Raw genomic sequence first — 72,089 nt, forward strand, 5'->3', positions numbered from 1 at the left:
AGGCTAGCGCGCTACCGCTTGAGCCACATCCCCAGCCCCAATAAATTTATTTTCTCTCTTCTTTTATTTGTTTTTTTAGTACATTATAGTTTACATTGTTAATTTTGACATATCCATGAATGCATATAACTCAATATAAATTTTGAACCTACATGTGAAATCTCTTTATTTATGCAAAAGAGCAAAAATCACTCCAAATTTTATGAAGTTATTTAGCAGAATTAGTAATTAAGGCTGGATGTGGTCACACATGCTTTTAATCCCAGCAGTTCTGGAGGCTGAGATAGGAGGATCACAAGTCCAGGTCAGCTTCAGCAACTTAGCAAGACCCTGTCTCAAAATTAAAAAAAAAAAATTAAATGGGCTAGGGATATTGCTTGGTGGCTTAGCTGCTGGCCCTGGGTTCAACTCCCACTACCCCCTCCAAAAAATTAGCAATTAATTAAAATAGTTTATATTAGCAAAGTTTTAAGTATTTTAAATATAGATCCTACCCATAAATGATAATAATCATTCAGTGATATTTATTCTCATTTTGTTTCTTAATATTGAACTAATTTCAAAGATCTGTTATGTATATCAGCAGTATCACAGTAAAAGTTTAAGTGAACAATAAGCTCTACATTCTCTTCTTTGCTCTGCTCACACTGTTGGATACTTCCCAAATGTTTTCCTGCTTCTCTTTCACTTTTAATGGAGTAAGGGGAACACATACCCACTTCCTCAGCCCACAACATAAACTGTAAGCCCTCTTCCCACAAATACATGCTCCCCCCAGTCTAATTATGCCAAGTGTTTGTTATGGACTTCTCCTTTACTATAGATATTGTCACGAGAATGTCATGAGGTGATTGGCTTTATGTGAATCAAAATTATCCCAGGTGTTATGGTTTAAATGTGGTGTCCCCCAAAAGCTCATGTGAAACAGTACAAGAAGATTTGGAGGAGAAATGATTGGGATGTGATCTCATTTTCATGAGTCCCCGAGGAAGAAGTGAATACTGAACAGTATTGGACCATATAAGGAAAAAAGAGAGATTGGCTTATATTAAAAAAATATGATATATGTGTCCAGTGGAATATTATTTGACAATAAAAAGAAGCAGAGTACTGATGCAGTTTAAAACATGGATGAACTATAAAAATAGTACGGTAAGTTTAAAAAGCCAGTCACAGAAGACCATATGTTATATCATTCCATTTAACAAAGTGTTTAGAATAGCCATGTCCATACTTCTAATGAATATAAGTACTCTCTTGGAGGTGATAAAAATGTTCTAAAATTAGATTATGTTCATAGTTGTACAACTTTGTTAAATATGTTAAAAACATTGAACTGTATACTTTAAATGAGTGAACTTTGTTTTATAAATTATATATCAAAATTTATTAGACTAATAGGTGCTGACATGTAAACAGTACTGTTACTTGAGTTATGATTTTCATAGTAGTAGGATAATTTTTATTCTAGGTCCATGGGACAGTAGGAGAACCCTGGTGGATTTGGGTGGGAGATCCTACAAATGATCATATTTATCATTCAGAGTATTTTCTAGCTCTTAAAACCAGGTGAATATAACCTTATTATTTAGCTATCATAAAAAAATATATAAACAATTTTTGTTTTTTTACTATCTCTCTGATTTCAGAGTGCCATGAAAGTTTTGTTATGTTCTGTTTTCCTGTTTTGTTTCAAAGGAACACAGAGATTCAGTGTGACAATATTGATTATTCAGTCTGATCCTAGTTCAAGAAATTCATTTATTATCTTTACCATGGTTTAAGGCATGGCTTCTAGAGGCATGGAATATATAAAATAAGGAGGGTAAAAATAATTTCGTGCAAAGTAATAAATTGCTTAGTGAAAAGATCATTCCTTGTAAAATTATCTGTAAAGACTCAATTGTTGTTACATCTTTAACTCATGTTTTATTTGTAATTTCTCTTTTTATCAAAGAGAAAGCAAGCTTCCGATTGAAAATCTTGACTAGATACCAATACTATTTTATAGCAATATTTTGTTTTCATGCATTTTTCTTCTTGATAACCATGTAACATATACATTTTAAGAGATTTCAGATATTCCACTTAAGATACTGATCAGATTTAAAGAAAAATATTAAGTAAATAATAATATGGTACTTGAAATTATAGAAATCAGGAAATAATTGCATGAATCATGTTTGGGAAATTCTGATAATGAATCAAACTGGTAACATGTCATAATGATAGCATATATATATACATAATATAAAGTGAGTAGAAATTTTTACCTTCTGTTATATCAAATAATCCTCAGAAGGAAATCACCTACAAGTTACTGTAGTACCTGAATATCTGAGCTATTTAGAAATCCAACATAGTTTATTTTTATTACATCTGGTATAGATACTATTAAGAATTGACTACTAAGAACTTTATTTATTTTAGACTTTATTTCACATTAGGTCATTAGTAAAGAAGCTCAACTACTGGTATTTGCAATCCCTATTTTTGAACCTTTGCCTTCCCAATACTATATCCAAGCAGTTTCTGATAGACGGTTAGGAGCAGAGGCTGTTTGTATTATCAACTTCTAACATCTGATTCTACCAGACAGGCATCAGCCCCATACAGGTAACAAATTGAACATTAATGTGTTGATGTGAATTATTGACTTCCCAAAATTGTTATTTTAATTAATGTTGACAAGTATAAAGTTGTTTTATTCTGAATCAAAGTCCAACTTACTTGAAAAATTGTTTCTAAACTGTATGTTCAAAATTTTCAAAATCAAATAAGTATATGTAGATAGTCAAATTGTGGACCTTTAATTTTTGTTTATTTAAGCCCCAAAAGCATTAAAGTAGGCTTAGTCAATTCTGATAACCATAGTAATGATAAGAGTTACTATTTCTTTGTTATTGGACTTTCATCTGTATATATAATCATTATTTCTCCATATAGCCTTCCTTTTCCATTGTAATTGTCATTTATCATTTTATCTGTATTCTCTGTGAAAGTTTTGAGATATCTCTTTTTTCTTACATTTATTTCAATTCAAATAAACTTATTTCTAGTACAGGTTCTCTTTTTTCTTACATTTATTTCAATTCAAATAAACTTATTTCTAGTACAGGTTATCTTTTATCCAAAATGTTTAAAACCTGAAGTGTTTCAAATTTTACATTTTTTTTAGATTTTGGAATGTTTGTATATATATAACAAATTATTAAAAGGGATATATAGTAAGAGCATTCAGCAGCATTTTTATTGTTGTAATGTATAAACTCTAGGTTTTCATAAAATGAACAAATGCCTTTCTGTTTTGATTTATTAAAAAAGCAAAATTTCATGAATAAATCTTTGCAGTGATACTTTCAAGTACCCCTGAAATCTATTTCAAAAAATCTCGAAACTAGTATACTAATTTCGTTTTTTGAGAATTCATAACTGATGAGTATTGATTTTCAGAAGTCCTTAATTTACTTTACAGACATAAATTAGGAGTCAAATTTTCTTTCCCATGTATATTTCAGACACACTGTTTGACTTTTCAGAATAAAAATGTTATTCTGACTACTTTAAATAGCATGCTATTTGACAGTCCTTTCAGAAGTGAAAGGAGACCTAAATATGACTTTATAATCTTTCATTTTGTCAAATGTACACCTTATTCATATTATTCATTGAGAGATTCTTTATACTACATCTCAATTTCTCTTTGATATCTTGGCATAGCAAAACCAAAAAAATTTATCAAAATAGAATGATATTGAAACTGTATAATCTAGTAATCTACTTATTGCAGAGGGTCTTTCTGGTCTTATTTCATCAAATGTGTTTATGTGATATCTAGAATCTCATAAGTTCAAAATATGTGGAAGTGATGATGTTTTAACTTAAAATATATGCTTCCAATATCATTGCTAGGTTTCTTTCTTTCATTAAAGTACTTAATTTCACATATATTAGCATTGTATATTAATGCCAATTTAATAATTTCTTTCTTAAGCAACCAAATACATATCAACCTATTTATATAATTAGCTGATATAGTATAAACATACCATTTAGGTAAAATCACTGTAATAGATCTTCTTAATTTAACATTATCAATAACTGTGCATTTGACATTGTACAATGTTTAATTTTTAGTCTTTTATTTTAAAAAAAATATGTTTGATTAACATTGCATGCCTTATCATGCAATGTCTTCCTCCTTCCTGGATTTCCAGAGCTATGGAAAATTTAAACAATCATAATCAGACATAGAGAGTATGAAGTTAGCTCTCAGCTATCCTTGTAATAGAGTAGAGCAATGGGTGGGGCAAAGATAACTTCTTAAAGTCATCTTTTTATTTTTTTTTTCCTTTAGGGACAAGGTACCCAGGATTGAACCCAAAGGACTCTTAACCACTGAAGCATATCCCCAGTCTTTTTATTATTATTATTATTTTGAGAGATAGACTATCACTAAGTTGCTGAGTCTGAGGTTTTCGTTGTTTTACAAATTATGGCAGATTTATTTTTGTACCATAACATACATATTGTCATGTACTTTTATTCAAGTTATTTCCCTTTTTGGAAGAGAAATATATAGTTGGTTTATAGGAGATTCTTCAATAAAAGTGTTCTGTTATCAGTTATGTTAAATGTAGTGACTGAATAATATGTGTCACTGGTGTATAAGAACTTATATTAAATATGTTCTTCTCTAGAGATAATTAGGAAATGTTATTCTTTATAATACAGTATTCAGTATTGTGCATGTTTTTTCAGTTATTGTATAGAAGTAACTGTTGGATCTTTTCAGAATTACTGGATCTTCAGCCTTTGCAAATTATGGCTTTAGGATGTAAAGCATATGAAGCCCTGTACAACTTCAGCCACTTTAACCCTGTGCAGACACAAATATTTCATACACTGTATCACACAGACTTTAGTGTCCTAGTTGGAGCACACACTAGATCAGGAAATACTGTTGCAGCTGAATTAGCTATTTTCAGAGTCTTCAACAAGTATCCCTCCTCAAAGGTATGTTGAACATATTGTGTGCTTATTATATTCAATTAGAAAAGATAGTTAATATCTCTAAACTAGCCAGGTCCAAATATTCTGGCATACCCTGGTGAATAGCTTTGTTATACTCTCAGTGAATTTTCCAGGGGGCCAGATCAGTATTAGAATAATTTGTTGGAAAAAAAAAATTGATATCAACTTTGGAGTCTTCTACGTGAATTTCTCATGTATATAGTGCTCACACATCCTCATATCTATAATTCATGGGTACTTCTTTTATGAGGTAATTAATTCTTAGCTGAACTTGTTAGGAATATAATGATTCATAATAATTCTTTGGATATGAATGAAATGCTAATACTTTAAAACACTTCGATTATACACAGGAAATATAGACATAATTTATGCTACATTCCTCCAAATATTGATATTATCAATTAATGTCAAATAACACCAGAATCAAATAAGTATTGATTTTTAATTTTTTTAAAACATATTTAGTAAATTTTTCCCAATACTATTTTATTTTTAATAGAAATGATTTATATTTGAGGTGTTCAATGTGATACTTAAATATACATATACATTATAAAATAATTGATAGAATGAAGATAGCTAGATATCCATCACTTCAGATAATCACATATTTTTGCAGTGGGAACATTTAATATCTAGTCAGCAAATTTCAAATCTATTAATACGATATTATTAAATACAGACACCCTTCTGTACATTAGATGTCTAAAACTAGTTCTACATAAATGAAACTTTGTATCCTTTAAGCAATATCTCCTCAAATCCCCCACTTTCACCCCTTTTAACTATTATTTTAATCTGCTTCTATGAATTTGACTTTTTATTATTGCACCTGTTAGTGAAATTATTCAGTGTTTTGTTGTTTTCAGCTTATTTCTCTTAACACAAAGTATAGTATTGCAAACGGCAAGATTTTCTTCTTTTGTAAAGCTGAAAGATCTCCCATTGTGTTTCAGTTTCTTTTTTCATCCCTCTTGGGTCACTTAGACTGTTTCTTTATCTTGGCTTTTCTAATCAATGATGTAATAAACATAGAAGTGTACATGTCTTTGAGACATTGATCTCATTTCTTTTGGATATGTATTCAAAAGTAGAATTCCTATGATGCTGATGATGTTTTCCATGTGTAATTTTTTAAGGCTGTTCATGTGTATTTTCCATAATGGCTTCCCCAACTACATTTCTACCAGTAGTGTGCAGCAGTTTCCTTTTCTCCACATCCTTGCCAATACCTTCATTGTTTTAATAATATTCATTCTAACACATGTGAGTTGTTGACTCATTGTGATTTTTAAAAAAATATTTATTTTTTAGCTGTTATTGGATACAATACCTTTATTTTATTTATTTATTTTTATGTAGTGCTGAGGATCAAACCCAGGGCCTCTCACAAGCTTGATGTGTTCTCTACCACTGAGCCACAACCCCAGCCCTCACTGGGATTTTGATCTGCATTTCCCCAATGATTGGTGAAAGTAAGCACCTTTTCATGTCTGTTAGCCATTCTGTATTTCAACAGAATGATATCTGTTGGCCTCATTTGTCCCTCCACCTTTTTTTATCTATAATAGAATTTTTAGCCTTTTTGTTCTTGGGCTATATAAGTTCCTTATAGGTTTTGGATATTAACACCTTACTAACATCTGTAAGTATTTTCTCCTATTACATATGTTATTTTTAAAATTCATTGATGGCTTCCTTTTCTGTGCAGAAGGTTTGTAGCTTTGGTGCACCCCTATTTGTTTATTTGCACCTTTTTTTCCTGTGTTCTTGGGAACATATTAAAAAACTCATTGCTAAGACCAGTGTCAAGATCTTTTTCCCTGTTTTCCTCTAGGAGTTTTATGGTTTCAGATCTTAAATCTAAGTTTTTAGTAAATTTCGAGATGATTTTTGCATATGGTGTAAGACAAGGTTCCAGTTTCATTCTGTTAAACGTGGATGTTCAGTTTTCTCAACATCATTTATTGAAACCTGTCCTTTTCCTTCTTGGTATTCTTGTTAGATTAGTGACAGGATGTTTGTTTATTTCTAGACTCTATTCTGTTCTGTTAGTCTATGTGTATATGTTGGTGCCAGCACCATACTATCTTAATTATTGAAGCTTTGTATTACAATTTGTAGTCAAGAAGTAGAATGCCTCTAACTTTATTCTTTCTCAAGATTTCTTTGGTTTTTTGGTTCTTCATGGTTCCTTAATAATTTAGATTTTTTCAATCTCTAAGAAAAATGCTATTGGCATTTGTTAGGGATTATATTGAATCTGAAGATTGTTCTGGGTAGTTAGTTTCTTACTTTTTTCAGTTAAACATTTAATTTTATTTTATATGCTTATAAAACAGCATAATGTGTCTCAGATTGCAATGAAGTCTACATTACTGGTAAGTGGAAGCTGGAAAAGGAGACTGTGATCCAGAATAGGTAGACACTTTTTCATACTTTATGATGGCAAGTTTCACAACTTCACTGGAGCTTTATTCCTTGATGAAATAGATGAACTGTGATTGCACATGTTTATTCTGGTTCTCATTGTTGAGGAATTTTTTCTGTTGTTGTCAGTACTCCTTGAATAAATGTAGGAACAGGGCAAACTTAATTTAACTAAATAAAACTCCAAAGAAAACATAATGATTTCATTACATGATATCAATCAGGGGCTTCCAAATTTTTCCACAGTTTGTTAAAGAAAGAAAATCAGGTTTTTGTTCTACCCCCACTACCAATTTATTGTGTGACACAAGGGATGTCACAACTTCTCTGGAACTTTTTCCTAAAAAATTGTATTAAATCATTTCTAAAGTCCCCATCATTTCTGAAATTCTAGAATTCTTTGATTTCAGCTATAACATTATGAAAAAGAAAGGGTTTTTTCTTTTTTATCATTATTATTTTTTACATGACAGTAGAGTATACTTTGAAATATTATACATACATAGAATAAATTGTAACTTGTTACAATTAGGATACTGTTACTGTGGTTGTACATGATGTAGTGTTACACTGGTCATTTATTTATATATGAGGATAGGAATGATATTCCATATTCATCCTACTGTCTTTCCTATTGCAGTCACCCCCTCCCTTTGCTTCATTTCCCTTTGTCTAGTCCAGTGAATTTCGAATCCCTCCTGTTTGTTCTGACTTATCATCCACGTATCAGAAAGAGTATTCTGCCTTTGGATTTTTGTGACTGACTTATTTAATTTAGCATGATATTCTTTAGTTCCATTTACTTACAAGCAAATGCCATAATTTCATTCTTCTGTATGACTAAGTAATATTCCATTGTGTATATATACCACAATTTTTTTCATCCATTCATCTCTTCAAGGGCACCTAGGTTGGTATCATAGCTATTTTGAACTGAGCTGCTATAAACATTGAAGTAGCTGTGTCACTGTAGTATGCTGATTTTAAGTCCTTTGGATATAAAGAAAGGAGTGGAATAACAGTGCAATACAATCATAATTTTTTGCATTACGATTCTTAATACACCTTTATACCATAATTTATTAAATCTCTGTATTTATAGTGTTGACTCTAGCTCAGCAGTTCCTTCGACACAGAATGTACAACCAGTCCAAGTGTTCTAAGGAATCTCCAGACTGCTTTCTGAGTATTTTCACCAATTTGCACTCCCACCAACAATATATAAATGAACCTCTGCCATTCTGACTGGGGTGAGATGGAATTTCAGTGTAGCTTTGATTTGTGTTTCTCTAATTGCTAGAGATGTTGAACATTTTTTCATATATTTTTTGACCATTCATATTTTTTCTTCTGAGTAGTGCCTGTTTAGTTCCTTAACTCATTTGTCATTTGGGTCATTTGTTTTTTTTGTTGTTGTTGTTATTTACCTATTTATTTGGTTAAGTTTGTTGATTTCTGTATATATCCTGGAGATCAATCTCTGTCTGAGATGCTGGTGGCAAAGATCTTCTTCCATATTGTAGGCTCTCTGTTCACATTCTTGATTGTTTCCTTTCCTGTGAAGAAACTTTTTATTGATTTTTTAATTGATTCTTTATTTTATTTCTTGTGCTTTAGGAATCTTATTGAGGAAGTCCTTTCCTAAGCCAACATGGTGGAGCATTGTAATGCATTCTGCTGTCATATATTAAACAAAATCAAAAGGAAAAGTTAATACTCTAGTTTGAGACATTTTTTAAACAAGTGCTATTTTAGTGAATAATGTATTTTATAAAATTGGAACAGCTAAAATATATGACTGGAATTTTTTAAGATCTGCATTAATCCCACTATTGGGATTTTCTATTTCTGTCATTCCTGAAGTTGCAGTATAAAGTCATACAAATTTCTTTCACATTTATTACTTTATTCAGTTACATAACTATAGAATCATAGATGTTTGTTTTATCTTATTGGTTAAACTGCCTTGCTGTCATTTTTATTTTGCTTCTCAAATTGTCTCAGATTAAAATTTTCTGTAAAGACTGATTGATAGTTCTAATTTTGTGCCTTTGTTCTCATTTAGATACATGGGTACTCTTAGTCATAGAAAGTATTGGCTCAGCAGTTTTCCAAGATACAGCCCTCCTAGCGATTGAAAATTATATACTGCATTCATGGGACAGCAACCTGATCCTGTCCTTTATGGATGGGACTTCGTACACCACCTCTATAATTTTCCTCTGCTGTCATTTTACTATGAAACCTTAGGTAGATCACTTAACCCCTGATGTCTGAGTTTAAACAATATCTTACAAGCATGAAGCATTATTAATTGTCATAAAGTAAAACAATAAGTTGGGAACTCAAGTAAATAAATCTTAGGATTCTCATGGTTAGTAGTTTTTCTATATCCTTACGGTGTCATAGTGACTTAACATTAAAAATTTTTTATTCTCTTTATTTTATAGGGAGCCTTCTGAAATTTGCAAAATAGATCTTTTAAAGTTTATTGGCAGGGATTTTTTAATCTAAATTTCAAAATAGTACTTTGACATTCTTATTCGTATAACAACATCTAATAAATTAAAAATATATTACATTTCACATAGCCAATATTATATTTTTCTGTACTCTCTATAATGATAGAGATGCATAAGATATATGTGTGTGCACATGTATGTACACATATCAGAGTCGGAGAAGAGGAAAGTAAAGGACACAGAAACAGTTTTCCAGCCCTGGATTTGGTCCCCAGCAGCACCAAAACAACAACAACAACAACAAAAGATTGGTAAACTCAAAAAAGGCCTTTTAATTGAGGATACTATAAGAGAGGTCTATGTCTCGTTGACAAATGCTTCCCATGTATAGTAGATTAAGAAGCACAGAAATATCTGATGATGCCAGGAAGTGGAACTGCTATGGAGCAGGGCTCAGGTAACCTTTTAGGAATATTTGCCTATGTGTGCACTAAGCATAGGCCCAGTGGATTGGCAGTGTATTGAAGAATGTCAGTTTTAGAATTGCAGAGTCAAATGCAGTTATCAGTGAAAATAGTCCTAAGGTAGTATCAAATTTAACAAAAGAAGTCCTTAGTCAAATCCTTAATCCAATACTTGCAAGAAATGTTTTGATACAGCAAATGACAGGTAATCTTCAGTACTACTCTTAGTAAAATTCTTTGAAATTTTTAAATGTTTATAATTAAACCAAATGAAAACAAAAGTTAGTGTAGCACAACAGGCTTTAGAAAGCTTCTTCAAATCATTCTGCTAAAAAGACAGGTAGATTATCAGTCAATAACATGTCTATCATGACATGTTTCAAAGAATATCAATAGTTTGAACATATATTTGGAGGATTTGTGTCACCTAAGATGTGCTGGAAACTTTTCAATACCTGTAGCATCACTATTAAGATGACTTTGGCCCAGTGCTTGGCATATAGTAGATATCAGTTTCAGAATGAAATAAATATTTCAGTTTTTCCTTTCTAGTTTTTTCATAAGAAAAATTTGGAAAGGGTAGATTTATTCTATGTATACAGATTCCCACTTATTTAAGATTTTCTACCAAATCCGAATTGTCTACCAATAAATGTAGTCTCTGTTATAAATATTTGTGTAGTGTTATCAAATTCATAAAGAGCAGAGTAAACTCTAATCTGGCTGCTCTCCTGGCCAGATTTCCAGAAGCTAAAATCTTGCCATAAAAACCTGATGACGTTTTATTAATGGGTATTTAAAAGCAAATAGTTTTAAGAAATGAGATTACTCTTGAATGATTTACTCTTACAAAGATTCACACAGTGGTGGAGAAAAGTCATCCTGGATAGTCAAAGGTACAGTTTAACTCCAAAGGATAATGACCAGAACACCCCTTAAAAGAAAGCACCATTCCCCACTAGGGAAGCAGCACTGAGCTGGTGTATTTAGCATGTCCGAAACTAACACAAATGTGTGTATTTTGCAGTGTTAAACACCTTTAATTACTCTTGTGGATTTACAAGCAATCTCCCTTCAAGGACTATAATATAATTTGGGAGCTATTTTCTCATGGGTGACTTTACCTGTAAGCTTTTGTATGGCAATTCAATGATGGTGTAATGAGGATATGATGCTATTATGAAGGATCATTCTCCCCGAAGCTCCTCTCTGCATCCCCACATAAAAACCCTTTTCCCGGTTGGGGCTATTGGAAATGAGTAATGCTTAACCAATTTGTGTGATCAATTCACTTAAGCAGCTGTTGTGAAATGTTAATCACAACTTTAATTTGTACTGTATTAGCATTTTGATTAACTTGTAGGCTTGCTAGCACACTTGAAGTGCTGTTACTCATAGTTACAGTTCGGAAATGACTTTTTTATTAATTAAGTTTGTTAGACAGCAGCTGAGCTTCCTGAATGCTAACCTTCTGGGGGTACAAGTTCAGGAGAAAGTTACTATGAACAACTGTTGCTATTGGAAAAAATTCTTATAAATGTACTTACAGCATTTTAATTATTGACAAAATATTGTATCATTACTTGCAACTGACCTGAACCTTTAAAAGAGTGTGCCTTTCTGTCAAGAAAGCTTTTTTTAGGTCTTCCCAACACTGTAAAACTTTGGGGAGCTCTTGAGGTAAATAATGCATTTGCTAGCAGATGTCTGACAACTAATGTTTTAACAAGCTTCCTAGGATAAATTTCCATGGTTATGTTATTGTTTTGTAATGAACTTTTAATTTGAGAATAGTTTTAGATTTCCAGGAAAGTGGCAAAATATAGAGTTTCTGTGTACCTTGAACCTGCTTTTCCTCTAGTGTTAGTAGCTTATATACATTAATAAGCTATTTTTGCTATCAACAAAAGTGCATATTCATTCATAACTCTAATTTTTATTTCATATCTTTTCTGTACTCAAGAATTTCATTTAGAATACCACATTACTTAACTGTACTCTTCATGTCTCAGACTCCTCTTATCTTGGCTGTGACAGTTTCTCATACTTTTTTGTTTTTCCATTAATAACCACTTGATTTTTATAAATCAATGCAATTTTCTTCTCATTCTGGACTAACTAAATCTTTATTTTAAATCTGATAACAGTATATTATCTTCATATCATTTAACCTGAATAGAATTAGCAACATCACCAGCCATTTTGACATTCATCATGATATGATTTTCCTGTGCTGTTGCAGTGCCTGTACAATCACTGGTGACAGCAAGATGACTCCAAGAGATACAGGGGGCAGGGGTCCCTGGAGGAGGAGGGAGGATCAAGAGAAGAGGAAAAGAGGGTACAAGTCTATAGAATGTGCCCACTATGTAGAAAAAGCCTGGAACATTATCTGTCCAGCTCCACTCATGCATCCTACGGCCAGAATCTTGACAACACTGAGGGTTAAAATGACAGATTTCTCAAATTGAACTTTAGATTTTAGGAGAAATTTTTAATAATAAATCTTAGAGCCAGATATATTAATATACCTTTTTATGGTATCATTTTTCTTCTAATGATGTCATTTTTTTCTTTTAATAGCCTAGGTCAGTGATTCAGTTATCTTACACAGAAGCTGACTTAATTTGATCACAGTACTCAATTTTCCTATTCTACCCTTGAATTATTATTTAACTTCAGAATTCAGGTGTGGCCAAAAGGTAAATGCCTAAAGATCAAATATTCAGATGTAGTTATAACCAATGGTAGATTAAAATTAATATATTTGAGAAAAATTTAAAAATGAAAAGAATAAACAGTGGTCTGGTGGTCACTCTTTCAGTTCTGGTCTTGTGCTGAATATTTTGCTTTGTCTCTCCTTCAGCATTATTCTGACACATGCTCTTTTTAGCCATTCCTTTCCCCTGGAAATGTTCTTTTGGTTGGCATTTTAGGATTTCAGAAACGTTAAGTGTTCTGCAGTTTCCTCTAAAGATACATTTATTTCTCTGGACTCTTTTGTGAAATGAGATCACCACAGCCATGTAACTGGATTTGCTTTATCATTCAATCAATACTTCTTTCACAGAGAGGTGGCAGGAGGAATCTCAGTGAAAGCAGTAACTGTAGAGGAAAATGAGTTTGAATAGAAATGGGGACAGAGGGACACATAGGAGCATTCTTTCTTGAGTAATAGAGAGGAATAAAGATTTATAGGATGAAAATTATTGCACCTAAAAATTATGTTTCCTACTTCTCACAGCTCCTTTCTTCATCACGTTGTGTACTTTTCCTTATGACACACCTATTCCCAGTGCTTTCTGCCTGCTTGTTCTGTTTTATTTAGTATACACAAATCTGTTGACTTCAACTCCCCTGACCGTTTAGTTCTCCATTACTTTCCAAGTCAACTCTTAAAGGCTAACAGGAGCTAAATATTGAATTAATTTAATTTTCTTAAGATAAATTTATTTATAAGAGAGTTTCAAATGCATGCATGGCTTCACATAATTTTCAATGATTATGATTACATGAAGATATTGTCATTAATTCGTATTATTATTTACAAAAAAACAAAGGCCAAACACTGAGAAAATAACTCACCAAGTTAAATGAAAACTTGTATGAAAAATAATGTGAGTTGTAAATTGAAACTCCTAATGCAAATTTTCTAGCGAGAATCATTCATTTCTCCAGTGTGATATTCGTGTGTTTTTTTCCCTAAAAATACAAGGATAATCATAGAAACAAAAGTAGCTGCCAATAGTTATACAGAAAAAAAATGACTTTACTTCTCAAAGTATGTATGCATTTACTTCTCCCTATGTATAATACACACACACACACACACACATGGTTTGTTATCTTCAAAACACTTTAAACATTTGGACATATTAGTATTTGCTTCAAAAACAGCTTATATTCTTAGTATTTTATGTTTTTGAAAATGTTGTTCAAGATATTGACAATAATATTCTACACACAACTTTACCAAGAAAATGAGAAACAACCAAAGTAGAAAATCTTAGTACCTCACATCTATCCGAATTAATTTAGTAATATGAGTAAATTTGGAACTTCAGCTACTTCAGATATTTTTAATTTGTTCACCAGATGAAATTATCTGGTAATACATAATTTTCAATTCATGGAATTCATTTATAATTAAAATTATAGTTCTGTGAATGTAAACAAAATTCAATTGTGCAATGACTTCATCATTGTTTTATTATTTGCTATTTTAAGGACTTCCAATATCATGCTGTTTGGTATAAATTAATTTTGTTATATGTAATGAAAGTTTGAACTGGCATACATTTGAAGCAAAACCTTTTGTAGTGGTTAATTATATGTACCCACTTGCCTAGATTAAGGAACACCCAGATAGCTGGTAAAACATTTTATCTGAAGGTGTATCTCTGAGGGTGTTTCCATAAGAGATTAGGATTTGAATCAGTAGACTCAATAAGTAAGATCATCCCTCAGCAATGTGGGTAGAACAACAACAACAACAACAAAACAGGTGGGGATTTTAGATTAAATTCTTGCCTTGAAATATCTATCTTCATCATTTCTCAGACATGGGCACCCCTACTTCTTAAGCTTTCACAACATGAAGGAGTCATACATCTGAACTTTCTGTTTCTCCAGCTTCAAATGGAAGATCATGGGATTTGTCATCCTCCATAACCACATGAGCCAAAAGCCATTTCTGAAGTCAATCAATCTGTCTACCTATTAGCTTTTTTTAAAAAATTAGTTGTTCAAAACATTTCAAAGTTCTTGACATATCATATTTCATACATTTGATTCAAGCAGATTATGAACTCCCATTTTTACCCTATATACATAATGCGGATTCACATCGGTTACACATCCACTTTTTTACCTACTGCCATACTAGTGTACGTTGTATTCTGCTTCCTTTCCTAACCTCTACTATCCCCCCTCCCCTCCCTTCCCATCTTCTCTCCTTACCCCATCTACTGTAATTCATTTCTCTCTCTTGTTTTTCCCCCTGTCTCCTCACTTCCTCTTATATGTAATTTTGTATAACAATGAGGGTTTATCTTTAATCTATCTACCCACCTATAATCTACCTATCTATCAATCATCTATCTATCCAGCTCTCCTACTGATTCTGTGTCTGGAGAATCTTAGCTACCACTATTTTGTTTTTAAATTTATTTTAACAAGCCCTAAGGTAAATACCACCAAGTGTCAAATGGTTCAATAACTGGAAATGACATACTTGTTTACTGCTAATTTCACTGTTTACTACAGTAAAAACAGTTCATTGTAATTTTAGACATTTCTTTACTAGAACAAAGTTTTGCCATAACATTAAAACAAGTTCTATTATTTCAATAAAATAATTATTTGAGGAATATCAACTATATGTGACTTCACTTGGTATGAATGAAGAATGATACAGAATTATAAGTCACATTCTTGGTATACAGATATTGTGATCAGATAGAAACATATATAAGGATATTTAATGTACATAAAAATGTGTAAATTGGGTTTTGGATTGGCAGAACAGCACTATTACAAGCAATTAAGATGAAGAACAAATAACTCTCTGCTTCAGTGACTTGAGAGCATTTTAGCAGACTGGAATGACAGTGGAAACATCATGGTAAGTAGAGTGTAAGTAAAAGGGCACAGAAGAAAGCACAAAGTCAAGAGAAATTGGGGGCATGGAGGGTAATCTTGTCCATGTCTTAGTAATCAAGCTAAAGAGCTTGGATTTAAATGCACAGGACAATCATTTGCAAAGAAAGATCAGCTATAAAATAGTTTCATAGTCAAAGTTTGGTAAATAGGATTGCCAGCAGGCACCATCCTGACTTGTTTACAGACCCTAACACTGAGAGGAAAAACATATTGAAAAGGGACACACACGTTTAGGTTTTTTGTTTTTTTTCCATTTTTTCTCTTTTTTTGCATAACAAGAGGCTTCCTGATAATCTGATTTACCACTGAAGACCAATTTTAAAATGTTGCACTAGAACCCTCTTTTTTTTTTTTACAAAATAAACAAAATAAAAATGTTCAATTCTATTCAGTTGTGTTATTATGTAAAAATGATCAAAATACTTAATGCATCTCCAAGTAGCTTATATTATTAGATGTATAACAAAGGGTAATATATTACACTAAGAACAGCTGGACTACACCTCTGCATCCCTGGTTATTTATCCCTGGGGGTGTACACTGCTGGTGCTCTATGCAATACAGTATACAATTCTACCAGTTGCTGAAATTGACATGTGATAAAATCTTAGATTCTCACCTTTCTCCTGAAAATTTACTGTCTTATTAATTTACAATTAAATGGGATTTCACTTGTCCTACAGCTTAATGATAATTTTGTGTTTGTTTGTATGCGTGTGTTGTGTGTCTGTATTTTACCGAGACATACAGAGTACTGTTATATTTTTCTTTCAGATTTAATTTGTATTATGCTATCACTATAGTGGATCAAGGTGATGTTTTGCAGAGTATCCAGCTGATCTGTCTGCTGCTGCTGAGTAACTGATCTGTCTAGTATGAGAGAATGACAGTTCATAATAAAATACAAATAGAACAACAAGTCCTTTGGTGGCACGTCAGTTTTTAAAAAGAACTCCCTGAATCTGGAAAGGGTAATAATTCATTCTGATGGAATTATTATGTATTCCAGAAATGTCTTTTCTTTTGTTTCTTTTGTGCTGTGGTTCAGACAGCTCCACTGTTTAAATACTTATAATGTTTCTTATCTACCAAAGTGGGAGCTTTAATAACTTGATCTCAGACCAGGCACTCTTTAAAGGAAAATTGTTACAGTGGTGTGTATTTGCTTATGGCTGAGCCATGAACTGTTCTGTATTGAAAATTCTTCTTTGGTAAAGCAGGGCAAAATTATTATTGTGTTTTGATGTTAAAAATCATTCAAAGATAATGAGTTTTCAAAGAAATTCCAAGGTGTTAGCTTGAAGATGAAGCTCTGTGTACCATTCATAATGTGGTACAATTCTTAAACCATGGTCAGGATTCAGTGCTTTCTGTCAAATAGGTGAAATGCACTCACACCCGAATGAAGGAGTGGAATCACACGCATTCTATAGCTGGGGGCTGCTACACAATGTGTGTGCTGACCCTACTCTAGCTGTATCTTACCACTGGCTGAGCATGGGTAAAGCATGTAAGAGATCTTGTACAGTGATTTTACATCATTCTTATTGAATATGGTCTGGACTTCCAGGACATTGAACTTCTTAGCAGAATAACATTGAAATCAAGGCCTATGGTGGATGCTGGATTTATGCTGAATTCTATTGTCTTGATGGATGATCAGACTGTAGGTGTGATTATCCCTATGTCTGAGAACAGACCATGAAGCCATTGTTTACAGGGCAAACAGCGCTTGGATATGTGCATGGTCATATCCTTAAAGACACGTGTTATTCGCCTTGCTATGTGGTGCAGAGTCCAGGGCTCTAAGGGTCTGCACAAACTTACAGAACAGTCTCTTAGAGTGGAGATTAGAAATTCATACCTAAGCTTTTAAGTAATTCTAAACATACATATAAGGTTTTAAAAAGTAGAATATTATTTAAGATATTTTAATTGTATATATTTTAATATTTAATAAAGTTTATAAGGGTCTCAATATATAAACTTATACAGAACTTGAAATTGTTTGGATTTAGTATTTGTTCATTAATTTAGATCTCAATTTCTTTAAGCTGAGATAATATCTCTATACAAGGCACAGTATAGCAATATGTCCACGGACTCCTCATAAACGATATTCTTTCCTATTGTTCATCTTCTCTTTCCTATTGTTCATGTTTTTATTTTTGGAATAACTTACATGTCTGTTTCTTCAGATGTGTGTCAACTCATTTATTCTGAAACATATTGCAGTTTGTTCTCTGCTGCCCCTGCTACTAACCTCATTATGTTTATTTTGTATGATTTCTGGTTTTGATATAGTTTGTTACACCTCTCTATTTTGTATAATATAAGAACCCTATTAATATTCCATTTACTTGCTCTACTAGATTCTTAATTAAAATGCTAAACAGGATATTAAATTGGATGGAGGCAAACAGTGACCTCTCTAACAGACCATAAAACAAGTTCCTCAGTATAGTGTATTGTTAATTGTCATATTTTTTGATATATTCCTAGTTTTGTGTGACTGTGGAATCAATTTAATATATTCATAAAATAGAGGTTTACTTGAAAACTATACTTTTGGATCTAAAGATCATTATTGCAGATGATAAAAAATAGAAATCTTTCACTATATAAAATTCATAAATTAAATTATTATACAATGTAATATTATCTTAGAATACAATTTAAGAAATACATTGTTTTAATAAAATGTCATAGTGAAACATAAATAATATTACAAACATATGTTTGTAATTTATAACAGCATAAAAATGGGATTGTTTTAGAAACATAGGAATGATTCTTACAATTTTACCTCAGTACACACACATCTATAATATTCATTTTTTTTAGGCACAGAAGTTTTTGCCTGATAGAGACTTAAGATTTTTCAAATACTTGAATAAAATTCACTTGATAATTCAGAAGAAATTTAGAAGACTATGACCATCTTTCAATTTAGTGTAGAAGTTTCTAATTCCAAAACAGAGCAAACAAACACAAAAATCATTTTTTATACACATCAATATAAGAATTAACTTGAATCACTGCATTGAAAATAGTGTGCTGTAAGCACATCATCCTCCTTGTTCAGAAATTGAAGTACTCTGTTTTAGGGGTTTTTTAATTTTATTTTTTTCTGTTTTTGTTTTGCTAAAACCATAGGAGTTATCATTAGGCATGCATATTTTTGGCAGTTATACTTTTTAAATAAAGTATATTTGGGGTCATAAGTCACCTACCAACTATTTTTACCCACTCTAATATTTTTACCCACTCTAATAATAATAATGTTTTTTAGTTGTCAATGGAACTCTTTTTTTTGTTGTTGTTGTTGTTTTTTACTTGTTTATATGTGGTGCTAAGGATCAAACCCAGTCCCTCCAACATGCGAGGTGAGCACTCTGCCACTAAACTACAGCCCCAGCCCCTCTAATATATATTCACATTGACCTTTTAGTTTTTCTGAAATATACTTTCTAAGCAACTATATAAACTAACATATATAAAATATTTTAAGTGAATGGAGATGTGAAAAAAATATGCCTTTAAGTATCCTATCCATATATAAACACTTATTACAAATATTTAGATACTTACAAAGTATAAATTTTTGATACCAATGATTTTAAAAGATTGCATTTAAATTAAGTTTTATGTGAAGCACAAAACTTAAGGAATTTGTCTACTGATCTAATAAAGGGACAAATATTTTGCATCACAATATTAGAGAATATGAAAGTCCATCATTCCAAATGATTATTTCTTATATTACACTGTGACAGTTACATATTCCTGAGTTTCAGTGTATGTCACTCTATTACCCGGCAAAGACTTGCTGTAAAGACAGGCAGCCATGGCAGTCCTTTCTCTCTGATTCTTGTGATCACACCAGGAGTAGTACAGACATGTAGCTCAGAGTAGCAATCATGAGTATATTGAAGGAACAGGAAAAAGGAAAGGGGACTCTCTCGAGGGAGAAAGCGGGTCCTCTCAGGGGAGGGAACGTAACAATGGTTCACTTATGTTTGAATATAGCCCTTGCTGCTCTGCCACTGTGAGTTATATTTAAAGAAGGTATGTTCCTTTTTCTTTCTCTTTGTTTCCCTCTCTCTACATATAGGAGTATCTTCCTCCCCACCCCATCCTGGGCAGAGTTATCTGTCTAAGCACAACCACCCACCACAGACACAAAATAATTCAGACTTTGAGGATGGTACAAGAAGATTTAAGAAATCACTGTCTTCCAGATTAACAACTGAATTACCCTCTGAACAGAAAATACCTGGATATAGCCTTTGAATCAGCTCTTAAAAAAAAACCCTCTCCCCTGGATGGGAATCATAGCCCTGGAACAGGATTCCCTTGTGCTTCTCCTTTGCTAGCAAAGCAATAAAACTTTTTTTTTCTTTCTCTCAAAACCATGTTCTTGTTATTGGATTGGAACTGGAGACATAAGGGCCCAGTTTTTGATAAGAGAATGATATACCACTCCTGCAATGAAGTATTATTGGGAGTCCAGGAAAGTTTCCAAAGCATCCAGCCCAGGTGCATTTCTTGATTACTGACACTGTGCGTAGGAACTGTATAACTACCACCAAGAAAGGATGGTGTGGTACTCAAAAGATGACGTTTTCAAGGACATTGATTCTCTATTAGCCATTAGCCTCAATTCATTGCCCCCTTCATCACTTTATTATCCTTTGAAGAGCCCTCAGCAACTTTTCTTTGTGGGGGTTTTGGTTTTTGCTTTTGTCCTTTTTTGGTTGTTGGTAACTGGGACCCCCTTCCCAACCATTTTTTTTTTCTTTATTTTGAGACAAGGTCTTGCTAAGTTTCTTAGGGCCTCACTAAGTTGGTGAGGCTGTCATTGAACTTGCACTCCTCCTGCTTCGGCATCCTGAGCCCTTGTGATTATAGGTGTGTACCACTGTGCCAGTAACTGCCTGTATTTTGGTTGGCAGGTAATTGGATGTTGTAGCAGCTTGGTGATAAGGGAGAGTCCCAGCCACCTGATAGGTTGTGACATGATCTTAAAATTATAGGTGCTTGCCTCTCAGATAAGGTTCCCTATGGTTGTCAGTCACCCTGTATTTTCTTGTCCCTGCTCAATCTTTCATGACTAGTGTTAGGTCGGTGGTGGCGACTTAGAACAAAGCAGCCTGAGGGGGAAAGGAATATCAATCAGGTGCCTGCAGAAATGCCTGTTAATCAGTGAGATCTCCTGACTAACGCCTGTCAATCAGCAGGACCCCCTGGCCAATCCTGGAGTTCAGCCAACTCCCCTGACCAACTCCAATGGGACAAGGGACCCTAAAAACACCTTTTCCTGTCCCAAGCCCTTCCCTTACTGTTGTAAGCCCCATTAAAGTTTAGTCCAGTTGAGCTTCCATATGGTTTCTCCTCAGACCCTTCTCCTGTCCACTCTGTGGGTCTGATCAGAGTTCTACCTGGAAGTGATATCTCAATAAAGCCTAGTTAGGGGCCCTTTTAAATCTGCCTTCTTTGGTAGCTCCCTGCCTCACCTGATCTGACAACTGGAGAGTTTCCTTACAACTTTGGCAAAATGTGTGAATTGAAAATCTAAGATCAAATGAAAAATGTTAATGAGTAATTAACATTCTAGTGTATAATAAGGATATGATCCTTGCCCTCAATGATTGAGATGGACAAAGATTGGAAAGGTAATGGATCTTATGAGAATTGTAGGGAGAGAGAAGCATTGAAAATACAAGCAGTACAATTGGGAAGGAAGCATTTGAGGAAATGAGGGAATTTCCTTTTGTAAGGGAATCAGGAAACAGATTCCCTGCAATGAATTTCATCAAATATTTGAAATTTACTGGGTTGCAATTGTGTATGCTAAATGGGTGGATAAACCACTTTATGAGAAATTTTTAAAAATGTCCCCATGTTCCCAAAACAAAAAGAAAATTCACAGAAATCTACCGTGATTCATGCTGGAAATAATTCAGCATTTGGAAGATACAAAAGCAACTAATATGAGTTATATTAGAAATTTAAATGTTAGATGGTTTTTTTGTGAAATGAACAGGAGGTATTATAATGATTATTATTACCAGTTCTGTGGTAGAGGGTTTGCTTAGCATGCCCAAGGACCTGGTTTCAATCCTCAGAACAAACACACTCCACCAAAAGATAATTATATATGTGTTAAAGTATAGATTAGGAAATTGTCTTCCCTATTTTTGCATTATGTGCAATTTAATACTGTATGTGTTGATAATGTGTCTTTCCATGTCCATTAGAAATATAAATAGCATTTTAAATCTTGTCTTTCTGTTTTTTTTTTGTTGTTGTTGTTTGTTTGTTTGTTTGTTTTTACTGGAGACTGAACTCAGGGGCATTTTACCACTGAGGTACATCCTCACATCTTCACCCCTTTTAATTTATTTATTTTTATTTTGAGACAGAGTCTTACTTAGTTGCTTAGGCTGGTCTTGAACTTGAGATCCTCTTGTTTAGCTTCCCAAATCACTGGGATTCTGGGCATGTGCCACCTTGCCATATTCGATATCACCCCCTTATTACCACCATAATTCAATGAACAGTACATACAAAAATTATGTGAAAATATAAATATATTGAACCTCAATGTCACCACAAAAAATTCAGAAACAATATAATATATATTTCAATGTAATTTCCAGCTTCCTTTTGTAAAGTCATCTTGACTTCTCCAACTTTCACAAGAATTTATATAATAATTACTTGAAAATTTGTAGGGTTAAAAGTATAGCTTTAAGAGAAGGAGGCCATCTGTATTTCAAACTTATTGGGTCCAAAATACTTTACCATACTTACTACATTCCTTAAATCAGGTAATTAATAAAAGTCACAGATATTTTATGCAGGGCTACAGTCCTCCTGTCACCTCTCCAAATACATGAGTCAATTACATTGTTATAGATTTGTGTTGTGGAAAATTATTATATTAATGACAGTCATATATTTATTGACTTTATGTCCAAATGGAAAAAAGGAGGGCTATTATACATATTAAAACGTGGCAGAAGAAATGATACAGCTTGACCATTCTCTTTTAAAGCCATTCTTATTTTATTTACATTATGTCCTTACTATCTAAGTAAAGCACTCATAGACTGTATCTGCCACGAAAATGTCAATTTAACCTTCAGGCTTCACAAATTTTATTCATATTAAACTACGTCTCGTAAGTACTGAATGTCACTGGATCTAAATGCATGCTCTAGATTTTTAGTTATAATCATCCTGCAGTTTGAACAAAATAACATTATAGTGTTTATATTTTCTACATCTAGGACATAAATAAACTTTATTTCTTAGATGGATTGCTGAAAAATAGCCATGTTCAATAAACACTAGTTTGAGTCTGTAAAAAAAAAAAAGAAAGAAAAAAAAGTGTGATTGGAATGAAAGCAGGGTAGGGAAAGATCAAAATGAAAGTTCACATTAAATGATGCCTCTTTTCATTCAAGTAAATGTCAGATATCAGTTTCAGAACAATGTCTTGATTTTTAAGAAGTGAGCCATGGATATAATGGGGAACATGATGAATATAAAGATTAGAGAATTTGGAAAATTAATAAAATGGTTCATTGCAGAAAGAAGGTGATTGCTTTTTGCACACAGGACACAGGGTCATTTTCATAGGCTGCCTTGGGAAATATAGCCAATTAAGTGACATTTTACTGTACAATATTAAAAAAAAACACTTTTTATAGGCCAGTTTTCTTTTAGCTAAAGTCAAGTGAAATACAGAAATAGTTCTACCAAAAAATTTTTTTTTCAGCAAATTCTTTTATTCTACTTTTGTTACAGTCACCCAAAGAGTTTTATTGATCTGGACTCCAGGAGCAATTTGATGGTTCCTGATCAGAAAAGCAAAACTGAAACAATTGAACAGTTTAAAAAAAATGTACTTAAATTCACTTCATTTCCAGCCCACAGCCAGGTGTTCTGGAGGTAATCTCTGTTAAAATCCATTTGTGTTAGTAAATTGCACAGAGTACAGATAGAGAACTAATCTTAGATGCTTTGATTTAATTAGTGAAACCTCCAGAAATATGTTACATCATTTATAATATTCAGGAATTCACTGATATTTAAGATAATTTTAATGGTGAAAGCTTACCACCAAAAGAAACAAACAACCTAATCAATAAATAGACAAATGAACTGAATAGTCACTTCTCTCAAAAGAGGTTTGGTCAATAATTATACCAAAAAAAAAATCAACACTTTAGCCTCAGGGAAATGCAAATCAAACCACTATCAGTTTCCATCTCACCCTAGTCAGAATAGTAGTAATCAAGATCCAAAAAAAAGAAAAGAAATGAGATAACAATTAATGCTAGCTAGAGATGATGCAGTGGGAAAAGGAGTACTTTCATACTATGGTGACAATGTATACTAGTATAACCACTACATAAATCAGTATGAAGCTTTCTCAATACAAAATACTTAAATAAAAATAGAACTATCATATGATCCCGCTATGCCACTCCTGGGTATATACCCAAGTGAATTAAAGACTACATACAACAGAGATGTTTGCATATCCATGTTTATGACAGCATAATTCAGAATAGCCAAATTATGGAATTACCCTAGGTGCCTTAACAATGGATGAATCGATAAAGAACATGTGGCATATATATAGAATGGAGAATTATTTAGCCACAAAGAAAAAAAAATCATGTCATTTTCAGGAAAATAGATGAAACTGAAGATCATCATGTTAAGTCAAGGCACAAAAAAACAAGTATCACATGTTTTCTCACTTATGTGAAATATCAGGGATGGGGGAGGTGACATGAAAGTAGAAGGGGGGGTATCATGGGAGAGGACCAAAGTTGGGGACCAAAGGGAGGGTACAAGATGAAAATGAAGGGTAGATATAATCCAGTTATGCTCTATACATGTAAAAATATGCCACAAAAATCCCATTATTCTGCATAAATTAAAATGCAGCAATAAAAGTATTTCAATTTATGTCTTATTTTAATTATTATAAATAATAAGCATGTTCTTCCTTATTATTTTAAGCAAATAACAGCAAAACAAAGCAAACTTGAATGATGACATGTACTTAATCACAGAGTATCCCAGGAAACAGGGTAAGTTTATAAATAAAATTTCCAGAGTAATGATATTTTACTAGGAGATATTGTACCTCTGGGGTAGACTCAACTTAAAAATATGTAAAGATGTCATTACTTTAACCTTCAGTTTAATTTAATATAAAATTTGATATAATTTTAAAGGAAGTAAGGTAATTTTCTATTAGTTACTGTTAAGGAATACAGATCTACATAAATCCAAATGTATACAATAGTTCCTGAGTAATACCATCTGCACACTAGAATTACAATTCAAATGATTAAATAGTAATAGTAAGATATTCATCAGAACACATCAAAATTTGGAAGTGTGGCTCTATTGAAAATGATTAATACAGAGGCAAAAAAACAAAACCCTGCATTGTGTATGTTTTTTTTTCTTTTCTTTTTCTACTCTGACTTCATCAACATAAGGTGTGATAAAGCCCTCTATAGACAAAAGGGAACAAGTGTTAAGCAGATCATCAAGTTTTTCTCATACCAAGGATACTAACAGCAGGATTATAGAAGAAAGTTTGTAAATCAATAAACTGATCCTGCACCTCCTTCAAACTTAAGTGTTGGAAAAGAGAGAATCATTCAAAATGAGATTATTTATACTTCCCACTGAAGAGATGGCCTAACATTGATTTTTTTTAAGCTAGCTAGTCCCAGAAAGTAGGGCAGGGTTTGAAGTTATTTTTAATAATACCCTGTCTATCATGCATTTGAAATAAACAGTACTAAAATATACTTGAGTGATTTGAACAGTGCTGACATGTCTCATGCTTTTGACGTTAAATCATGACTATTATTTTTTAACCTTTGAATTTTAAACCTGTAAGAGAAACACTTTGTATTTACGTAGTGTATTCAATTTAAGGATCAAGAAACAGATCATAAATTGACTTCCTAACTATAGGCTGTGTCCTTTACTTAAGGCTTCAACATTGTATTCCTCTTTAGTTTAAAGACCAAAACAAAAACAACAAAAATGTAATTTTTCCCAATATTAGAATAAACTCAGTCACCTCTGTTGAGCTATTTGGAAGCTATTCAATCATATAAATTAACACTAACAGCTTAGAATTGCTCTTGAGCATTTTAACTGTGAGAACATATCAAAGTCTCTTGCTTATATAAAATTGAAAGAGAGTAGAAGAGTAGAAGAAAGAAGGAAAGGAGAAATAAGTGAAAAAATAAGTAAGTAGTGTCTTCTATGGAAAAAGTGAATAAGAAAGACTTCATAAAAATCAAAGTTCTGTGAGGTTTAATTAACTGCTTTATTTTGAAAATAATGAAGGACCATTTTTCTTGTTAAATGTATACTCAATTTTGGATTAGAAATATGTAATATTTCTTATTGTAACACCGCAATCTTATCTATATTCATGTTAAATCCTATGTGAACAAGAAATTCCAATACACCACTGTTTCTGAAACTAAAATACAATCTAGAGTTTTGAATTAATCAGAAACAAAAATCAGATATCATCTCTTAGATTTAACCACATGGTTGTTATTTTAAGAATATTGATGCAGTAAAAAAGACTTAGACATTCTCTGGAGGCAAAGCTTGGCTTAACTGTGCTATTGGTATGTATATTAAAATTTTATTCATTTGAAAAATGAATATTTGATAAAATGTGTATATCATTTACTTATCTAGATAATTATAACAATAAAAGCAAACCTTTTGATGTCTTCTAGAAGTAAATTACATATGTACATGTATGTGTATGTAGATAAATACATAAATGTAGGTGCATGTGTATGAAAATGAATTAGTTTGCTTTTCTCACAGATACAATATGTATATACACAAACAAAAATATTATTCAATACTATGTGAGTTTATAACTGAAATTGACTGTGTTTCATGGCAATCAGTGCCTTAATATTTTCATTTATCATTCATACCTAATAATTGTATAAATCTTCTACAGAATGTAAACAAAGATTAATAATGCATTTCAGAGTTAATTAGTATTTGAAATTTTCTACATACATCTAGACAGAAAACATTAGCAAAAAAAAAGCTGAAAAAGAAGCATTTTAAAATAGACTATTTTACATAATTTTATTTCAGATAGGCACAAAAATCATCAATTCTTTTTAATCTACTTAGTTTCTAACATGGTTAAGAATACATTTAGAAAAACTAAAGGAGGTTGATATATATTGATCAAATATTCATTACACTTAGTTATAAATTATATTTGAAAATAATAAGGTCAGAAACTATAATGAATGTTTACCATAATGCCTGAGAATTTATAAGAAATCTTTCAATTTAGGTGATGTTAGAATTGATTGAATACTAAATATAAATTTCAGATTATTTGGAAAGTTTCTTTTTCAATGTGAGCTACATAATCCTGATAATTTGTCCAAATATCATACAAAGAAATTCATTTTTGAGGATCTTAAACTACTTTTATATATAATTCAGATATCTTAAATGGAAAATGAGTGGTGACTCAGTTTTTTTTTTTTTTTTTCACCGTGAGGTTACTTATAGTCATCAGAACTGAAGTACGAAATAGTTCATTACTGCCTGGCTGGTATGCTACAACAATAGTTTCCCTTATTCGTTTTTTTCACTTTCTATCTGCAATTCAAGTTGCCTTTGGTCAACTGTATTCCAAAAACATGAAGTGGAAAATTCCAGAAATAAATAATTCATAAGTTTTAAATCTCTGCCATTTGACCTGTCAAGATCTAAATCTTCCCTTTGCCTGGCTTCTCCACACTGTAGATGATACCTGCCTACTTGTCACTTATTGTCCATTTGGGAAATCAAATCAACTATAACAGCATCACAAGGCTTATGTTCAGGCAACACTTCTTTTACTACTAATGACAACAAAGCACAAAAATAACAATGTTAGTGATTTGGATATACCAAATAGAAGGTGTCAAGTTCTTCCTTTAACATTTGGACTTAATAACAAAACAAAATTATTGATTCTGAGTTTGCTGTGATCTATAGTAAGGGAATATCTTCTATATGTGTAATTGCCAGGAAGGAAAAAATGTGCTGGCTTTGCTGTCTCATTTTCAGCTGCAAAATTTATAGTCACAAGTGCATGTTAAGTGTTTAGGTAAAATAGAAAAAGCATTAAATTTGGGGATAGAAGACATGGACAGATATGTGTTCTGATAGCTGGCTACATGTTGCACACAAAGCATTGATTCTATACAAAGATGTAAGCATGGAATACCCTGAAAAGAGTGACACCAAGCCATTTACCACTAGTAAGAGACAAGTCCAAATATGTAGGAGTAAACATTGTGTTTATGGGGCTTGCTGCTGTCAAGCAGTTTTAAACATCCACTGGAAGTTTCAGAACATGTCCCATGTAGATAAAGGGGGCAGGGTGGATACTGTATTTGCAAAGGTCTTTCTCTCAATCCCTTGTTTACTACCTGCTTTACAATTACTGTTGATAAGTGAGGTAAATAAATGCAAAAGGTATGAATTTATTTTTACCTATAAGCCAATTTGGAGCCTTTGAGTCCTGTAGAACTTCATTCTCATTATTGTACATGTCAAAATAGTCAATCCTGTACATTCAGTAGATGTGGGTAGTTATTCATTTAATCTCAGAAGATCCAACTAACTCCTAGTTTATCTATATATAACTTTGTCCCTGAAATAGAATAGAAACAAAGCAATATAACCTAGACCAAAAATACATAAAATCAATGATGATTTTTTTTGCTTGGGAAATTTTTATTAATTTTATAAATTTGGGTTTAAAACCCAAACACAACGTTATTTTACTGGGTTGTGGAACTCCTACCTGCAATGTTTTGTTACTCTATTATTTCTGTATTCCTCTCCCTCTTTCTCAGTCTCCCCCTTTCTCTGTCACATAGTATGTGTTGAAAACCCCTACTGGACATGAAATTCATGATTAAGGGTTAGTTTTACAGTGTGTAGACAGCCATAGGTCTTTTGATAATCACTGTACAACAGGTTATTTTATTGGCTTATACTGACCCTAACATAATTTAAATAGAGTCAACAGTGATTCCCATTCACACTTTTAAACATCTGTGCATGCTCATCTGTTCTTAAATATTGTTCTTTTTTTTTTTTTTAAAGCCAGTTCTGGATTCATGTCAATGCTTTCAGTCTGTTCTCATATTTTATTTTATAGCTTCTATTTCATGCTGAATAGACAACTAAGACTTCCTAAGCTAATTTTAAATAGCCTAAATAATTTTTAAATGTTTTTTGGGGATAGGCCTATCGAGGATTAAACTCAGGGGCACTGAACCACTGAGCCACATCCTCAGCCATTTTTTGTTTATTATTTAGAGACAGGGTCTCACTGAATTGTTTAGCACCTCACTTTTACTAAGGCTGGCTTTGAACTCGCAATTTTCCTGCCCCAGCCTCCAAGCGGCTAGGATTACAAGCATGCACCACCACACCCGGCTCTAAATAAATATTTTTATCTCTAAAATTTAAAATTAAAACTTTGGATCACAGGCAATTCTAAAATAAGTTTGCCCAGGTAACCAAATCACTCATGTCTACTAATGAGTTTCCAATATCTAAATATTCGATATTAAAGACTTAAATTAAATTTATATTTACCAAAACAGTGAAATTCTAGACTTGCATAGCTATTGGTTTACTAGATTTGTGACTCCAAATATTATAACAAGAAAAAGCTGAGATTATAGTTTTGTCTATTGTCATAATTAAATGACAGGATAATAAACTCATCTTAATTACATAGATAGAAAACCCTTTGAAAATAATATCAGATTTAATAAAATTAGTTGATAAAGCATATTCTTAGGGAAAAATAGCTCTCATTCATTCATTGATTTGATATATGCATTTTTAGTACACAAAGGACAGGTATAATATACTTATGTCCTGTTTCAGGAACACTGTTCATTCAATAAAACCTCAGCAAACATTACTATCATGCAAGCACTTTCTTCAACATGCACAATTTAAATATGGAAGGGTTTGTTTTATCTGGACTATAACTCATTGTTTAAAGTCATTCTTTCAAAATACATGTCAGAAATTATAATTATATGTTACAGTTTATAATAACTATTATTTCATAAATTTATGTTTTTATAATAATATAATTTCATATTATAATACTGGGAAATTATGTGTTATAATAAATTTGGAACAGAAAACTCTTGTGACAAAGACTCTGGTGGGCATCAAATAAACACTTGTTTACATTCTACCTATGTATTGTAGCCCTCTTCCATTTTTTCATGTGGTAGACAAACTAAGGCCTCCAAAGAACCTAACAAAATTAAATCTTGGGCTGGGGTTGTGGCTCAGTGGTAAAGCACTCTCCTAGCACATGTGAGGCACTGGGTTCTATCCTCAATACCACATAAAATAAAATAAAATAAAGCCATTGTGTCCATTTGCAACTAATATATATATATATATATATATATATATATATATATATACACACACACACACACACACACACACACACATATATTTTTTAATTAAACCTAGAAGTCAGTAAAATTCCATAAACATTCATGAAGAATTAAAGCAATACCTAGGAAGCTTCCCATTAAGAAGAATCCAAAATGATGTTAATATCTGCACAGGTAATGTCAGACTCTTAAGCAAATGATGATTGTCATATAGAAACCTATCTGGAATAAGCAATTATTCTTTTAAAAGAGGCTTTAATTGCTAGTGAAAAGGAACATTACAATGAAAGCACACTATAGAATCATCTAACTTGTGAATTCAAGAGAATCAACTAAACATTGACAAACCACATGAAACATTAATATAACTCATGAAACCATTAACTCCATGAGGGGAACAACTTTTTAATGATTTTGATGAGCTCAGAGCAATTTTATGTTATTTTATAATGTGTATCTCAAGTCTACATGCCATTATATTTTTCAAACTTATATTTGATAAGTTAATAAATAAAATTAAGAAATTGAGTTTTTGTGAATTTTCTGTGACAAATGGCCATCATTATTTTTAGTGCTCGATGTGTATCAGTTTTTGTGTAGGAATATTTAAAATATTGAAATGAGGTAACTTGTATGTGCTCTATACTGTTAGATAACCTGAATTTTTCATATGGAATTTTAATAACAATACATAAAAAACAACAAATATTCGAACAGGAGCAACAACTACAATCACCAACAACAAAAAGTAAGTAAAGCATAGCCAATTAACAAAAGAAATAAAATTGCACCTATTTTAAAGAGTTATTGTCCACACATCAAGAGACTAACATTATAAATGCATACAACATGTATGTATACATTAAAATTCAAGTTCCAAAATCACTCTTTTCCTCCCATGGTTTAAGGAATTGGAATGTTCATTGTGTTCTTTCTTCCTCCCTCCTCCTCCCCAACTCCTTTTCTTCCTTTTTTTTTGTTCCATTAAGTCTGAATAGTGTTTATCAAAAGTTTAAGAATTTGTGAGATTTGAAAACTCTGTGATGTTCATAGGTCTTTAGAGTGCTTATTTACACATGGACAATGTAATGTGCTATTCAACAATGACTCCATTATGTGGGAAAGGCCCCAACTAAAGACAATTTTGGTTCAAGGAAACAAAAGGAACAAGTAGGTGACAAAGGCATGATTCTAAGCTACTGTGTATCTAGATTTCAGATAGGACTAAGGGATAAGTTTAAAGTTATTTCTTTGAATAGATTTTGACCAACAGTGTGGTCATAAACAACCCAGGCCGAATGCATGCCACGTGAGCAAGCTACCATTTGAGCCAAATCCCCAGCCCTCAGTTGAAATTCTTTTAAGACAGCAGTTCTCAAACATTTCCAATTCAGAACCCATTTGTATTTTTAAAGAAAAAACAATTACAAATATGTATTTTTTGTGCTATATATATTTATTGTATAAAATATTTAGGAGAAAATTTTACATATTATTTAAATTTTATTTTATTAACTAATTTAAAAATTCCAATCAAATAATTACCTGTTAACACAATGACACATTTTTAAAAAATGTTTTCTAAAAAAACAGAAAAACAATATCAAATATATTAATTTTCCACATATTTTAAAAACATTAGTTGCTTTAGTAGAATTTAGCCAAAGTTTTATATCTACTTCAGCATTAGATCTGTTATAAAATATTGTTTTAGTTGGAATATAATACAGAAATTTGGGAAGCGGATGAGCTAGTTAATAGCTTTAAAATAAATACAAATATTTATTTAGATACAAGGTAAAACCAAAGAAGTAGAATCTGAAAAATACCACTGAAGTTGTCATATCTGTTATAATGAAATGAATATATCTATCTTGCTCTATAAATGGATTTATTACTACTTTTAACACTTTCATTGGTAATTTTGGAAAATACTGTTCCATAAAGTTATACAGTTATTCCAAAAGTCAATACCATTTCTTTAAAAAATCACTATTGGATCTGAAAGAAATTAATCAAAAATAAAATGGTTATTTTATAAAGATATTTTTAAGAAATTCCTTCAATATTGAGAATTCATCAGCCCACACTTTTTAAAATACTAAAATTTGGTTAAAAGATATATTTTGTCTATAACAATAAGTACTGACAGTTGTTTTCCTTGAAGAAAGTGACTCACTTTATATTTTCAAGAAAGTATTTATAAACTTTTAATCTGATTTACCATTATTTGTCTTTCATTCATCCTTTCAGTAGAATTCATCTTCCCTAGAGTGGGAGGGAGACAAGTTTCTTACTCAGGTTTCAACTTGAACATTAAGACATACACTTTCCTCATAGACAAGGAATAAATCTACAATGTGGACTTCCAAATTCTTCACACAAAAAAATTGAAAAGATGTACTGTATTCAAAGCCAAGACAGAAATGAAACACTAGTATGTTGCTTCCATGGGTTTTTTCAGTTCTCATTTGAAAAGATACAACACAATTTGGATTTTAAAGAGAATACCAGATCTATATTTAATAAGAGAACTCTGAAGTGTTGATTTAATATTCTCTAAGCCCACTGAGTCTTGTACAGCTGTAGGTTAAGAAATATATATATTTTTAACTATAAAAATATATTGAAACTGATATTCTAAAATAACAGTTCTAGACAAATGAAAGCTCTCAAAAAGTTCTTAAAGTATTTTAGGACAAGAAAGTTATATTTTTGTGTTTTTTGTACAAGTAGTTGGAAAACTTTGGGATACCAAAATAGATTTATTTGAAATAATGAATTTAAAGAGATAACAGTGGCTATAATTTAATTACATAGTAAAAACTGAAAGGCAATTGAATTGATCCCTGGAAATTATTTATCATAATCAATTGACTCTCTATTTAGATTTTTTCAGGATGTTCTAGGAGACATAACAGTGTGCATAAGAAATAAAAGTAAATAATTCCATGTTCTCCATAAGTTGTAAGAACAATTGTGCCATTCACTATGCAGCCTTTAGAGATCTGCATTCTACAATTATGAGAGAATAAAAGTGACTGTACCCACAAAAAGTGACCCCAGGCAACAACCAAAGTGCATGAAGACAGCACACAGGGTTCAGGTGCATTTGTATTTACTGCAGCACTATTCATAGAAGCCGAGGTATGGAATCAGTCTAAGTGCCTGTAAGCAAATTCTTGGACAAAAAAAGCATGATTATATACATAATGAAACATTATTTAGCTATAAAGAATAAAGACAGCCCCCAACTAAAAAAAATAAATATTAAAAAGTTCTCTCTCTCTTTAAAAAAAAGAATAAAGTCATATCTTTTGAAGAAAAATGAATGTAACAGTTATCACTTGAGAAAAATTAAACATAGAAACAACATAAGTGTGGCATGTTTTCTCTTATATATGGAAGATTTTAAAAATATGTGAAAATAGAAGTGGGACTAGGGAAGGAGAAGAGGGAGGGGAACAAGGCAGAGAGAGGAGGGCAAGAGAGAAGAGTGCATACAGTCAATGCACAATATATAAACGTATAGGAATTTGAAAGTGAAACACATTCTTTTGTACAATTATTATGACTGAATAATTAAAAATGGTGTTTATCATTATGAAAATGCATTTGTCTTTGTGGGTTCCTGATTGAATTCCATTTCATATTTTGAGAACTGATTGTTTATAGAATAATTTATGTTCTGAGGACATTATCTTAATTTATTTTGTAGGAATTAGCTCACTTTGTAAGCCTCTTTTTCCCTTCAATGATACACCCATCTGTGAATGAGTATATCTAAAGAAAAAGATAAGTATTCAAAACAGTTTCAAACTTAGGGAGTCAACAAGCATAATATTTTCTGTGTTGGTGCCAAGTCATTAGGTTTCTGTTTCATATTTCAAATAAATAGTAAAATTGTACATTAGACATTTCAAGTTTGATACATTTTAAATAACATACTCCTCATCTTTTTTTATTATTATTATGAAATGAATGAGTTTATTCAATTCACTGTAAAAAAACCTAAAAACTAAGTATAGAGAAAAACATTAAACTTACCTGAAGATAAGCTCAACATACATTAACTGTAAATTATCTTATTTTGTAAATTGTTTCAATATTATTAGATTCTATTTTTATTTATATATAAAGAATAATATTATTAGTTTTAAAATGCTGTAGCAGTCTGGGTATACCTATGCCAAATTCTATTTACATGTATATAAATATATATATATATATATATATATATATATATATATATATGTATATATATATATATATATATATATATATATATATATATATATATATATATTTCTCTTGGATTTGCATTTAACGAATGACATATTATGTATGCCACATTCCATTGTTAAATTGATCTAACATACTTTTTTTCTATTCCAATATAACATTATTTTACTTTTTGTAAGGCCATGGTATTTTTAAGCATGTGGTAATACAATAATTCTGCATTTTTTCAAATTTATTTGGTTTCTAATGAATTTTTTCGCTTATATTAAAACTTTTGAATACTTCATATAATTAAATATGTATTAGGTTTATGATAATATAATAGAGTCAAAAAAGGATTAAAAATATTCACAGTATTATTTTGACGTGAACATAATCATATTATTATTATTTTTCATTTTGATCAGTACTACATATTTGCATTAGGTTTAACTTCTTGGAAAACATTATTATTTAGGACATATTAGTGTGTAGACAATCTATTCCACTTTAGTTTCAACCTTGTTCTAAACACACATATCTATCTGGTGACTGATTGTATAAATGAAAGTTTTGACTCTTGTAATTTTACATCATAAGACAGTTGTGTTAGTGCTTACAATACTGTGTATGCTATAATCATATTTTTTGCTATATGTATAATTTCCAAGTAGACAATCATACCATTTCTGAGATAAAACAACTAGCTAATAACAATCAATCCTATTCATTGTTCTTCCAGGACATCGATGAATAACTGCAATGAGAATTACCTTCTTCTATTCAACAGTAGGCTGCTGCTAGTAATTTGTCATTAAGCATGATTCTGTTTAAGACATTGATTTAGTCATTATTACATTCAAGATTCTCTTATCTCAAATTCGGATAGCTTACTTTTCTCTGAAATAATCCACTACTTTTTGCTCAAATGTATCATGTCAGTAATTTTCTTTGTATGTGTGTGCGTGTGGTTGTAGATGGACAGAATGCCTTTATTTACTTTTATGTGCTGCTAATGATTGAACCCAGTACCTCACACATGCCAGGCAAGCGGTCTGCCACTGAGCTACAATCTCAGCCCTCATGTCAGTAATATCCTGATAAAGTGAGGTCATAACATTGTGTTTCTCAAAGGAATGCATGTCCCAGGCTTAGGTTTAACTTCTAGTATCACACTGCATTTTCTTATTAAATCATAAATGTTGGGCATGTTTAGATTCTGCCTACTGAATTTCCCTTTTGACTCTTAATGCTCAGACATGAACTGCCAAGATGGGAAATCCCTACAACTACTGCCATACTTTCTAATTCTATGAATTGATGAAATAAATGACAAAAAAATGCAATCCATTGAAACATGGATTGGGGGAATGTTTCTCCCTGTGCTTCTACCTGTCAGTTTAATTAAGGGTTCTATAAATTTCACTGTCCCCCATCTCTGCTGTGCATTGCTTACCTTGGATATTCTCATTTCTGAATAAGTTGATTCAAAGGGACTTCAGCCACTATCCATTAGGTGATAGTATTTAATAATTTTCAAGGAAGAATTTAGAGTGATTGAAAATCAACTTCCATTGTAACACAATGACCACTCAAATTTTTGATGAGTTAGTTCTGATCCTATTTTTTTTAGCAGAAAGAAACTGAGGTATAAACTGTGACACTTTTCCTGTATTTCAGTTGAATTCCATGTCCTGAAATTTGTATGCCATCAAGTTGAATGCAGATCATTTATTTTTTTTCCTTGAGCTCTGTAGTAAATTGTTTACAAAACTACCTCCATTTCCCACTCTTTCTAAGTGTGTCCTTTGCAATTTAATTTTACAGTGGTTTCCACTAATAAAAGTAGTCTCGTCCATCCTTTGAATCTAAACTGGATTTATGATTCATTTTAGTTTATATAATATGAAGTAGCAGGGTTCCAGTTCCTAACCATAGTCCCCAGATATCAGTGCTCCAACTCTCCCTATGTGCTTCTTCCACTATCATTGAAAAAAATTCTGGAGGAGACCTCAGATTTCCAAGCATGTCCTTTCTAAATCAGCATTCAGCAGAGCAGCCTTCAGGAAACTACAGACACAAAGGAGAGAGCAGAATTGAAATCTGAAAGAAACAATCATGCAACTTACCATTGTAATAAAGAGACATCGGTATTTTTTTCTTTTTAATGCACAGTGTCTACTTTTAATCTCAACCCTCCCTCTTCCTCTTCTGTAAAAATCTAACAAATATGAGATTGTCTGTGTGCTCTCTCCTGTGTGCTGGCAGGGCTTCAAGTGTTATAAGCCTGTGCCTATGCCTGATGTCCCACCAATTACCACTCCCTGACCACCCTAAAGACCCCAAGCAAGTCTCCTTTTTATACACACTTGATAGAGTCTGTAAACAAGTCTGGATGGTGCCTGGCAAAATGCCATAGGGAGTGGTTTGTGAAGTGAGGCCAGTGAGCCATTAAGTGTGGAGATTCCTTATTGGTTGACTGCTGTATATAGTTTATGTTAATTAAGATAAGAGATGTGTAATTTATATATACCCCTCTGGTCCTACAATAAACGGCTCCCACTTCTGCTGTATCAATGTACACAAGTTGATCGTCACCCCCCCCCCCCGGTTATTTTGCTGCAGCCGGACTGCGGCACACACTCATAGCATTTTTAGATAAGCTTTGGAATCCTTCTCTGACAAGCTTTTCTACAGACAATCTCACTGTAGAAGTATTAACACTTTTAATATCTTCTTGATGTCTGTGCTGCATCTTGGAAGGGGTCTAGAGTCTACGGTGAGAGCCTCACAGTGCATCTTATCATGGTGGAAAAGTGGAAGCACAAGCAGATTGAACACAGGGCCTGTACATGCTTTGAAAGTGCTCTACCACTTATCTACATCCCCAGTCCTTCTTTGTTTTCAGTTTTGAGACAGGGTCTTGCTAAAATGCCCAGACTCACCTTGAACTTGTGATCCTTCTGCCTCATCCTCCTGAGTACCTGGGATTACAAATATGTGCCACTGGGCTAGTGGTCTCAGAGCTATTTTAATCTTTGTTAATGATCTACTTGATACTGCCACAATTATAATCAAATTTCAACACGATTTTCAGTAGGGATAAATCATGCTTAAACTATAGCATTTTTTAAATAGCATAGCCTGATGCAACATAAATAAGACTTGTTTTAAACCACCACATTTTATGGATATCATGAATTATATTTAGGAAAGATCCTACCAGAAGCTTATAAAATGTTTATTTTTTGTTTGTATTCTATGATATATTTTATATGAATAAAAGTGCAGTTTTCAGTGCCTTTTAAACTTTTTAAAAATATTTTCTTTAGTTGTAGATGGATACAATATACTTATCCATTTTTATGTGGTGCTGAGGATCAAACCCAGTGCCTCACATGCAAGGGCAAGTGCTCTACCACTGAGCTACAGTCCCAGCCCTCTTTTAAACATTTTTAATGACAAGAGGAGCATTTCATCAGTGACTATCGGCAAGAGGTCATAATTAATCTTTTTTTTAAAAAATATGAGAAATGGAATTATCTACTGCTTCAACAGATATCTATTATCACAAAATTAGCAGTTCAAAAAATGTATTTAAACTATCTCACAGTGCTTCTGAAGCAGGATTCAGGATTGTTTTTTGTGGGTCTTTTGCTTAGAATCCAACAAGGTTTTTATCAAGATTTAGGCTACGATTGGAGTGCTTTGTCACCCTTGGATGGACAGGGGAGGGATCTACTTTTAAGATAACTTAAATTATTGAAATACTTTTTTGTATCCTAGGATGGAGGGCCTTACACTTGGATTGGTGTGTCTTATTCCTTCAAGATGCAAATATGATTTTTTTATTTCTCCTATCATTTCTTTTTCTTTTTTATTTATATATGACTGTGGAATGCATTATAATTCTAATTACACATATAGAGCACAATTTTTCATATCTCTGGTTGTATACAGAGTATATTCACACCAATTCATGTCTTCAAACGTATATTTTGGATAATAATGATCATCACGTTCCACCATCATTAATAACCCTATGCCCCCTCCCTTGCTCTCCAACCTCTCTACCCTGTCTAGAGTTCATCTATTCCTCCAATGTTTCCACTCCCTATCCCACTACGAATCAGCCTCCTCATATTAAAGAATATATTTGGCTTTTTTTGGAGGGGGGTATTGGCTAACTTCACTTAGCATTATCTTCTCTAACTCCATCTGCCGAAGTCTGTCTGCAGCAAAATAACCGGGGGGTGATGAACAACTTGTGTACATTGATACAGCAGGAGTGGAAGCCGTTTATTGTAGGACAACAGAGGTATTTATAAATTTTGCACAGCTTATCTTAATTAGCATAAACTAGATACATCAGTCAAACAATAAGGAATCTCCACACTTAATGGCTCCCTGGCGTTACTGCACAAACCACTCCCTCTGGCATTTTGCCAGGCACCATCCAGACTTATTTACAGACTCTAACATCCATCCATTTATCTGCAAATGCCATGATTTCTTTATTGCTGAGTAATATTTCATTGTGTATATATGCCACATTTTTTTAATCCGTTTCATAATATGGCTATTGTTAATTGTGCTGCTATGAACATTGATGTGTCTGTGCCCCTGTAGTATGTTCTTTTTAAGTCCTTTGGGTATGGACTGAGGAGAGGGATAGCTGGGTCCAATGGTGGTTCCATTCCCAATTTTCCAAGAAATCTCCATACAGCTTTCCATATTGGCTGCACCAATTTACAGTCCCACCAGCAGTGTATAAGTATAGTTTTTCCCCACATCCTTGACAACACTTATTGTTGTTTTTATGGCATAATGGCTTCCATTCTGACTAGAATGAGATGAAATCTTAGAGTGGTTTTGATTTGTATTTTTCTAATTGCTAGTGATGGTGAACATTTTCATTCCTCATAGAAATAGAAAACTTAATCATAAAATTCTTCTGGAAAACTAAGAGACCCATAATCACTAAAGCAATCCTTAGCAGAAAGACTGAAGCAGGTGGCATCACTCTACCAGATAACAAACTATACTACAGAGAAATAGTAACAAAAACAGCATGATATTGGCACCAAACAGACTCACAGACCAATGGTACAGAGGACACAGAGACTAACCCACAAAACTACAATTATATTAGACAAAGGTGCCAAGAACATGCATTGGAGAAAAGATAGCCTCTTCCACAAATGGTGCTGGGAAAACTGAAATCCATATGCAACAAAATGAAATTAATTCCCCATCTCTCACCATGTAGAAAACTCAACTCAAAATGGATAAAGAACTTAGGAATACAACCAGACACTCTGCGTCTAATAGAAGAAAAAGTAGGCCCTAATCTCCATCTTGTAGGATTAGACCCCAATCAAGAATCAATAAATGGGATGGACTCAAACTAAAAAGTTTCTTCTCAGCAAAAGAAACAATCTTTGAGGTGAATAGAGAGCCTACATCTTGGGAGCAAATCTTTACTCCTCACACATCAGATAGAGCACTAATCTCAAGAGTATATAAAGAACTCAAAAAGTTAACACCAAAAAAAAACCCCACAAATAACCCAATCAACAAATTGGCCAAGGACCTGAAGAAACATGTCTCTCATTTCTTTATTGATCCCTTCCTCATTTAAAAGAATATTCAAACTCCGTGTTTATGTGAGTTTCCTTACTGTTGATTTCTAATTTTCAACCATTATTCAAAAGAACTAAAATTAGCATTGTATAATAATGATACATGCCTACCAATGTTTATAACAGAGCAATCCACCATAGTCAAGTTATAGAATCAGCCCCAGTGCCCACTGAAAGACAAATGGATAAAGAGAATGTGGTATGTATGTACAATGGGGTTTTACTCAGCCATTAATGAAAATGAAGTTACACATTTACTGGTAAATGGATAGAACTGGAGAACATTTTGCCAAGTGAAAAATGCCACACTTAAAGAGTCAATTGTCAAATATTTTCTCTCAAATGCAAAGCTAGAGAGAAAAATGAAGTATTAAAAGGGGATCTCACAAAAATACAAGGCAGATCAATAAGTAGAAAGGGAAACAAATGGGAGAGAGGAAAGGAGTAAAAGGGAAAGAATTAGGGAATGAAGTTGACCAAATTATCCTAGGTTCATATATGAATATAACACAATGCATTCCAGTTTTAAATATAACTATAATTGTCAACTAAAACTAATAAATAAATAAATAAATAAATAAATAAATAAATAAATAAAATGAAGACCAATAGATTAAAAAAGGGGATCAGGGTGAGGGAGGAAGGAAGCAAAGTGGGTAATATTGGGATTGAAATGGAGAAGACTGTTTTATGCATTTATGTTTTAAAAAGCTCAATATTATATATAAATATAATGCACTAAAATAAAAATGTTAAAATGTAAAAAAATATTTAATGTAAATTTGATCAAAATATACATATTGAAGAAGCAAAAAAATATATATATTTCTTTGATAAGAGATGTGAAGATGTAATTTATGCCTTTCCTTTCCACTAGAATCTTTCTTGATTCCAAACACTTTCATAATGAGATTACACATTTCCTGAGTGATTGAAAAGATGAAGAGCAAGGGAGAAGAATAAACCTAGTGGTTTGAAATAACTCACTCTCTGGAAACAGGTGTAGTTTTCTTTCATGAGGTAAAACATGTAAAAAGCATGACATGGTGACATGGTGACATGGTGTCAACAAAAGAAAAAAACAGCTCAAGAAAATCAGCATGGGAGACAGGCATTTTCCCACTGCGAGATGGGAGCATGGCAAGTGACTTCAGCTCCACCGGGCTCTCTAAGGCTTTTGGACCTTGCTTCACAATCTCTCATGAACTATTCTGCATTCCTTTCATCACCCAGAAACATTCAATGCTTGTATGTCCTTTGCTCTCCTGAAGTCATGTTGCATTTCTTTCTATACAATTATTCCAATCCACAAGTACCCTTGTGGGCAGTTTCCAGAGGGGGCAAAAGGATAAGTGAACACATTTTAAAAATATTTTTTATTTTTTCTAAAAATTATGAATGAGTGGATAGATGACCAAGAGCATGATGGTGAGGAAAGAGACATGTTACATAAATATAGCCTATGTTCAAAATGAGTTTGATGATGAATAAGCAATATAGGTAATGGAAATCAACTCTTCCTGGGTAGTCTTCTTTACTTTAATAGAATTAAAACAACTTCACTCTTTTATGGATTATTGTCAAAAGTTTTGGGAATATATATTTTTCATGAGATTCTCCTATACAATTGAAGTTTTGATGTTTATCTATTTGTGCTCATACTTAAAAATACCTCATTTTATTAGGTGACTTGCTCAAAATTACATGTAAATGGGAAGGGGGGAAATCTAATCTGAAATCAGAGAACTTTTTATTTCACTGGGCTTTTCACTGCTGCAGGCAATTACATTTAGCTATGTCTGAAGTACAGTTACTTAAACAGAAATAGGGGACACAATACTTTGATTTAGAATCAAAGGAATAAATAGAGGTATGTTCTGAACACAATATAAAACACTTTATGGTTGTAGTTTTTGATTCATTTCATATGTTCTCTACTGACATTTGAATAGATGAGAATTTGTAAAGGTAATTACTTTTCTAACATCAACTTATTTTATTGGGTTATTTTACTTAACAGGTTTGCAATGCTTTTATCTCCAATAGTTCAAATTACACTGCTTTCATTATTGAATATATCAAAGTATACTTTCTTCAGTTACAAAGTACATGATTGAACACTTTTTTATAGTTATTTTATGTTTTTATAACAGAATTTGTGTAAAATAAAATCTCTAATAATTATGAAATTTACAATGACTAATCTCCATTAGATACTTGCTACTACTTTTAAAAAAGAAAGAATTTGCATAATTTATACTCATATGATTCACTTCTGTATATAATGTGATACACAGCACCAAGTTAATTAATTTTTCCTTGGTTTACTTTCCAGAGTGTGGTCAAGGTTTTAGTGAATTAATTGGACCACCATTATGTGTAATGGTCTGAAGTTACATTAATCTGCTAAGTGAATTTCCCATCAAAGCTTATGAAGAACTAATTCATCTGAACGGGAACTGGCAAAATTGATTGTATTTTCAACACAAGGGAAGAACATCATGCATGGCTTTACAACTTAAAATTAAACTTTAGAATACACACACACACACACTCAAAATTTTAAATACCAGTTAATATTTTATCAGGTGATGGGAGTTGGAGGACTGTGGTGGGTAGCGTTTGTTCACATAATTATATTAACTCAAGCGTAACAAATGTCTAAAATGTACTATTATTAATTTTAATGCATAATAAAATATAAATTACAAGTCCATGAAGAGAATATAAAAGATAATTTTAGATTCAATTTTGTAACCCTTTCAGATTCATTAATAATCCTCTGAGTGAGTAATCAAAAGCACTGAGGATGCATCCTTCACCAGAAAAATCTCTTAAATTTTCTACTTAGTTCTTAACATATTTAACAAAATTGCTTCTACACACACACACACACACACACACACGTTCTTTACTTAAGATGAATAAGTTTTTTGAGATGTGGTAGTTACTGAAGATTGAACCCAGGGGGACTTAATTACTGAACCACATCCCCAGATCTTTTTTTTTTTTTAATTATTCTTTTTAGACAGAGTCTCACTATGTTGCTTAGGGCCTGGATAAAATGCTAAGGTTGGCTTTGAACTGGAATCCTTGTGCCTCTGCCCCTCAATTTGCTGAGATTACAGACCAGCAGCACTAGTCCTGGTAGAGAATGATTGTTTTTGTAAATGTTTAAATTACATACAAAATGATTTCTGATACTCTAAAAATTACCTCTCATAAGATTATGCACTGTTTAAATTTCAATGGTTATTTAAATTCTTTCAACATTTAAATCTGTGGTATATATTGAGGAAAATACAGTCAGTAGGAAATGTAGTGTTTAAGTTTGAAAGTGGGTTTATTATGAAAAGACATCTATAATAATGTCACTGGAATTCAAAGTGTACAGATATAATACAATTGTTTTTAGTCAAATAATAGGTACTTGTCTTTAGTTATGCCAAAACAAATTCAGTTGTAAAACGCTCATGATTGAAATAACTTGAAGACATTAAAAAGAAAATCTAAGATGAGAATAAAGTTTGTCAGATTTACTATAGTCAACTTGAAATATTCTGTATTAAAAAGACCATGAATAAAGTTAAAAAATAATAAAAATAGGGAAGGTAACTGATTTTTCACACTTCACCTAATTGTATTAAAATTTCAGAAACCAAATATTATTTATTTGGACTAGAAAATCTGTTTACATTCACCTTAGAAACAAGTTGTTGGGTTTCTTCTCCTTTCTCACTGAAAAAAAAATCAACTTCAGGGAAAAATTTATTTTGTCACACATTTATTTCTCTTTTTCCTTCCTCTGCATATTATAATTTTGCAAAAACTTAATTATATATATCAAGTGTCATTGTCTTTGGTTTCGCCACTGACAGAAACTATCATACACATTTGCTTCTGTCAATGGAGATGACTAAACATTGGTGTCTATTGCTGCATCATTATCCACATGTGATAATGTTATAGACAAATTATTATCTAAAGCTGCATGGTCCTCCATACACTGTAATTTATTTAAATATTGTCTAGTTAAATCCCATTCAAACTTTTTCTAGTTAAATATGATATTATTACTTATGAGACCTTATGATTCTTGTAATTGCCTTGTTTCCTAAAAAGAACTTCTTTTTTAAAATTTTTATTAGTTATTTATGGAGCTTTATTCATTTATTTGTTTATATGTGATGCTGAGAATCAAACCCAGGGCCTCACACATGCTAGGCAAGCATGCTACCAATGAGCCACAACCTCAGCCCTAAAAAGAGCTTCTTTATATGCAACTGATCTATGGTTTATTTGCATTGGCAAAAGAATCTATGAAATCATTGACTTTGCTCCACTTTTGCTCTGTGTCTGTCATATATCTCCCTAAGAATTCTAGTGTAAAAAATAAATGTGCTTCCTAGAGGCCTATCATTTTTTTTAATTACATACCAAGTTTTTTAATTTAAATATTTTATATTTGCTCTAATTAGCTATACATGACAGTAGAATGCATTTTGACACATTATACATAAATGGATTATAAATTCTCATCTGTCTGCATGTATATAATTCAGAGTTACATAGGTCATGTAATCATATAGGTACACAAAGTAATAATGTCCAATTCATTCTACTATCATTCCTACCCCTATACCCTTCCTGCACTTTCTTCGATCTAATCCAAAATACCTTTATGCTTCCCCACCCTTATTGTAAATTAGCATTCGCGTGTCAAGAGATTCAGAGAAAATATTTGGCCTTTGGTTCTTTGGGATTTGCTTATTTCTCTTAGCATAATTATCTCTACTTTCATCCATAATTAGGCAAATACCATTATTTTTTTCTTCTTTAAGGCTGAATAATTTTCCATTATGTATCTATACAGTAATATCTTTATCCATTCATTTGTTGAAGGTCACTTAGGTTGGTTCATTGTTTAGCTATTGTGAATTAAGCTGCTACAAACATTGATGCAGTTGTGTCACCATAGTATGCTGATTTTAAGTCCTTTGGGTATAAACCTAGGAGTGGGATGACTGGGTCAAATGGTGGTTCCATTCCAAGTTTTCTAAGAAATCTCCATACAACTCTCCATATTGGTTGCTCATAGAGGCCTTTCGATCTTCCTGGAGATTATCTGATCACCTCTCAATTAATTTCTTGTTTTTGGAACACAAAAATTCTGGTAATTTTTTTGTTATTGTATTTGAGAATCTTTGCATTATGATAACCACTAATATACTCTGTTTATCCTGACTCTGGAGTTCTGACCCTTTATTGTCTGCAAAATAAACTGTAATAATACATATAACAAATAAGAAAAATTGGAAGCTTATACTGCAGAATTAATGTTCTCTTAATTAGTCCCCCTTCTATCTTCTGTTCCCCCTTTCTTATATACCCATGAAGAGTAAGAATGACTCCAACCCACATACCCAGGCCTAGACACAGGAAAATATTTATAGCAATTTAAAATTAAGTGATCTAGTATGAAAGGAATGGCAGAGTAAGAATTCAATTCTTATATTAAATCTGTATATGTAGCTGGGATGTAGTGCAGTCTTGTAATCCCAGTACCTTGGGAGGTTGAGGCAGGAGAATTTCAAGTTAAAAGCAAGCATCATCTTTTAAAAGCAACCTAGTGAGGTCCTAAGCAACTCTGAATGATCCTGTCCCAAAATAAACAAATTAAAAAGGACTGGCAATGTGGCTTATTGGCCAAGTGCTTCTTGGTTTAATACTTGGCAGCAAATGAAAACCAACAAATAAACAGAAAACAAAAGCAAAACAAGCAAACAAACAAACAAACAAAAAAACTCTAAACATGCAAAAGAAGTACCCTATAGTAATTTGGATCATACATGACAAAATAACTGACAAGCAGCAACATTTTTCAAATATGAATTTTATAGGACTGAAAAATAAATCAATGGTCTACATCAGAAATAATTACTTGAAATTACATTAACTTGAAAATCAACAAAGTAATGATGTTCAACCTGGCTTGATCACATGAAGTTATGAAATAAAAATATTATATGGTTCTTGCTTTAAAATCCAAAGTTGACTATAAATTTTAAAGGTATGGATCATCTTCTATGGTTGGAAAAAATAGCAATAAGATGTTAACTCCTTTAATATCTTAGCTATGATAGCAATATTCCTCATACAATTCTGAGCATTACTGCTCCTCATACATCGCACCTATTTGAGAAAGAGGAACAAAGATGAAGAAGTACACAATAAAACAGGCTTTTGGAGTTCAGATTTTAAGCTTCAAGCAATAGACAATTTAAAGCATAGATCTCCTTGAGAAATTTCTAAGTTTGCACAAATTCATAATAAGCCACACCAAAATGATACTGAAGAGATTCACAGAAGAATTGGCTGCTGTGGATGTAGTTGAAGATCTCTAGGAAAATGTAGCAATTTTTCTGCCTATTTACATCCCAATAGTTTGCTCTATTCTGCATTATCAAAGCTTTTACTAATTATGTCTCCTGAGAAGCTATTAGACAAACAAAAAATGTCATTCTTATTTCACCTGGTTTGATTCTTGATTGCAGGGTAGTTTTCCAACTGAATAGCTGAGCAGGTAGTGCTCTGTGTTATCAGCAGCCTCATTTAATTTATTTGAGAAGACATAACCAGTGGAGAAACACTAAAAGCAGCTCTAGCTGCTCTGCTAGACCAGCAGAGGCTCCTTGGGATTTTGGGTTTCCTATGTAGACCTCACAGTGGCAGATCACTATTATTAAGGAACCCAAGAGAGGTGGCTGCCTGATCAGGTTAAGGATTTAAATAAAAAATCAGGTTGTGCAGGCAAATGAGAAAAAGAAAAATACAAGGGAAAAGTGAGGATTTTAAAAACATACATGGAGAAATTGTTTTGAAACTCAAGACAGAGGAACATGTACTCATCGCTGTAGAGAAGGAAGATTGTGTCTCTGAAGGATATGGGGACACGGCTGCCATGCCCCACGTGACTTATAACATAAACACATATCCATGTGAAACAAGGCCAAGTGAGTGCTAGATGGTCGCTTAACCTATCAGAAATGACATCAGCTAGGCAGCTATGTGAAAAAGGAATACATAATAAGTGAATGGAATTCTTTGGGCACTTCAAGAATTATCTGTGTACACTCAACCTTTAATTTCACTATTCTGTAATGATAGAGCAAAAATTCGGGTTTACCAGAGGTATTTTGCAGAAAAACCAGAGATGAGAATTAAAATCACAAAGATAGTCATTAAAACTCACTCTACCAAGTACTAAGTCCACTATTAGCTTCATTCACTGGCCTATGCACACAATTCTATCATATTCATAATTTCACTCATTCACTGAAAGTGTTTTTATTGTCAATCAGCTAAGCAAAAATCCTTTGAAGTATTTTACTATAACTATTCTTAGATGAAATATTGGAAGTCCAATGAATGAGGCTGAGTATGTAGCTCAGTAATACAGCAATTGCCTAGTGTGTGACAGAGGATGAGTTCAATCTCCTCAATACAGGAAAAAAAAACTTGCAAAGAATGCCAGTGTTAGTATTTGCACAGAATAAATGTGAACTCAGGTTCAGAGCTCTGACACTTAGGGTTTGTTGTTGTTGTTGTTGTTTGGGGAGGGCAGGGAATTGAATTCAGAGCCCCTTAACCACATCCCTAGCACTTTTTATATTTTATTCAGAGATAGGGTCTAGCTGATTTGCTTAGGGACTCACTAATTTTCTGAGGCTGGCTTTGAATTCACGATCTTCCTGTCTCTTGGCCATCCTAGCCACTGGGATTACAAGTTTGTCCTCCACATTTTGCAAAACCTACATTTTTAGTGACAAATAATAATATGAGACATGGTAATTATAAATAGTTGTAAACCTCTCATATTTTAACAAATCTTTACAATATCAATATGCAATCATGTTGTAATAGATATTTTATTTTAATACATGTGATGTATTAAAGTAAAAGGTTTGTAGGTTACTTAAAATTTCACAGAGATGCACATACTTCCATAAATCAGGGAAGACTGCTTTAACTTATGCTTTCTTTTATCTTCTTCCAGACTATCCTCTCACTATTCTCTTTCTTCTGATTTAGAAAAAAATATTTCTTTACTTCAGAAAAACACAATCACCAAAAATGGCCACTTTTAATGTAAATTCAAAGCAAGTACAGGTTTATTGGTTTAGAAGGAGCACAAATTATCTTTAATGTAAATATTAAAATTTCTGTTACTGTTTTGTAATAGTACTATTGATATTTGTCAGATTATGATCTAAGTCTGATAATGGTATTTTAATTTCAAAAAATAATTGTCTTGGGTGACTATTAGGAGACAAAAACAATTATCTAGAAAGAACCTAGATGTTCATAGTTTCTGGCTTAGATAGCAAATTAACCTTTCTTATATTTTTTAATTTTTCCTTTGGAAGGGGAGTATTTTCAGTTTGTTTTTTCTTAGTTGACACTATACTCAAAGATTCAAAACAAAAACTCAAAAGCTTTGCTAACCCCGATTTGGGAGGCAAAGAAAATAAGCCTTGTTCCTTAGAAACCTAAGTGACAATTTGTCACAAGGAGCTGTAGATAGGTCTATCTAGTGGCACTGCGTGCAGGCTAGCACCCTCTGTCACCTGAGCGTGTCAGCTATGAGAATGTTTAGAAGGTGCACCTTGTGATGGAACTGGAATTTCACAGGGGACACCATTAGTAGTGATTTCTCATAAGTACCTTCAGGCAGCCTCTGAGGGGTAGTCATGTCACAGAAAGACTGAGCTAGCAATTTCAGGGTTATTGTAGTGGACAAGCTGGTTGGAAACTAGAGTCAGCCCTAGAGGACGTCCCAAAGCCCTAGGGATGGTTTTTAAAGAGTGGTAGTTCCAAGGACATTATGCTAATTAGAATAACATTTTATTTAATTTTAAATTAAAATGTAGTAATTAAATTGAATATTTAAAGGCCCAACTACTTGGGACACTCAAAGGGGACAATCACTTGATCCTGTGTGTTTGTGGACAGCCTGGACAACTTATTGAGAGCCATGTTAAGTACAATGAAATAAAAATGTATTAAAGTGAATATCATTAATATCATACATAGGGCATGCAGAATGAATGTATATGTATGACTGTAATATTTGTTAAAAACAGTACTTTTAAAATATGATTTTACATCTTTTTTTTCTACTTAGAATTCTTAAGATATGGGGAAACATTAAAAAATTCAAATACAAAATATGTCGGTTTTGCACTTATTCCTCCAACCAAGGAGCCATTATCATTTTGTTTCATTGGAAAGGGATCAGATATTGTATAGAAATTTTAGCTTCCTCTTATTCCAAGATTTATGGTACTAATGTTCCTGTTCTCAAATTTGCTTAGTTCATTTAAAACAGCAAGCAATTACCTTACTGACTCTCAGGGCATTGCTCTCCTAGCTGTGGATATTTTTCTAAGGAAAGGGCAAGGTAAGTGTCAGCCTTCAACAACTTAGTATTACAACCTGGAGCTTTTTCCCCCTTAACAGAGATTAATTCATTAAATTTTTTCTTAAATTGAAAGTACATACTTGGATATGGCAGAAAATAATGGAAGTTATAGGTTAACGTTGATACATTTTCTTGGGTCATTCATTGTAATCATGATTGGTAATGTGAGGATGGAGGGGGAAAAAAAGGTACTTGCCAATTTTTTGAGTTCTGCTTATTTTATGTTCTTAATTATTTTTATGTGAACTCTAGAGGGATGCCAAAAGGCCTTGATGGAAATACCAGCCACACCATGTGAAAGGGTTTCAGTTTATTTTTTCTAGTTGCTTTAGGAGCTTGACACAAAAGTAGCTTGTGAACTGACCCCAAATGCCTGAATTTATGCAGTGGTTATAATTGACAATGTGTTTTTGAGCTTTCCATCATTTTATATCTTATCTTTTGTGACAATGTGGAGACCTCATAAGAGATAAGAAGTGTTCTAGACTTAGGATAATAAAAAGAAGAAGGAAAAAAGAAAGTATATTGCTTGCACGTTGCTTTAAATCATTCTTTTCTATTATTTCATAAGATCTCAATAATTTTTAATCATTTCAGCTTAAATTTTTAAAAAATCCATTATTCTGATCTGTTTGCAAACAATGATTGCATCCACAGTTTGGGAAGACTAATTTTATTTTTATTTATTTTTTTAAACTCTATTGTGTTCTTTTTTTATATTTATTTTTTATGTTTTTGGTTTTCAGCAGACACAACTCTTTGTATGTGGTGCTGAGGATCGAACCCGGGCCGCACACATGCCAGGCGAGCACGCTACCACTTGAGCCACATCCCCTGCCCCAAGACTAATTTTAAATAACAAAATCACTTATATTGATTTAAGAAAACAAAAGTGTTGAGAAACAGAATAGATCTTATTCACTTCTGAAAACAGGAAATCATAAACCAAAATAATTTGAGGACTCTCCAACAAACTAAAACTTTAAAGATCCATTTTTTTCAATGCAAGTGCATTGGAAAATTACAGACCTAGAACTTTTTCAGTTCCTGATAGGCACAGCACGTCAATGCAAGTTGCAGTTAAGCAATTCTGTGCATTAATTAGAAAAGGTCAAGCTGTACAAAGGAAATGAGTGCAGTTCATATGGGTAAGAGCTTAGAAAGTACAAGCTGTGACAATGAATTCCAAATCTGAACTAATTACCTGTGGTTTCTCCAAATAAAATGACAGTGAATGTTCAAGCATGCTTAAGAGGAAACTTTCTACTTTAGTGAGAAGTTTAAAGAAAATGAGAATGTTTTTTAAAGTGATTTGGAAACTTATAATACCCTTCTTAAAAATATTAAAATTTTGATTAAAGTACTGGGAAAATGTAAGTCTTTTTTGATATTTTACTGATGAGAAAACAAAACTTGAAGAGAATTAGAAACTTGTCAAGGTCCTGTATTTCTTTGAAATATTTTAAAAATATGATTTATTTAAAAATCAACTTGACATTGAGTCCCCTCTCTCATGCCCAGGTGAATTTTATTCATTTTTTAATTTTTTAGTACTGGGGATTGAAACCACGAGTACTTTATCACTGGGCTGTAACCTGAACGCTATCTATTTATTTATTTGTTTGTTTGTTTGTTTATTTATTTATTCATTTTTCAAAACAAGGTCATGTTCAGTTGACCAAGACATAGCTCAGTTTCTGAGGCTATCTTTGAACTTTTGAACTTCTGATCCTCCTGCCTCAACCTCCTGAATTCCTCATGGAAATACTTATATACAGATATACAGTTTGGTTTAGAAAATGCAGCAGAGTACTTCAGGATTATGTTAAAGTGGTTGCTTTACAGTGTTAATATTTTGTAAATATCAACTTAATATTAAAATTCTCTGACCAAGAGTGAGGTATACTCAGTACCACAGGGTTTCTTTAAAATGTACAAAGGCAGCCATTGCCACTAGCTTGCTGTCCATCTGAAACTCACCTTTCAGGGCAGAGACAAGAAAATATGAAATAGGAGAAATTTTCAATCTGAAAAAGGAGAAAGAGAAGGAAATGAAGAAATAGAACAAAGAAATATGTTTGTCTCCTTCCAATTATACATAGTAAGAAACAAACAAGATGGAAGTTGAAGAATTAATTTCAGAGTCTTCTTCACTAATCCACCAGCCCCAATGTTCAGGATCAATATCCATATGAGTATAGAGGACTATTTGAAAGAAGTTATAAGCATCACCTAGAGGCAAAGAATTTCTTCAACAGGGATTCACAGACATTGAATTCCAAAGTTTTAAATATTTCTGTTCTGTGAAATGAAACCCTTCTATGCATCCTGCATGGTACTTGGGCAAACTGAGAAAAGTCCCTCAAATAATTTTCTTTCTTTTTTTTTCTCTTTTCTTTCTTTCTTTCTTTCTTTCTTTTTTTTTGAGAAATGCTATTTTCTGAAGTTTTCTTTATTAGACTGAGGGCCTTATGTCAAAAAAGGAAGACACAGAGTTGGGTGAAACGATGCTATTCTAGTCGCAGAGTCTCACTTTGTTGAACAAGTTTAAGTACCAGAAAATTTAGGGAGGAAAAAAGGAAATATGCAAATGCTGGTGGTATAACGTACCAGCTGACAGCATTATTTTTTCAACAAAATGTGTTCATTTTTTTAGGTTTTTTTTTACTATAGTTGATGCTCCAGCTGCTATTTTTTTTTCCCTTAGAGCAAAAGCAGTAATAACATCAATACTAACCATGCACAGATCCACAATCTCAGGTTTGCATATAGTTTCAACTTTTCTGAAGAGAAAATATTCTGAAAGACCTAAGCAACTTCATTTTACTTGGGACCTCATTTTGCTCTGAAACTTAACATCTGACCTACTGCAGTCCTAAAGTCAGGAAAGTACCTCAGAAAAGCTCTGTGGAAACAGTTCTCAGAAAAGCTGCAGATGGTGATCACCTAAGATAGGCCAAGATATCGAAATATCTGAAATTCCAGATGGCCCCCACCTAGGTGTGGTGACCAATATCTAAACTAGAAGCCCTGCAGCTTGGCATGTACCCCCCTTGTGACATCCTCATGGTTTAAACCAATCAATTTTAAGTGCATCAACCCCTTGAACTAACCAATAATTCTTTCCAGATTCTTTCCTGTCACTTGATATGCTCATCATGTTTTAGAATTGTTGTTTGATTGTTGTGTGATGATTTGCTAAGAGATGCTATGATGTATGTGGGTGCCCTGCCTTCTCTAAAGAATGTATAAAACTGCTGCAAACCCTGGGCTCAGGGCCTCTCAGGGTCACCAGGTCACCAGTTGCTGTGTGCACACGGAGGACCGAGCTAGATCACAATAAACACCTCTTTGCTGCTTACATCGATCTTGGTCTCTGGTGGTCTTTTGGGGGTCCTGAATACGAGTATAACAATTCTACCATTATTATTTTATAATTTAATAATCTGATATCACCTTCTTAATCTTACTACATATTTTGCACTTTTTTATTATAATAATAATATTTATTATTGTTATTAAAATTGTACCAGAAATTGAAACCAGAGGTGCTTAACCACTGAACTCTCTCCCTCATCCTGCACAACAGTGGAAATTGGGTTCCCCTTGGTGAGAAATAAAAGCTAAGGAAAATAGAAGGACAAAGAAATACCACAGAACACAGAAAGTAGTTTCAAAAGTGGGCATCCGGGGGCAGAACAGGCAAGCAAATGGAACCCGTGCCTGTTTTACTTATAATCAGGAAACATCAAAGACCTTCTGTAGAATGTTCTTCACCAAAAAAAGTTAAGTTAGTGGGCTGTTAGGTTTCTAATAGGTCATGCCCATCCCCAGAGCTACTATGGGGAATCTTCCTAGCAGAGTGGAGATCAAGGTCATATGCTTTGGGAAATCTATTGCCATAGGGGAGCCATGGATATTTCCCAAGGCCAAACCTAAATCTCCCTGGCTTCATGCCAAGAAGATACTCATGTATTTCACAAATGGCTTCACACAATGAACCACATTCCTAGGCCTTTTTATTATTTATTTATTTATTCTTTGATTTGGAGAGAGGGTCTCACTAAGTTGCTTAAGGCCTCACTAAGCTGTGGAGGCTATTTTTAACTTGTGACTCTACTGCCTCAGCCTCCTGAGTCACTGGGATTATAGGTGTGTGCCACCATGCCACATGATCATGTAATTATTTTAATGACTCTACTTTGTGCTTTTCTATAAAATCCTGATTTATTCAAAGCTGTAGAAACTGTTAATGCAATGAGATATTTAGTACACATTTGGGAATTACTGGCTGAAATTATATGAAACTCAGATCTTTTCTGAACAATCTTTTTTATACATTTACACTACTTTCCATTATTTTTTTTCTAACTAATAAAATCAAAGTTGGTAACTTATACTCAGGGTACTGCTTGACAATTCTTTACTACCATATTTTTGTTTTCTCTTATTCTCTCCCATTGTTGATGTTACATTATAAGAAATCCTAAGTCTGAGAATTATAACTTCTAGAAATTCACTTTCAGTTTAATATCAGTTCTATAATAATGAGAATGTTTTTCATTTCATAGCTGTTTGAAGCTCATAGGTATGCTTTATGTCATAAATTTATAATGAAAAAATAACTTCTGAATCAATATGGTTTCCTGTAGTGGTAATCTGATCTATCTGAAAATTTTGCTCCAATAATTAGTATCAAGAGTCAACCATCTTCTGCTTCTAGTGGTTATAATGCTTCTTAGATATTTGCTGTCCTTGTATTAGTTCATACAAAATAAAATCAATGTTTTGTAATTATAATCCTTGGTCTAATTCATAAAATTGCATTTTGAAAAATAACTGAGTGTTGGCTTCTACCTATTTCATTTCAGAACAATAACTCTAATAACTAACTTAAAAAAACATGTAAAACTTAAGTTAAGAAAAAAAGATCAAGATAGACTCTTATTTTAAAGTCATCTTTATGGTTTTCTCACACAGAGTTCTGAACAATCTGTGATGTAGAGAAGCATTGAACACTGGTGGATAACTTTTATGGAACAATTGTTCTTAGGTAGTTTAGTTGCTTCTTATCAGTGTCATTATTTATTAATAGTGATCCTAAAACCACAACATAATGATCTACCAGATGGCTGCTTGGTGATAGCAAAACAAAAGGTGATGATTTGATTTTATACACATATATCTTACATATTCAGAATAAACTATTATTATGTTTCTTTAGATATTTGCATACTCTTTAAAATATACTTTGAGAGTAAGTGTATTCCATAAAAACAGCAATGTACAATTAATCCCAGTTAATCATGAATATTCAAAGTGTAAATTGTCATGTCATTTCTTTATTATTTCTAACATTTAATATCTGTTACTAATAATTATATTATGGTGGTGTTATTTTTTCATCTTTTAATTTTTTTATATACTACTTCTGTGACATGTCTTCTATTCATAGAAATTAGGTAAGTTATTAATAAATAGCTCATTTAAATTTAAATTTGATGAAAATAACATATTGACCTCTAGTTGCCATAATATTAATAATGAATAGATCTTAAATTAGAAATAATATGTATTTACAAAGAATTTTATAAGTGCAACTATTTTGTAGAAAAAATCAAAGCAAATTTTGAAAATGAAAAATAGAAAATAAGCATCATAAAATTAATATATTTTTCCTCTGCAACATTCATTGAAGTAAACATTGTACTCTGTTATAATTTACTATCAAAATTAGGAGAAAGTCATTGGAAGTTCCAAAATAATTTCCTATTACAGTATAATGACCTCTCATTCTAATGTAATAAAAACATAAAACAATTTCCAGCAAGCAACAAATTCTCTGTTACCAGAAATAGTCCAAAATTAAATGCATTTTTCTAACCTGATTTTTTTTAGAGTTTTGTTACACTTTTTTATAATCAGTTGAGAAGGCAATGACAAATGCAAATGATACAGGAAAAGAGAGAGGGATTATGCTTGTTTTTACAAAATTTAATTTACAAATGCAGTGTTTAACATCACATAATATTAGTGATGTAAAATATGCAAAGATGGGTATACTTCATATTTTCATTCTGACAAGTGTTTCCACTTACAGGTGTTTGAAACAACTGATTTTCAAAATTTCAATCACCACTATGACACTATTATATATTAATTTTAAGGAACAAATAATTAATAAAAATAAATTTTTCAATGAAATTTTATTTAGTAGTTTGAGAGTTCCTCTTCTCATAATGGTAGCATACTTTGATCAAAGTAATGATGTTGATGATCACATACACTCACATTTTTTTTGAACCAAATATATTTTAAAATGCTCAAAACAACCTAGAGATGAACCAAATTCAGGAGAAAATAAGAAAGAGTATGGAGGTAGAAATTTACAAAAAAGAAAGCTACCATTGTTGGTTATGTAGTAATGAATCATTTCCTCTCAAGACATTATTCATTCACTCCTCCTGATGTAATAGTATAGAATTCAACTGGAATCACATAGTGTTACTCCTTCAAAAAGTCAGGAATTAGAGTGTTCAGCTCCATGAGCACCCAAGTACTGAAAGGGAATTCTTCCCTACAACTGGCTAAACCATAAAAAATAGTAAAAAACAAGGGAGGACAACTATATGAGACAAAATCAAGTGAATAAATATTTCAGCTACCGTCTACAACAAGGAAGACAAATCAGTGTAATTAACTGACATGAAAAACAAACAAGCAAAAAATTAATACCCTCCTGGGAAAATTGAGGAATTCAGCATTGATAAAATGTATTATTGACACTTTTATGTATATAATCAAATTTTGTAGGGAAAAAGAAAAAGTACCACACAGACAACAGAGAAACCAGACCATAGAAATATATCATAATATTGACTAATTTTATAAATTAGTAGATAAGAACATTAAAGTAACTATTGAAAATTTGTTCATAAACTTAAAGGAATTCTGTTTGTATCTCAGAAAGAAAACCAAAATTTTGCAAATAATCCAGAGATTGCCTAGAAATTAAAAATGCAGTATTAGAAATAAAGATTAAGATTATTAAATGCAATTGAGAATTTATTGAAAATTATAGAAAAATGATTTTATGAATTATACCATAGATGAGGAAACATTATCTCTTCTAGACAGAAATAAAATAAAGAATTGAAATAAATTTACTCATTAAAAACAGTTCATTTTAAGGAGTCTCCAAAATATCTATGAAACAAAAAACATACTTGAAAAAATATCATAATGAATCATATTTTCTAAAGATATAAAACCAGTCTAGTGGGCTATTGTTGGTCTTATTTTTTATTCACTTATTTAATTTCTACCTATTTCTTAATATGATTATTGAATGTAAGTATGTAAATTATTGAAATCTCTCAATATGAATTATAGAACTTCACATTTTTTACTTCAGTTCTGTTAGGTTTTGCATCATGTATGTCGAAGTCATTTAATAAGAACGCATAGTATCCTAAATTTATGCATTTTGACTGATTGACATGTTTATCATTAAAAAATCTATCTATTTACCATCATAGCATATCTGTTTAAAAAATGTATTTGTCTGATATTAGAAGAGCCACATCAAATTTCTCATAGGTAATTTCCCCTTGACACAACTTTCTACATCCTTTATTTTCCAAGCTGTTTCTCTCTTTTAGATAGCACATAGTTATATCTTGTTTTTGAATCCAGTTTTAAAATCTCTGCCTTCTAATTGAATTGTTTAAATATTTAATGTTATTTTTATATAATTGAATTTGTGTCTTTCAGTTTACATTTTTGTTTTTGTCTCATGGCTGTTTGTTCCTCTATTTCAATTTTCTTTTCAATTTTGTATTAATTGAGTTACTTTTGTAATAACATTTAATTTCCTTTAATTATTTTATTATATTTTTGGACTTATGATTTGGTGGTTATTTTATAACTTACCTTTTAAATCCTAACAACAGAATCTTATTCCTAATTATAATAAATCAATTCCAGTGTGATAATAGAAATATTTTTTTTTCAATATAGTTCTATTCTTCACTTTTGTGCTAATATTAACACAAATATTTTACCTATATATGGTATACACACACACACACACACACACACACACACACACATATACACACATATATATAATAAAGCCAGTAATACAATTATGTAATTATTTCTTCATAGAATTTTATATCTTTTAAAAGAACCAAAAGAGGAAATTCAAGTGTACTTACAGATTTTTGTTATACTAACATTTTATTTATTATTTCTAGGTGTCTTAGATTTTTTTGTGTATTCAGGTTATCATTTAGTTTAATTTTCTTGCTTCTTTTTCACATTTGCCCTCACTCATCTCCTGTGTTCTACTAAAATAGATCTTTTTTTCCCCCCTGTGGGTTATATGCTCATTTCTGTGGTTTAAATCTGTGCTCTCTAAAATTGAAGTTGAGACTTGGTATAAAAAGAAGTGGAGTCTTTTAGGAAGTGATTAAATCATTAGGGCACCACCATTAAAAGTGGATTGATGTCTTGGAAAATTGGTGCAAGTACCTGGCTCAGCCTCTTTGCCCTGAGTTCCCTCCTTCAGAGTACTCTTCCCTCCAGAGGGTGCAGCTCTGGAGACCACCTCAGAGGCAGAGGCCTTGGGCACTCCTTTTTACTCTTGGACTTCTCAGCTTTCAGAACTATGAGGAATTAAATTTATGTGTTTGTTTTTTTAATTAGTCAGTTTCAGGTGTTTTGTTTTAACAGCTTGAATAGACTAAGACACCCACTGGTAAAATTACATGCACATTTTTTGACTACTGTTTTTAAATCAATTAATATAATTAAACAAGAAACATGTTACCACATTTTATTTTTATTTCTACAAATACGGTTATGGTATTCCTTGTTTTTCATGTGGATTTGAATTATTGTTTGGGGTCACTTTTGTTTAGCTTAGAGTAATGCCTTTAGTAGTTCTTCTAAGGTGTGCTTCCTAGGGTAAAAAAACAACAGGAATTAAAACAACAACAACAACAACAAACTTCCACTTTGATTTGACTTTGTGGGAAATCTTTATATTACCATACATTTGGAAAGGTAGTTTAATTTGCAGTAATATTTTTGGTTGAGAACTTTTTTTTTTTTTTTTTTGGATTCCGTTTTATTTTTTGAATTGTTTTCCTCTTCTTTCAGGTTATTTTTATTGGTATATTATGGTTATACATGACAATGTGATTCATTCTGCCACATTTGTACATGCACAGAACCTAATTTGATCAATCTCTTGCCCACTTTTTAATTTATTTATTTATTTTTGGTACCAGGGATTGAATTCAGAGGCACTTCCCCAGAGCTATTTTGTATTTTATTTAGAGACAGTGTCTCACTGAGTTGCTTAGTGCCTCACTCTTACTGAGGCTGGCTTTGAACTCCCAATCCTCCTCTCAGTTTCCCAAGCGGCTGGGATTACAGGCATGCACCACTGCACCCAGCTCTCATTCTCCTTTAATTTAGCTTTGTCTTCCCTCCCACTTCCCCTAAATCATTTGCCCTAATTTACTGATCTCCTTTCCATCATTGTTTTTATTATTTTAATTAGTGTGTTATAATTATATAAATGTATATTATCAGAATTCATTGTGGGATATTCATATATGGACACAGCATATTTGATAAATTTTGATCCCCTGTACTTCCCCATGTCTTCCCCTCCTCTCTCCCTTTCCATCTTTTTCCTCTATTCTAATGGAGATGTTTTCATTATCTGTTTTCTTAGACATTTTTACTATTATATGCCTGGATATATATCCTGAATATATTTCCTTTCAATTATTCTTCTTGAAGTCTGATGACCTATGAACATTGGAAATAATGTGTCTCTTCTGATGCTGGCTTAGTCTGTTTTATCACATTTGATAATTTCCAGTCATTACTTCATTGAATATTTTTCTACTCTATCCTAAGCCCTGATACATTCTGGCTGCATATATTGGTACACTAAACAGTGTCCCACCTATTCTTCTTTTTCTTTTCATTATTCAAAAATTTATATTCTTAGTTGGTCAGTATTCAAATATGCTGAATCTTTTGCCAGTTTAAATCCACTGAGACCCTGCAATGAATTTTTTTTTTATTTCATACATTGTTCTTTTCAATTCCAGAATCATAATTTTTGAAGATTAGTTGAATCTTTGTATTTTCCACACAGGAGATATTATCATTATACTTTACTTACAGGATTGTTTCTTCTAGTTCTTTGAGTGTGTTTATAATAACTGCTGTGAAATTTTTGTCTACTAAGTCTACCATCTTGATCCCTTCAGTTTCTTTTACATTCTTTCATTAAATTTATACTTAATTTTATATTATTTCATGAATTTACCCCATTTTTCCTGTTTCCTGACATTTTTGTTGAAATTTGAACATTGGAAATAATGTATCTTGAGACCAGAGCAGGAAGCCGCGACAGCCGCCCAGCCAGACCGGAGCAGGGAGCCGCGACAGCCGCCCAGCCAGACCGGAGCAGGGAGCCGCGACAGTCGCCCAGCCAGACCGGAGCAGGGAGCCGTGACAGCCGCCCAGCCAGACCGGAGCAGGGAGCCGCGACAGCCGCCAGCCAGACCGGAGCAGGAAGCCGCCAGCCGCTCAGCCAGACCGCAGGAGGAAGTCCGGTCCTGCCCCGAGCGCTAGTCCTCAGGAAGCCCATCAACCCTTAAAACCCATCAAAGTGGGTGTGGCTACCAGCACAGTTGCGGCTGATCCAGGTACCCGGTTTCCAACTCCCCCACCCTTAGCTGTGATAACTCAAAATATTTCCCACAAGCTTTTGGGGATTGTAGCTATCAACACAAAACAACAACTGTAGAGGCACCTGGTTTCTACCTCAGAGATTAGAGTAGGGAAGATACAGGTGGAAGCTCATTTCCCTTCACACTGGCTATACCCACCACCCTGAATACAGAGGCTCAAACAAGGAATAGACAACGCCACCTACTGGAAACAAGGAAAACAGTGTTCTGAGAGACTTTTTTTTTCCTCTCTTTCTCTTTTCTTCTCTCTCTTCCACAACTTCAGCATATGTGAAACCAAGAACTGAGCATGAACAACTGAATTAACAAAATAATATAATATAGAGGAATTGCATATACCCCACCTCCCCCCCCATTTTTTTTCTGTATTTCTATCTTACTTCCCTTTCCCTTCTCTTATTTCTCTTTTCTTCCTTGTTATTTCTTTTCTTTTCTTTTCTTTTTTTTTAATTCATATTCTCTCTATACCACTTTCAATCTCCTAACTTTTGCTATGTATACATAGGGTAACTATCTAAATAGGAGGTTGAGTCTATACATTCTTCCATAAATTACCAGTCGAGTGGTTAGAGTTCTCCAAAGGTGCTAAGTTAGTTTAACCTCATTCCCTCACTTCTTTCTCTTTAAGTATAACATCCTTCGTCTGAAATTAAGTTTTCTATATGCCACCAGATATGGTACGCCTTTTATGAAACTAAGGAATATATTCTTAAGTAATAATTAAATCCAATATCTATAGTCTTAGAATCTAACTATAAATGTATTAATAATGAAAACTTGTCCTTAGATAATGTACTGTTGATATTGGGATCTGTTAACATTGTCTTTCTCCAAAAAAGAGGGATATTGGAGCTATTCAAGAACAATACAAATATATAAGGGGAAAAACATTAGCTCAACAGTTTCACAAAGCTAGAAAGAATCATGAACAGTATGAAAAGACAAGGAAAGAAAGGACCACAAACAATACAGGTCAATTCAACATTAGATGAGGTAATATCTGCAGCTGATGGAATGTCAGACAAAGAGTTCAGGATATACATGCTTCAGACGATCTGGAGTCTCAAGGAAGACATTATTCATCAAATTCAGACATTGAAAAATCACTTTGACAATGAATTACATAAACAAATCCAAGAAGCAAAAGATCAACTCTATAGGGAGATAGAGGATATAAAAAACAAACAAACAGAAATCCTGGAAATGCAGGAAACAATAAACCAAATTAAAAACTCAAATGAGAGTATTACCAGCAGAGTAGAACACTTGGAAGATAGAACTTCAGACAACGAAGACAAAGTTTTTCAACTTGAAAAGAACATAGACAGCTCAGCGAGAATGTTAAGAAATCATGAGCAGAACATCCAAGAATTATGGGATAACATCAAGAAACCAAACCTAAGAGTTATTGGGATACAAGAGGGTACAGAGGTCCAAACCAAGGGAATGAGTAATCTATTCAATGAAATAATACTAGAAAACTTCCCAGACTTAAAGAATGAAAAAGAAATCCAAATACTAGAAGCCTACAGGACACCGAATATACAAAATCATAAGAGATCCACACCAAGACATATAATAATGAAGATGCCCAACATACAGAATAAGGAGAGAATCTTAAAAGCCACAAGAGAGAGGAAGCAGATTACATTTAAGGGTAAACCAATCAGGATAACTGCTGATCTTTCAACACAGACTCTGAAAGCTAGAAGATCCTGGAACAACATATTTCAAACGCTGAAAGAAAAAGGGTTCCAACCAAGAATCATGTATCCAGCGAAATTAAGTTTCAGGATTGAAGATGAAATAAAAATCTTCCACGAAAAGCAAAAGTTAAAAGAATTTGCAGCTAGAAAACCAGCTCTTCAAAACATCCTTGGCAAAACATTACAGGAAGAGGAAATGAAAAATAACAATGAAAACCAACAACGGGAGGTAGTACAATAAAGGAAAAACTAAGCATAGAGGAAAAACTAATCATGTTAAGTATCATACATAACCAAATATGGCTGGAAATACAAACCATATCTCAATAGTAACCCTAAATGTTAATGGCTTAAATTCACCAATCAAAAGACATAGGCTAGTAGAATGGATTAAAAAAAAAGATCCAACAATATGCTGCCTACAGGAGACTCATCTGATAGGAAAAGACATACACAGACTGAAGGTGAAAGGTTGGGAAAAATCATATCACTCATACGAACCCCGGAAGAAAGCAGAGGTGTCCATACTTGTATCAAATAAAATAGACTTCAAGCCAAAGTTAATCAAAAGGGATAAACAAGGACAATACATACTGCTCAAGGGAACCATACACCAACAAGACTTGACGATCATTAATATATATGCCCCAAACAATGGTGCAGCTACGTTCATCAAACAAACTCTTCTCAAGTTCAAGAGTCTAATAGACCACAACACAATAATCATGGGAGATTTTAATACACCTCTCTCACCAATGGACAGATCTTTCAAACAAAAATTGAATAAAGAAACCATAGAGCTCAATAATACAATAAATAACTTAGACTTAATTGATATATACAGAATATACCACCCAACATCAAGCGGATACACTTTCTTCTCAGCAGCACATGGATCCTTCTCAAAAATACATCATATATTATGTCACAGGGCAAAGCTTAGCAATTACAAAGGAGTTGAGATACTACCATGCATTTTATCTCATCATAATGGAATGAAATTGGAAATCAATAATAAAATGAGAAAGGAAAAACCCTACATCACATGGAGATTAAACAATATGCTACTGAATGAACAAAGGGTTACAGAAGACATCAAAGAGGAAATTAAAAAATTCTTAGAGGTAAACGAAAACTCAGAAACACCATATCGAAATCTTTGGGACACTATGAAAGCAGTACTAAGAGGAAAATTCATTTCATGGAGTTCATTCCTTAAAAGAAAGAAAAGCCAACAAATAAATGACCTCATACTACACCTCAAAGCCTTAGAAAAAGAAGAACAAATCAGCAGCAAATACAGTAGAAGGCAAGAAATAATTAAAATTAGAGCAGAAATCAATGAAATCGAAACAAAAGAAACAATCGAAAAAATTGACAAAACTAAAAGTTGGTTCTTTGAAAAAATAAATAAGATTGATAGACCACTAGCCACACTAACAAAGAGAAGAAGAGAGAGAACCCAAATTACTAGCTTACGGGATGAAAAAGGCAACATCACAACAGACAATTCAGAAATACAGACGATAATTAGAAATTATTTTGAAACCCTATACTCTAATAAAATAAAAGATAGTGAAGGCATAGATAAATTCCTTGAGACATATGAACTACCCAGATTGAATCAGGAAGATATAAACAACCTAAACAGATCAATATCAAGGGAGGAAATAGAAGAAGCCATCAAAAGACTACCAACCAAGAAAAGCCCAGGACCGGATGGATATACAGCAGAGTTTTACAAAACATTTAAAGAGGAACTAATACCAATACTCCATAATCTATTTCAGGAGATAGAAAAAGAGGGAGAACTCCCAAATTCATTCTATGAGGCCAATATCACCCTGATTCCCAAACCAGAGAAGGACACCTCAAAGAAAGAAAACTACAGACCAATATCCCTAATGAATTTAGATGCAAAAATCCTCAATAAAATTCTGGCAAATCGTATACAAAAACATATCAAAAAGATTGTGCACCATGATCAAGTAGGATTCATCCCTGGGATGCAAGGCTGGTTCAATATACGGAAATCAATAAACGTTATTCACCACATCAATAGACTTAAAGATAAGAACCATATGATCATCTCAGTGGACGCAGAAAAAGCATTAGACAAAGTACAGCATCCCTTTATGTTCAAAACATTAGAAAAACTAGAGATAACAGGAACTTACCTCAAAATTATAAAAGCTATATATGCTAAGCCTCAGGCTGGCATCATTCTAAGTGGAAAGAAACTGAAGGCATTCCCTCTAAAATCTGGAACAAGACAGGGATGCCCTCTCTCACCACTTCTATTCAATATAGTTCTCGAAACACTAGCCAGAGCAATTAGACAGACGAAAGAAATTAAAGGCATAAAAATAGGAAAAGAAGAAATTAAATTATCACTATTTGCGGATGATATGATCCTATACCTAGAAGACACAAAAGGGTCTACAAAGAAACTACTAGAGCTAATAAATGAATTCAGCAAAGTGGCTGGATATAAAATCAACACGCATAAATCAAAGGCATTCCTGTATATCAGCGACAAATCTTCTGAACTGGAAATGAGGACATCTACCCCATTCACAATATCCTCAAAAAAAATAAAATACTTGGGAATCAACCTAACAAAAGAGGTGAAAGATTTATACAATGAAAACTACAGAACCCTAAAGAGAGAAATAGAAGAAGATCTCAGAAGATGGAAAAATATACCCTGTTCATGGATAGGCAAAACTAATATCATCAAAATGGCAATATTACCAAAAGTTCTCTATAGGTTCAATGCAATGCCAATCAAAATCCCAACGGCATTTCTTGTAGAAATAGATAAAGCAATCATGAAATTCATATGGAAAAATAAAAGACCCAGAATAGCAAAAGCAATTCTAAGCAGGAAGTGTGAATCAGAAGGTGTAGCGATACCAGATTTCAAACTGTACTACAAAGCAATAGTAACAAAAACAGCATGGTACTGGTACCAAAACAGGCGGGTGGACCAATGGTATAGAATAGAGGACACAGAAACCAATCCACAAAATTACAACTATCTTATATTCGATAAAGGGGCTAAAAGCATGCAATGGAGGAAGGATAGCATCTTCAACAAATGGTGCTGGGAAAACTGGAAATCCATATGCAATAAAATGAAACTGAATCCCCTCCTCTCACCATGCACAAAAGTTAACTCAAAATGGATCAAGGCCCTTGATATCAAATCAGAGACTATGCGTCTGATAGATGAAAAGGTTGGCTCCGATCTACATATTGTGGGGTCGGGCTCCAAATTCCTTAATAGGACACCCATAGCACAAGAGTTAAAAACAAGAATCAACAAATGGGACTTACTTAAACTAAAAAGTTTTTTCTCAGCAAGAGAAACAATAAGAGAGGTAAATAGGGAGCCTACATCATGGGAACAAATTTTTACTCCTCACACTTCAGATAGAGCCCTAATATCCAGAGTATACAAAGAACTCAAAAAATTAAACAATAAGAAAACAAATAACCCTATCAACAAATGGGCCAAGGACCTGAACAGACACTTCTCAGAGGAGGACATACAATCAATCAACAAGTACATGAAAAACTGCTCACCATCTCTAGCAGTCAGAGAAATGCAAATCAAAACCACCCTAAGATACCATCTCACTCCAGTAAGATTGGCAGCCATTATGAAGTCGAACAATAACAAGTGCTGGCGAGGATGTGGGGAAAAGGGTACTCTTATACATTGCTGGTGGGACTGCAAAATGGTGAGGCCAATATGGAAAGCAGTATGGAGATTCCTTGGAAAGCTGGGAATGGAACCACCATTTGACCCAGCTATTGCCCTTCTCGGACTATTCCCTGAAGACCTCAAAAGAGCGTACTACAGGGATACTGCCACATCGATGTTCATAGCAGCACAATTCACAATAGCTAGACTGTGGAACCAACCCCGATGCCCCTCAATAGATGAATGGATAAAAAAATGTGGCATTTATACACAATGGAGTACTACACAGCAAATCATGGAATTTGCAGGGAAATGGATGGCACTAGAGCAGATTATGCTAAGTGAAGCTAGCCAATCCCTAAAAAACAAATGCCAAATGTCTTCTTTGATATAATGAGAGCAACCAAGAACAGAGCAGGGAGGAAGAGCAGGAGGAAAAGATTAACATTAAGCAGAGTCATGAAGTGGGAGGGAAAGGGATAGAAAAGGGAAATTGCTTGGAAATGGAGGGAGACCCTCATTTTTATACAAAATTACATATAAGAGTTTGTGAGGGGAATGGGAAAAAATAAGGAGAGAAAAGAATTACAGTAGATGGGGTAGAGAGAGAAGATGGGAGGGGAGGGGAGGGGGGATAGTAGAGGATAGGAAAGGTAGCAGAATACAGCAGTTACTATTATGGTATTATGTAAAAATGTGGATGTGTAACCGATATGATTCTGCAATCTTTGTAATGTTTTGAATAACCAATAAAAAAATAAAATAAAAAGAAAAAAAAGGAAATAATGTATCTCTTCTGATGCTGGGAAATCCAAGCTCAAGGCAATAACCAATTCAGAATCTGCCAAGGGCTCCCTTTTTATTTTTCAGAAAGTTGTCTTCTTACCTTTCCTCACATAACAAGGAGAGGAAAAAAGCAGGCACTCTGATGAATCTACTTCTTATAAAGGCCTGATCAGATTAGGTCCCTATGCTTATGACCTAATTTAATTGTTTATCACCTCCTCACAAGCCTATCTCCAAATAAAGTCAAATTGAGGGTTAGAACTTCAACATTTGATTTGGGAAGGGGCACAAAAACAAAGACCATAATACATCTTTACTTTCTCACTGGGCAAGATCATGATACCGCTGCATGATCTGCTAATGGAGACATAACCCACTTCTCGTGCAATGATACACTGGCTTTGTAAGCACAGTGGTGGGTTAGAACTGTTCCCCTGTTCTTCCCGGTTTATCTCCCTTTGCATGGGAACTGCCTTTTGATGGGATAGAGACTGGGGCTGATTGCTGTTAGCTTGTCTCACCAGGGGAAGGGTTTATTTTCTTGGTAGAGATACAAAGATCAGACCTCACAACTTCTCTTATCTAAAATAGTAACTCTATCATGTGTAGCTAGAAATGTGAAAATTTGTGCAGTCCTCCTCTCCTGAGAATACACACCAGCCTTTGACTGAGAGCAAGAAATAAAGAAAGTCCTGTGTTATTGCAGAAATCTGCCTAGGTTAGATATTCCATCAGGATCAGTTGTTAGAGACCTGGAAAAAGTTGCTTATGATTCAAATATTCAGAGTCTTTGTTATCTGACTGCAATTTAATATTTCTTTAAAAATATATTTTCTATATCATATATTCGCCTTAGAACCATATTTCACAAATTGTGTCAGCATTAACACTTAACATGCAATATTAATTCATGAAACAAAAGTTATTAATATCATTTTAAAGATTCTAGGTTTTTTTGCTTAAGAGGTTTATCACAAAGATATACACTTGCTATTTTGAGTAAATTTAGCCTATGTCTTCTAAAATAACATTTCACAATACATAAATTTATGAATTTAAAACATTTAAAAAGGTGAAGTTGTGTTTTATGACTCAATGAATGTAAATTTTGAATATGGAAAAACTTGGTTATTTGTACTTGTTAGGAAGAGAAGTAAATTATATATTAGCGCCAATGTTATAAAATCTTTTCAAAATTATAGAAAGTTATGAGGAAATTATTTCTTTAAAAAACACAAAATAAAATGATGACATATGTTCTTGTTTTATCCTAGCAATATTATCCAATATTTGAGTGTTATACATGTTGTACTTATATAATAAAATCTGAAATTTGACCCAGAGATATACAGCTTTTCATAATTTTTGTGACCATGCTTAAATTGCATGCCCAAATAGAAAGAACTACAAAATACTCATTTTGTTGATCTTTTACTGTGAAAAAAACACCTAAAATTTATAAAAATTAGTGATATAAAAAAACTATGTATATATAAAAACTGATCTATGGTTCAAGAAATACTTCATGGACCAGATATAGAGATCTTGAGGAAAGATTTCAATTGATAGCATAGTTCAATGTTGACATAAAGCTATTATTGTTGTTAATAATGGGATATTACCTTAAGGGTATATGTTATATTTATTATTTTGGGTTTTTTTCCATAATTTTGGCTCAAAGGCAACAAACAATATTAAATGTTCAAAGGATGATGAAATAAAAGTCAATTGATTTGGCTAAATTTATATAAGAACTTTATTGTTGCTTTGAAGTAAATGTTTGGGTGTAATGCTTTTTAGAAAATGGAAATTTTACAAAGAAGTCAATCTATAGAAATGGATATGTTCTCTTTACAATCTAGCAATTCATGTTTCCCTATTTTTAAAGCTTTTTATTTCCTATTCTATCTACTTGAAATGACTTTAATTAAAAGTTCCCACTTTAATACACTTACAGATACTTGTCACCAAAATTACAAAGCTTAAAGTTGTGACATAACTGTGTGACTTTATTATGGAAGTAAATAGAGAAGTCATTTGCTGAACAGAAAAATATTTTTATGATGCAAAAATTTATGTACTCTTTAATTATTTTCATTTTATCAAACTAGAACATAAAGTATAAAATATGAAAAATATGAGTTTGGAAAACTTATCTTCAGCATTAAACTATATTTATTCTAATGGTTAAATTTCAATAAAATTTTATATCTGCCCAAGTCAAATGGTATCTTAAGAGTTGCTAAGCATAACACATATATGGGACAAAAATAGTGTTAGGGCTTTGTAAATATCTTCTCTAAAGCTTATAAATGGAAGACCAATTTTTCTATTGGTGGTTTATTGCTAAGGAATTGTGTAAGCTATTTAAAAGCTATTCTTCAAAATAATAAATGCTGTCATCTTATGTAACACAATTGAATATAAATGACAACTGGGGCCAATAAAGTTAGACTACTGTAATGGAAACTAAGCAAAGCTCCAGCTGAATAACAGTTGTAAATGGACGTTTCATACTTACAGTTAGCTAAAGTTATATAAATAAATGTGATTTTGTAAAATCTTATCATTGAGTTAATCATTCATATACATCTCAATTTTAAAAGATGCAAACAAAATACAATCAAAATCACAAGTATCAAGACCTTAAAATAAAAATAAACAAAAAATGCTTATTGTATCATTATGTGTATTTAAATATTAAGATTATAATGTTTTCACATATCCCTGATATTTTCAATATCCAAAAATATACAAAAATATTGAAAGAAAAATCTTGACTTGTTTAAAAAAGCAAATTTCAATCCATACACAATATAAGTTCTAATAATTTACCATAATATCTTCAGGAAAGAAAATCCCAAGAAGTAATCTATAACTAAGTAACCCCGATGGATAGATACCTAGAAAAGGAAATTCTGGGTCATATTGCAGACACATAATTTTTTAAATGTTGAACATATTTTAGAAAATTCACTTAGATTTTAGGGAAAAAGGTTAAGAGTGTGGTTTGGGGAAAAAAGAGTGTGGTTTATTCTAAAACAACTAATTTAGCAAAAATTTATTCATTAGATAATCCAATAATAAATAATTGAGTAGTTCCACAAAACAAGTCTTCTATATTACTGAATAATAATCTTTTCTGCTTTGGTAACTGTATGAAAATTATCATAACAGAGGATCTAAAACTCTTTATCTCTTTAGACTGTTTCATCTATGAAGTCACAATCATATCATAATACTTCATAGTTTGCAAAGGACTTGGGAATATTTTCTGATAAGAATAATCATCTGAAATCTGATTGCTAGTACTGTAGTCTGCGTTTTAAAAATACTTAAAAGGGAGCTGGGGTTGTGGTACAGAGGTAGAGTGCTAGCCTAGCATGTTTGAGGCACTGAGTCTGATCTTTCACACAACATAAAGGCAAATAAATAAATTAAGGTCAAATTCTTTTGAAAATTACTTAAAAGGCTATATCACATATTGTTTTATTCAGCTATTCCACTGCTGTGACTGAAAGACTTGAATGACACTATTATGGAGAAGGAAAATTTACTTAGGGGTTCAGGGTTTCAGAGATCTCAGTCTTTAGACAGCAGGCTCTATTTGTCAGGACTAAAGGTGAGGCAGGTCATCATTGCAGAAGAGTGTGGCAGAGGGAAACAGAGATAGTCCACCTGCCAGATACAAATATATATTCAAGCCACACCTAATTTCTACTTCCTCCAGACAAACTCTACCACTTCAATTAATCTGTCAGGAGATTAATTCACTGACTGGGTTAAGACTTTTACAACCCAATCTTTCCTCCTCTGAACCCTCATGCACTGTCTCACACATGAGCTTTTGGGGGACACTCACATCCAAACCATTGAATTGAATGCAATAGACACCTTGATAATTGACACCATTCTTTCCTTCATGACCCATTGCACTCCCCACTACCTTGTCCTTTTGCTTCTCCTGTCTTGTTATTTTTTTTCTAATACTTTTTCACACTGGATCCATAGTGGTCTTTCACTAATATTACTTGAATTGTATGAGTTTCTTATATATATTTTAGTTAGCATTAACCTCTTACGGTTTTCAAACATTTTTTACCACTACTTAAGCTACTTTTTATTCTGTTGATTGTTTCCTTTCCTTTGTATCAGCATTTTAGTTTGATGTAATGCCACTTCCTTATTTTTGTGTTTATTGACTGTGTTTTTGTTATCATATATGAAATTGATATTAAAAATCAACAAATAACTCAATTTTTAAAAAGGGACAAGCATTTTCCAAAGAGAAAATACAAATTTTCAGTAGGCATATTAAAGGTGCTTAATATCACTAATTATTAGGAAAATGCAAATCAAATCCTCAAAGAGATATCACCTCATACCTGTTAGTATGATGATCAAAAATTAAAATGTGGGCAAGTATTGGAAAGAATAAAGAGAAAAGAGAAGAAAAACTTACATAATTCATGGGAATACAAATTTGTAAAGACATTATAGAAAATGATAAGCATTTCCTTAAAAACAAAAAAACAGAACCTCCATGTAATCCAGAAATTCCACTTTTGGGATTGCATGCAAGGGAATTCAAGTGAATATCTTAGACAGATTTGCACTCCCATGTTTTGTTTTGTTTTGTTTTGTTTCAGAATTATTCAAAAGAGCCATTATTTGGAAGCATCCTAAATGTACATTGGTCAATGAATAAAAAATAATAACAAAAAATAATATTATTTTGCCTTATAAAAGAAAGAAATCCTGCCATTTTTTGACAATATGAATAGAACTTGAGCATAGAATAGTAACCAAAATAAGTCATGCATGGAAAGAGAAATGTTGTATGATCTCACATGTAGCATCTAAAACAAATTTAAATCAAGGGAAGGTGATAGAATGGTTAATATGGGTCAAGGGGTATACAAAATAGAACTAAGATGGGAAAATAAGGGGGAATATAGGGAAGGTTGAAGTATATAAACTTTAAGATAAAGCAGTTCTGAAGACCTAAGAAGAGATATCATGACCACAGTTAATGTACTGTATACTTGAATTTGCTAAGAGAGTATATTTGAAATATCTCATTAAACACACAGAAGTGTTAGCTATAAGGTGATACATATGTTACCTATCATGAAAAGAGAATTCATTTTATACTTTATAATGCAAACAAGA

The sequence above is a fragment of the Callospermophilus lateralis genome, unplaced genomic scaffold (genome assembly GCF_048772815.1).
Source record: "Callospermophilus lateralis isolate mCalLat2 unplaced genomic scaffold, mCalLat2.hap1 Scaffold_831, whole genome shotgun sequence".
Taxonomy (NCBI): domain Eukaryota; kingdom Metazoa; phylum Chordata; class Mammalia; order Rodentia; family Sciuridae; genus Callospermophilus; species Callospermophilus lateralis.